This window comes from Eptatretus burgeri, chromosome 14, assembly GCF_056783735.1.
Source record: "Eptatretus burgeri isolate ZD-2024b chromosome 14, Ebu_testis_v1, whole genome shotgun sequence".
Classification (NCBI taxonomy): Eukaryota; Metazoa; Chordata; class Myxini; order Myxiniformes; family Myxinidae; genus Eptatretus; species Eptatretus burgeri.
Window position 1 is genome coordinate 65,512,324 of NC_140974.1, and position 71,390 is coordinate 65,583,713.

Sequence of the window (71,390 nt, forward strand, 5' to 3'; positions counted from 1 at the left end):
GGGAATGAACGAATAGGAAAAGAGGAGACAGAGAGAGAGAGAGAGAGAGAGAGAGAGAGAGAGAGAGAGAGAGAGAGAGAGAGAGAGAGAGAGAGAGAGAGAGAGAGAGAGAGAGAGAGAGAGACACAGAGACACAGAGACACAGAGAGAGAGAGAGAGAGAGAGAGAGAGAGAGAGAGAGAGAGAGAGAGAGAGAGAGAGAGAGAGAGAGAGAGAGAGAGAGAGAGAGAGGACGAGAGAGAGAGAGAGATAGAGATAGAGATAGAGATAGAGATAGAGATAGAGATAGAGATAGAGATAGAGATAGAGATAGAGATAGAGATAGAGATAGAGATAGAGATAGAGATAGAGATAGAGATAGAGATAGAGATAGAGATAGAGATAGAGATAGAGATAGAGATAGAGATAGAGATAGAGATAGAGATAGAGATAGAGATAGAGATAGAGATAGAGATAGAGATAGAGATAGAGATAGAGATAGAGATAGAGATAGAGATAGAGATAGAGATAGAGATAGAGATAGAGATAGAGATAGAGATAGAGAGAGAGAGAGAGAGAGAGAGAGAGAGAGAGAGAGAGAGAGAGAGAGAGAGAGAGAGAGAGAGAGAGAGAGAGAGAGAGAGAGAGAGAGAGAGAGAGAGAGAGAGAGAGAGAGAGAGAGAGAGAGAGAGAGAGAGAGAGAGAGAGAGAGAGAGAGAGACACACAACTGGCAAATAAGAGGATTGGGTTAGGCAGGGACAATGGTGGGTATTCTAGATCATGGGTAGGGATTGGGGGGATGGTAGTGCACCACCTGCTTGAAGCCCTGGAGAGAAGAGTGGGGTCCACTGGAAAACAGATCCACAGAAGGGAGAAATCTTGTTTCATTCTATGCAAAAGTTAAATCCGACAATATTACAGGAATCATTGCAAATCAATTATTTTATTCTTTATCCTGGAGATTTCCACTCGTGCTGGTGACAAGATCAATGGAGATTGGAGAGGGTACCTGGAAGTAAGATTAATGGAGAAGGTGACTACATAAAGACTGGAAAATAGAAATATATGTAATATTTAATTCAAAACGATGTTCGCACCCACAGGTCCTGATAAATCACTAAACTGGACTTTGGTGACCTCTAACAGGTGCTCCCGCGAATGTCCAGCAGCTGAACAGAGCGTTGGTCTTGAACAAGCTCACTGTCATCGCCCTGATTCTGATTCTCCTCTCCGTCCTCATCTCCACTGCATTTTAAGGATGTGTCCGAGGCCTGAGATGAATGAACCAATGTGCTTCTACGTGATCCAAGCCTCCGCCGTCCAGCCACCACATTCACAAGGCCTGCAGATACCACCTTGGACAAAAGAGATGGAAGGAAGGGCAGCAGTGTGTGTGTGTGTGTGTGTGTGTGTGTGTGTGTGTGTGTGTGTGTGTGTGTGTGTGTGTGTGTGTGTGTGTGTGTGTGTGTGTGTGGTGGTCCTTTGTCAGCTTAGCTGCCGGGGTAGCTATCATTTCTTGAAGCGCGACTGTGTTGCTGATGTAGTGCTCCTCTCCCAGTACACACAGTGGAACTGGTACTCATTTCGCCGACCTCAGAAGGATGACAGGCTGAGTCAACCCCCTGGTGTATTAATTCAGCAGCCGAGGGGACTTGAACTCAGGACCCTCGGATCCCAAGCCGCCACCCTAACCACTGAGCCAACACCAGGCACTGAGAAACGGTCATGCTGACGTTTTAAATTTTCAATGCGTCAAAATAAAAAAAAACAGGAAAACATGACAATTCTGAAACATAACCTTAAATTAAAAAGATATATCGAGGCATTACCCCTGGGCACTCATCTGGTATAATAATGATACTGAGGAAGAAGTCAACATGGGACAGAATCAGCAAAATGTACCAATAAACCAATATTGTGGCCGTGATTGGTTTTATATTTTATACCATATTTAATATGTTTTTAAATCGCATGAACCAATTTTGGTATATCACGGGTGATTCAGGTTGTGGTCAAGTTTCATCGAAATCGTATGTATAGATTCAGAGAAGTTGCAAGTGTTTACGGACGGACGGACGCACACACAACGCACCATCCCACAAGGTCCCCAGAACTCCGTTCCAGATGAGCCAAAAGGCGAGGTATATTTATTTAATTAGTTCCCTGCTTACTCAAAAAATTAATTTTGTTCACTCAGAGACATCGAAAGAGTTGAAAGATGATTTTCCATCAATTCAATCTGGCAAACCTTATTTCTGGTATTGAGCAAAATTATGACGTCATTTTGAGGTTTGCTCCCTTCCAGGTTTCCGTCTCCAATGGAGACACAAAACGAATTTTGTATTGGACCCAGGTCAAAAGTTAATACTATGCACATTTACCATATAATCCACAATTTAATCAATTGCACAACAGAATAATTATAATGGAGAATGTTTTCCAAAGCGAGATTATGTTAAAAAAATTAATTATTTTCTCTACTGAAGCGACGCGGGGTGTTCTCATTGACCCTCATTTTCGGGATTTTTTGATGTTATCGCTTCTCGGCCTCTCAAGGCTAAGATCAAGTGTAGTATCTGTTCTTATTGGTTTAATAACCAATATGTCTCACATCGTGGGACTTATCTATTAAACATATTTTTGTTTGGAGGTGTCAGATTACGAGCTTGCTCTGTCTGTTCCACGCATTGTCCTGGTATTGCATTATCTCCAGGATCAGTGCACCTGTTATAGAAACAAAGAAAAGAACGAACAGGTTTTGTTTAAAATTGAATCAAAAAGCTTTATCAGGAAAAACAACCATCCTGACCTCATTCTCAATTTTTCATGTTTCAGTGGACGTTTCAGATCCCATGGTGTCCTTCGCTAAGAATAAGCGAGCTTTCGCCAGCACCCTGAGCCAATTGCAAATTCCTGCCCTCATTGCCTAATCCAGTATTTCATTTAATCATATTGTTTTACCAATTGTTCTAATTTTCATCACAAGTTCGTTTCCTGTATTTATCCGAAACGTCATTTCCTGCATTAGCTTATCCCTCTTATAACTCATGAAGCTTTGAAATGGAAATAGCCCCAAAAGTAAAAGGATAAAACTTAATATGCAAACTTCATAATACTAGTACGTGCGTGGCCGTGCGTGCAAAAAAAAATAAATCTTTCAAACCGCGAGCCAGAAACAACAACCACACAGGCCGTTCCTTCGCTCTCGCGTGCCCGTACGTGCGTGGCCATGGGTGAAAAAAAAAAACTTTCAAACCGCGAACCAGAAGCAACAACCACACAGGTCGTTCCTTTGCTCTTGTACGCTCGTACATGCGTGGCCGTACGTGCAAAAAAAACAACTTTCAAACCACATGCCAGAAACAACAACCACATAGGCTGTTCCATCGCTCTCGCGTGGCCAGACGTGCAATAATTTTTTTTTTCAAACAACTACACAGGCCATTCCTCCGCTCTCTTAAACGACGACTGGATTGGGGCATTGTGTTTATCTATAAATGTGCATAAGAAATCGATAAATTATTATAATACAGTGTCATCACTATCCGGAAGTCCGTACGCTGTAACCTGTCATGGGGAACGCGGCTGGGGATCTCTTCTCCAACGGCCACGCCTACGCAGCACCGTGTCCTGTCATTGGTTTGGTAAATAAATGGCCATAACTTGAGAACCACTTGTCCGATAAATATCAAACCTTGAAAAAGCACATACTCAGGTCCCCAACAATATAGCTGGCAAGTTTCAATGAGATCGGTCCAGTGGTTGTCGAGAAACAGCGGTCACAGACAGTGTAACCACTCCTCATTTTCATACATGCCAAGGTGAGCCAATGAAAAAAGCCAAGAATTCACAAGGTTTCGGAAAAGCGATGATAATAGAAAACCGATACGCCAAGAAAACCTATCCAAAACCAAGACGCCAAGGTGAACAACGAATAGCCAAGATCTTGTGAAAAAAGCCAAGGAATGGTCACACTGGTCACAGACACACACACACACACACACACACACACACACACACACACACACACACACACACACACACACACACACACACACACACACACACACACACACACACACACACACACATTGCTGGAATTATAGATAGACTAGTGCATGCCCGTAGGTGCGGGCCTGCACTTGCACACAAACAACCAAAAAAACTTTCAAACCGCGTGCCAGAAACAACAAACACACAGGCCATTCCTTCGCTCTCGCGTGCCCGTACGTGCGTGGCTGTACGTGCAAAAAAAAAAAAACTTTCAAACCGCGAGCCAGAAACAACAACCACAAAGGCCGTGACTTCGCTCTCGCGTTCTCGCGTCAACCACACTGCCACACACAGAGTTAATTAAAATCAAGTTTACCTCCCCGTCTTTGCTTGCCATGACATTCACTGCCATGTAACCGGCACGGCCCGTGACGTCATCATCGGCCAGTCGCCGTTCCTTCGCTCTCGTAAACAACGACTGGATTGGGGCATTGTGTTTATCTATAAATGCGCATAGGAAATCGATAAATTATTAGAATACAGGAAGTCAATTAAATTTTTGTCTCCTACTTGCTTATTTTCAATCGTAAGTTATCGCGTGTTTAAAATTTACTTCCCGGTTAGGAGCATACCGATTCACTCTGATGTTACCGAAATTTATACACCATCTAATATGAAAACGATCATAACTTGGGGCATTGTATTTATCTATAAATGCACATAAGAAATCGAGAAATTATGAGAATACACGGTCATCATTATCCGGAAGTCCGTACGTTGTAACCCGTAATGGGGAATGCGGCTGAGGTTCTCTTCCCCTATTGGCCATGCCTACGCAGCAACGGGTCCTGTCATTGGTTGGTAAATAAATGGCCGTAACTTGGGAACCACTTGTCCGATTAATATTGTTACGGATCCGGGGTGGTGGGATTCTCACCCGACTCTTGGCGCCACCCTCACCACCGCCGTCTCCGGGGTTTATAACGCCGGCCAGCTCGGCACAGGTCTCGGGTCACGCGTCTTCAATCGCGATACCAACGTAATCCTGGACCTTACCAGTTGGGAAAATAGACCCCGGTTACAGACTGGTTTTGTCAAATGCGGAGCGTTTTCTGCCAGTCTGTAACCATTTTGGTTTTATATATCAACTGAACGGATCGCTCCTCGATGCGACACGAATTAATCCATAGAGGCAACTTCATACGAGTCAACCAGATTTATTGGGGAACATTGGGGAACACAGCACAAGCAAAACATTCACGACAATGTTTTAATTAATCTATAACCCGATCTTAACAAGGGAACTACGGATTACGGGTTTTGAGGGGGTCCCTTCTAAGATATGCCTTATACAACACGTGCAGACAAAGACAGACAGACAGACAGCATGCATGCAAGACAGAGTACTTGGGGATGTTTCATGGACGAGAGGAAATGGAGGCTTCGTACTCTTGCTCCCGGCAGCGCCCGCGCACGCAGCCTCGGCACGTTCAAACCCCATGAGGTCGACTGCAACAGACCGTCAGATCGATGATGGGTTTCAGCTGATTTCTCTCAAGGTCCAGCATACAAGTCCAGGCCTGGCCTGTTCACCAGTCAAGGCCAAATCGGGGTGCCGGGCTCCAGCAGACTGGGTCCATGGGATTCCAAAACGTCGTCGAGCCGTGAGGTGAGTCGGGACAGTCGGAGGCTCCGTCGTTAGACGCAGGTTGAACGCGTCGATCACCTCCTCTCGAAGCCGACTCCAGACTCACACCGCAGCCAGGTCCTCTCAGTTCTTTTCCACATTTTCCTTTCCTTCTCACCTCGAAGCCCGAGGACGCTTCAAAACCGACCGTTCAACTCCGTCCTCTGTTTCTTCCTCTTCTTTTCTTCTTGGGATCTCTTCCCCATCGGCCACGCCTACGCAGCAACGTGTCTTGTCATTGGTTTGGTAAATAAATGGCAATAACATGGGAACCACTTGTCCATTTAATATCAAATCTTGAAAAGGCACATGCTCAGGTCCCCACCAATACACCTGGCAAGTTTAAATTAGATTGGACCAGTGGTTGTCGAGAAACAGCGGTCACACAGACACACACAGAGATTGCTGGAATTATAGATAGATAACTCACAATGCGTTCTCTATAACAACTAATTATTTTGTAAAAATGACGTTTCCGGGTTAAAAAACAATATTTTTTATTTAAACTCCCCACTGAAGCCACGCAGGGTGTTCTCATTGACCCTCATTTTCGGGATTGCTTGAAGTTATCGCTTCTCGGCCTCTCAAGGCTAAGATCAAGTGTAGTATCTGTTCTTATTGGTTTAATAACCAATATGTCTCACATCGTGGGACTTATCTATTAAACATATTTTTGTTTGGAGGAGTCAGATTACGAGCTTGCTCTGTCTGTTCCACGCATTGTCCTGGTATTGCATTATCTCCAGGATCAGTGCACCTCTTATTATAAACAAAGAAAAGAACGAACAGGTTTTGTTTAAAATTGAATCAAAAAGCTTTATCAGGAAAAGCAACCATCCTGACCCCATTTTCAATTAATTATCTTCCCCTGTCTCCCTCTTCACCCCACCTTCTGAATACTTCCCCCTCACATCCTCTCAAATCTTTCCCCACACCCTACACTTTCACCACCATCTCAGATCGTCCTCAATCCTAAACCACGATCCCACATACTCTTCTTCACATCACCTGCCAAATCTCTCCTCCTTCCAATTTTCCAGTTTCCATCTTGTCCATCCCACACCTGCTTTTTGTGCGTATCGTGTCCTGTTTTTGTCCATGACGTCCTGTTCCTTTCAGTGCACTCGGTGTTCCATGAGCCTCGACGATGACCACAATAAAGTAACCGAATAAGTCTGCAGTCTGCATCATTGGTTCGGGGCCACAGCTGTGTCCCCCTTCCAGTGCACTGGTACTCATTTCAGCGACCCCAGAAGGATGACATGCTGAGTCAACCTCATTTGGGGTTAATTCAATGGCAAACAGGGCTCCAACTCAGGACCTCAAAGACCCCAAGCCAGCCACCCTAACCACTAATCCAATACCAGGCAGTCCAGAGTGAAGGATATCTGTCTTTTCTCTCCCTCTCTCTCTCTCTCTCTGGACCTTTAATTTTCCCATGTGACCCTTAATTGAGATCAAACATGAGAGGAGGTTGGCTTTAAATGTTGGGGGGAGGGGTGGGATCTCGGGGGGGGGGGTGGTATTTTGTGACAAATTGCAATTTCTACTTTTAGGAAATTGTGTTTTCTCTCTGGAATTTAAATTCGGTGTTCAAAAGTTGGAGGTGAAGTGACTGATCAGAGCTTTTCATTACAACCACAACACATGTTTGAATACTTTCAACTCCTTGTACAAACTCGTTGCTTCCCTTGACTGACATTTTGGTCCTTCCCACTGTCATGGCGTGTGAAGGTGGCAATTTTAAAGGACATGAGGAACTGCCAAGAATTGATTGGTAAAGAGAAGGTGAACAAATGATTGTGATATTTCAGGAGAAAGCTCGTGTGGGACAATAAGCTCGAATTGGAGTTTTCAAGCGGATTGTTCATACACGTTTACACTGAGATTTATCTATTAACTCACCATTGTCATTAAGGAGTTAAATTCTGAGGATGCTCTGTCTGCTGAATGTGTTGCTCATGGACTGGCAGGAGAGCCAAGAGGTATACACACTGGTCTCCCAGCCGTCGAGCCTGCGTTTGAATGATGACCCAGATACAAACTGCCATTCTGGTGCTTCACATGAAGGGCGAGGCATCAATGTGTGCACCGTTCATCGGAAGGGGGTGAAGAGGGAGGACCTGTCTGCCAGGACTGGTCATTGGTCGACATTAAAGATCCTTGGGAGTCTTTCATGAGGAGGGGGTGAGTTATCTCCATCACCCTCAACAAATTGCTGCCTCATTCCGTGGAGCATCCTTTGCATCGGAGTAGCAAACCTTCCAGGATTGCTTGTCGACTCGACGTGATATGCCCCAGAGCTCCACCATGAACATGGGCTCGAACTAATGATTATTTTCTTATTTACGAATGAATACAACAAGTCGCTTCACTGACGGGAAAGAGAGAAAGAGAGGATGTGCGGAGTGAAGGGAGGGAGAGGAGGGGGGGGGATTCCAGCAGATGTGACGTCCAGCTGAACGTACATCCGAGGGATGACACACACATTGATGAATCACCCTGCCTGTGATGACAGTTTATCGCCGAGTTGGGATTCAAACCCAGGCGACACAGCTTCGAGTGAGCATGCATCCTTCTCGGCTATGCTGCCGTGACCTGGCGATTCATTGCTTTATAAAACTGAAAGGATCCGAGCAGCAGTTTGACTCCTAAAAAAAAAGAAATAAAAAATAAAAAATATTTAATTTGGCCAATTAGCACATTCTATGATAATCTTTCCTCTCCTCGCCCTCCAGCGATTTGTGTGGTGGAGGAGGGGGGTTGGGAGGAGGGTAGAGCGAGGTGCATGGGGAAGGGGGAGGCATCATGGGGGGGGGAGTAAACATGAGGGGGTGGGGAGGAAACATGAGGGGGGGATGGGAAGGCAGTATGAGGGAAGGAAATGCAAAAGCAGTTTGAGGGGAGGAAGTGGGAAGGCAGCATACCAAGGTGATAAAACTCGCCCAAACAGCGTTTTCTTTCCAACTGCCTTGTTCGTTATAAAACCGGGCGGTGGCATTTAAAAATCAAAACCAATGTTGTCTATTTGGTAACGGCTTAACGCGTTGCAGTCCCCCCCCCCCCCCCCACGCATTCCTCCAGCCTCCTCGTGGTCCATGCTAAATGTGCACGCACACCAGCAATTTACTCAACCTTTCACTCGCACACCTGCATGGATTTCCCCACACCCACACTGCACGGATTCCTGCACACCCACACTGCACGGATTTCCACACACCCACACTGCACGGATTTCCCCACACCCACACTGCACGGATTTCCACACACCCACACTGCACGGATTTCCCCACACCCACACTGCACGGATTCCCCCACACCCACACTGCACGGATTCCCCCACACCCACACTGCACGGATTCCCCCACACCCACACTGCACGGATTCCCCCACACCCACACTGCACGGATTCCCCCACACCCACACTGCACGGATTTCCCCACACTGCACGGATTTCCCCACACCCACACTGCTTGGATTCCCTCACACCCACACTGCACGGATTTCCCCACACCCACACTGCACGGATTTCCCCACACACACACTGCACGGATTTCCCCACACTGCACGGATTCCCCACACCCACACTTTGTCAGGGAATATTATCAAAAATCTGGCAAATCTGGGAACAAATTCCTTACCAAGAAATTTCTTCACCAATGTGTTTGTGAGGGCGTCCACTAACACATTACAAAAAGTTTAAATTCAACTCCCCTCGGGGAACCCGTGACAGGGGTCAACAGGGGTCAATGACCTTTTTTAAGATCAATTTTTTCTTATATTTACATTCTGGGTCACAGTATCTGACAGGAAGCATCTAAATTATTCAAAGTAGGCTCATTTTAAAGCTAAGAACATATCTGACATGGTGATACCTAAAACAAATCAATATGTTAAAAAGTTTACACAATTTTGAGCAAAAAAAACATAATTTTTGGGGTAAAAATTAACTTTTCTGGTCTACAATTCGTCTTCTAGGTAGATACCCCTTCGTTTCGTTTTTATGAAAGTTTCCAGCAGACTGCCCAAGATATGCAGCCTTAATGTATTAAAAGTAAAACATTCTGGTATTTATAAAATTGAAATTATGAAAGGTCACTGACCTTTACTGTTTTCCCTTGTTGTCACATAAATTGTAATAACCGTTACAGGTATTTTTCTTTTGTTACCCTAATTTTTTAACCCTCGGTTTTTCCTTTGTAGGGCAGTATGGACGTAGACATTATTCATGCACCTCCGCTCAATTGCTTCATCTGTGAAGGCCCGGAGACGCCAGCTCAGAAGCTCGCACAGGCAACTCCTAAAGGCTACCCGACTCTGTTGGCGTATGCAGAAGCGGTTGGACTTGCCCTCAAGTGGTTGGAGGAGAACAATCCCTTCGACCACGATCGAGACAAGCATTTGCTTGTATCCTTCTCAACAGGATTCACGAGCACTGCAGATGACACAGTCAATGCTGAGAGAGCGGCGGAAGTAGGGAGGGAGATGCAGATAAAGCTGGACGGAAAGTCGGTGACATTGACCATGCAGGTGAAGTTCAAGGTACAGGCCCTGTCATCGCTCAGAAAGATTCCCAAGGTCAATGAGAATAAGATTCACTTAAACTCGCTCAAGTTGTTCAACCGACTGATAATTTTCGCCCAACGGCATATGACAGTCGAGACAAGCTTAAAGTATGAGCTGACTCCCTTCCCCTTGTCCTTGTTCAGCAACAAAGATCAGAAAATGAACAAGGCAGGCTTTTCCAAGACTAGCCTGAAGGAGTTCACCGATCCCCTTGACCTCACTGACCAAGCCTGCTCCAGTCTGGTGGTTGATGGCGGATGGCTTCTCTACATGGTAATGTGGGAACAAGGTCAGACTTGGAAGGAGATTGCTGACAGTTACCTGAGCTATGTGCAGTGTCTCGGCCGTCGGTCTCAGAAGATCACTGTGATCTCCGATGGCAATAACAGCTCGCCAAAAGATCACGACCACATCCGGCGTACCAAGAACTCCTGCTCTGATCTACAGATTCGACCGGATATGATATATTTGACACCAAAGGCAAAGTTCATGGAGAACACTCATAACAAGAGTGAGCTCATCCATCTCCTCTCTTCAACATTCCGGAAATGTCAGATCACCGTGGAGCAGTGTGACAATGATGATGACACTTCAATTGTGAGAGCAGCACTGGCTGCTGCTACAGATGACTCTGTTGAGGTCAGTAAAATTTTGTGTAGGTATTTTACTTACATTAACTACATTCCTTTTGATTTGTTTCTGTGTTGATAAAACAAAACAAAAAAACCTTGACATTGGCACATATAAAACTAATTAACTGAGTTAAATAAAAAAGAAGAGGCAATGTTATTTTTTTTTAATTTGACAAATCCAAATGTTGTGCTGCACTGGGCATCAGTAAACACATGATCGTCATTTTTGTAACGTCACTTGTATTTTGATGTGCCACATTGTTATGAAAGTGCATTTATCCTCAGAAAAGAAGAGTAGCATAGTTAAATAACTTTTCAATTGTTAAGTTCACCGTGTTTGCAAAATTCAAGATGCTTTGCTCATATCTTATTCTATTTTCAGGTGCGGGCGGAAGACGCGGACGTGCTGATAATGCTGGTACACCATAGCTCAAGCACCAACCATCCACTCTTCTTAACCAAATCGAAGGGCTCTTACGATGTCAGGAGGATCCGAGAAGCTCTCTCTGAAAGACAGAGGCGGTACCTGCTCTTTACTCATGCCTTCACCAGTTGTGATCCGGTTTCTGCAATCGGGGGCCACGGGAAAACGACTCTATTTGACAGGTTGTGTGCAGGGGACATTGATGAACATACGGACATCTTCCTTGACGTACGGGCTACTAAGGACGTGGTGATCAGGGCCGGTATTGCGATTTTCCAGCACATTTACCATGAACCAGGTACTACGTTGGGTGCAATTCGATACAACATGTTCTCGCGGAAGGTGGCGGCCGGGCTGATCAAACCAGAGACTCTGCCTCCAACAGAGGGTGCAGCTGCACAGCATTCTCTCCGTGCCTATCTCCAAACCCGGGACTGGATGCTGCTGCAGAGCATGTCTTTGGACCCCAGTGACTATGGATGGATGGTAGGGGTTCGTGGTTACGAGCCAGATCCAACAGTAGACCCCATGGCTCCTGAGGAGCTGCTCCGGTTCACGACTTGCAATTGTGCTGGAGATTGCAGCAACCGGCAGTGCAACTGCAAGTAGAATGGTGTCAAGTGTATCTCAGCATGCGGAAGTTGTAAAGGCATTACATGTATGAACTGTATCCCTGATGATGTAGAGTCTGGAGAAGACTCAGACATCGACTCCTGAGGTATTTGACATTGTGGAGCAGTATCGATTTAAACCCTTACACAAAAGCGGACGAACCGACGGTAAACCGATTCCGGATTCCCAGTAACGGTTATTACAATTTATGTTACAATAAGGGAAAACAGTAAAGGTCAGTGACCTTTCATAATTTCAATTTTATAAATACCAGAATGTTTTACTTTTAATACATGAATGCTGCATATCTTGGGCAGTCTGCTGGAAACTTTCAGAAAAACGAAACGAAGGGGAATCTACCTTGAAGAGGAATTGTAGACCAGAAAAGTTAATATTTACCCAAAAAATTATATTTTTTTGCTCAAAATTGTGCAAACTTTTTAACATATTGATTTGTTTTAGGTATCACCATGTCAGATATGTTCTTAGCTTTAAATGAGCCTACTTTGAATAATTTCGATGCTTCCTGTCGGATACTGTGACCCAGAATGGAAATACAAGAAAATTTTATCTTAAAAAAGGTCAGTGACCCCTGTTGACCCCTGTCACGGGTTCCCCGAGGGGAGTTGAATTTAAACTTTTTCAAATGTGTTAGTGGACGCCCTCACAAACACATTGGTGAAGAAATTTCTTGGTAAGGAATTTGTTCCCAGATTTTTGCAATATTCCCTGACTAACTGCACGGATTTCCCCACACCATGCCGCAGCATTACCTCCTCCACAGCGCCACACACCACGGGCCCAGGTTCGAGTTCAGACCGCGAACGCACGAAACCCACGCACCGCACACATGTAACTAAGAACAGACACGCACACGCCCCACAATCCCCACACGCCACACAATCCCCACAATCCCCACACGCCCCACAATCCCCACAGTCCCTACACGCCCCACAGTCCCCACACGCCCCACACGCCCCACACGCACCACACGCACCACACTCCCCACAATCCCTACACGCCCCACACGCACCACACTCCCCACAATCCCTACACGCCCCACAATTACTACACTCCCCACAATCCCTACACGCCCCACAATCCCCACACTCCCCACAATCCCTACACGCCCCACAATCCCCACACGCACCACACTCCCCACACGCACCACACTCCCCACACGCACCACAATCCCCACACGCACCACACTCCCCACAATCCCCACACGCACCACAATCCCCACAATCCCCACACGCACCACAATCCCCACACGTCCCACAATCCCCACAATAACCACACGCCCCACTAAGAGTTATTTGTTCCTATTTCCACCACTTCCACGTGTGTTGTCTCCACACCTCTTCACTTGCAGCAACAAAAAGTTCCTCTTCGCTTGAAGCAACCAAGACTATTGATATAATAGTATATTTATGTTGATATAATAAGTATACAGTATTTATATCGATATTTTGTGATGAAAGAAAATCTCCAAAACGGAAACGGAAAACCACGAATGTAATTTCCGGAAAACAAATAAACGACCCGTGTGGACTGTGCCGTCATGGATTATAAAAACAGGTTATTAAACACGAGGTTTCACTCAGTGAAGTTACATTTTCTGCACATTCCATAATCTTTGCTTCACTCAATATAATCGTCTAAAGAGTAGAAATAATTAAGTTTATTTCTTTGCTTGAATAAATACACTAAGTTATATAAATCGCTAATTTGTTAAAAATTTTCGATTTCACTCCAGATTTTGACTGATTTTTGTTCACCAGATCCGATTTTAAAATCCGATATAATATTTTGATTATATACTTTAATTCGTCCGTGAGAGTCGATGGTGTTTCCAAATCGAGGTGAAATGAAGACGAGAGAAGAACCTTCAGAGTGTCGGCTTTATTCCATTTGATTGAAGCCGCTTCTACGGGCACATCAGGGGACACAGGCGCAGCAAGGAGTACATAAGCAGTAAGGTATACACGTGCAACTAATCACCGCAAAATAAATCAGTATAAGCCCGGAGTCCGATATACTCTCAATTCTCACCATTCAACGAGCACCAAGTGAACCGCCGCCGTAAACGACAATGCCCCTGGGACAATCACCCCGACCGTGCCGAACCTCAGCTTTATCTCTTCCGTGCTCGAGCCGTGCAACATGTGATCACACGTCACGACCTTCAATTCACCACATTTTCCCCGTCTTTAAAATGTAACTAGAGGCCCAACTAACGCACCATGATTACTTCAGCGCTACAGGAGTATACATTTCAAGCAACGCGAACTATCTAAACTACAGAAGCATACATGCCAAGCAGTGAGGATTATTTTGAGTTGTAGGAGCATGGTAATGAGCATCGATATATTATGTAACGAGCATATAGGAGCATGAGCATTGAGGATGCCGATAATCCCCTTTACAGATCGAGTCGGCGAGGGGGTATTATTCGTCGACCTCTCCGGGAGTAGATGGCAGTTTCACTTGAGGGAGGCTTCCGATCCTCTTGGTGAGCCTCAACTCGTGCCGGAGATGACTCCCCGATCGCTCTCGGGTGGAACGCGGCAGCTCCGTCGTCACCCTTCTCGGGTGGAGTCCCTGGGGGGGGGGGGAACACCTGGGGAGGGGATGTCAGAGGGAGGAGTGCCAGAAGGTGGTGTACCTGCGGGAGGAGTACCTGAGGGAGCCAAATGGCGAACCGACACAGTGGTCTCCCTGCCATCCGGGAGCCTGACATGAGCATACTCTGGATTAGTATCGATGAGTTCGACCTCTTCCATCATGGGTTCATACTTGCTTTGTCGTACCGGGCGTTTCATGAACACTGTTCCGGGATGGGTTTGCCAGTTGGGCACCGATTGGCCGTCAACATAACGTCGTTGGTGAGTAAACATTCGTTCGTGAGGAGTTGCATTGGTGGACGTGCAGAGCAAAGAGCGTATGGAATTCAGAGCGTCGAGAAGGGTAACCTCCCACCGCTCGGGGCCCAGTCCTCTTGATTTCAACGCCAGAGTTACGGCTTTCCAAATAACTCCATTATATCGTTCCACCTGCCCATTACCCTGTGGGTTGTAACCCGTCGTTCGACTAGTAGCTATGCCGTGCTCTAATAGGAATTGTTTTAGCCCGGCCGACATGAAACACGGCCCTCTGTCTGAATGTATGTACGAAGGTTTCCCAAACATAGCGAAGAGGTCAGACAGACATTTCACGACAGTGCCCGAGGTCATATCCGAGCACGGAAATGCGAAAGGGAACCTTGAATATTCATCAACAACAGTGAATATGTATCTGTTGTCTGTCTCGGTCGGCAGGGGCCCTTTGAAGTCAATGTTTAGTCTCTCGAAGGGAGAAGTGGCCTTGATCAATCTGCCAGAAGCCGCGCCATAGAATCTGGGTTTTAGTTCAGCACAAACAGGGCATGAAGCATTCATTTGTTTAATATCTTCAATAGAATAGGGAAGGTTTTGTCTGCGCACGAAATGTGCCATTCTGGTTACCCCCGGGTGGCACAGAGACACATGGAGGTCTTGCAAAGCCCGACTGATTGTCGCCGAACAGTAGACCCGAGAGAAGGTGTCTGCAGCAGGGTTTTCCCTCCCGGGCCGGTAGACTATGTCGTAACTATAGCAAGCTTGGTCTATCCGCCATCTCATAATTTTTTCATTCTTAATTTTCCCGTTATTTTTCGCATCAAACATGAATGCCACAGATCGTTGGTCCGTAACGAGCGTGAAGTGGTTTCCCAGTAAATAATGTCTCCATTTACGCAGGGCTTCGACAATGGCGTACGCTTCCTTCTCTATTGCCGAGTGTCTCTGCTCACTTCCAGAGAGAGTTCTCGAGAAGAACGCGACGGGCCGCCCAGACTGATTAAGCGTAGCAGCTATCGCGTGATCAGAAGCATCTGTTTCCACCACGAAGGGCACCGAGCTATCGATCGATAAAACCACGGAATTACTGATATCATCTTTGAGGCTGTGGAAAGCTGTTACAACAGCGGCATCTGGTGGAAAGTTTTTGCAATGCACTAGGGGATGTATTTTCTCGGAGTATTGCGAAATCCATCTTGCATAGTAAGCGAACATGCCGATCACCCGGCGCATTGTCTGCAGGTCCTGAGGTGGGGGTAGCTCACGAAGTGGGCGCAATCGTTCAGGATCAGGCTTAATCGTGCCGTCGGCTATCGTGTAGCCGAAAAGGTCAATTGACCTTGCCGAGAATACGCATTTCTCGTAGTTGAGGGTCAGATTATATTTTCTAGCAATGCTCAAGAATCTGTCCAGATTCATGTCATGTTCCCCCTGATCCCTACCGCACACTGTGACATTGTCCACGTAAACAAAAGTGTCTTTGAGGTTTTCTTTGAGATGATGTCGTCCATAACCCGTTGGAAGCAAGCTACTCCATTCGTGACACCGAACGGAATCCTCCTGAATTGGTAGAGGCGTCTACCTGCCTGGAATGCGGTGTAAGGTTTGTCTTCCTCTCGGATGGGAATTTGATGATAGGCGCTTCGCAAAACGATGGTGCTGAATATCTTATAATTGGCCACGCGTTCGACCATCTCGTCTATGCGCGGCAAAGGGTAGGCGTCGAGTTGGGTGAAACGATTGACCGTTTGGGAATAATCGACAACCATTCGTTTCTTATGATTCTGATTGGCGGTGACCAACACCTGTGCGCGCCATGGCGAATCGCTCGGTTCTATAATTCCTTCTTCCAGTAATCGCTTGGTCTCTGAAGTGATGAAGTTCATATCAGCAGTGGTATATCGCCGCGATTTGATCGCTATCGGTTTACAGACCGGCGACAAGTTAGCGAACAGCTGGGGGGACGTTACCTCTGCGGTGGTCAAAGCATTTAAAATTAGACGAGGTTTGCTTCCTCCAAAGGGTATTTCGACGCTCGTGTGCTGCTTGAGGACATTATGACCCAGAATTACGTCTGCGCATAAATCACGAAGCACCAGTACCCTTACATCCCGATGCGTGTACCCTTTTACGTCCAATTCAACATTGCAGTACCCTCGTACGCGGGACTGTAGTGATGTGGCGGCCATGCATACCGTATTGTCTGTCGGGTGGATCTTCCATTTCCTGCCCTTCACTAGCGAGCTGTTGACGAAACTTTCAGAGCTACCGGTATCAATCAGTGCCTCAGCCATATGCCCGTTAATTCGTACGTTGATGATAGCCTTGGATAGATTCCCCGGTGAGGCTGCAGTTAGTTTCTTTTGCGAGTAGAGAGCCGCAGAAGTGGGTTTATTTCTCCTTAGAGTAGATTTACATACCCTGGCATAATGCCCTTTCTTGTCACAATTCATGCATGTGGCATCTCTGGCGGAACATTTGTGGCGAGGGTGTCTTTTGTACCCACAAAAGAAGCATTTACCAACCGGAGCAGTTGCTGAGGAGTTTGACGTGGTCTGGGTATCCGGCTCCTCGGGTTTTTCTCCATCCCCTGTGTCAGGTTGTGTCTGTGTCTGTGGGGTTCCTTGAGTTTCCACCGTAGCAGCGTTCATTAGCAGCATCGGTGTCCAAAATGACTCAGATTGCTGCTGAGCCGTATCCATCGCTCGAGCCTGATCGACTACCTTTTCAAGAGTGGGTTGCCCTTTCTCTAGTAAGCGTTGCTGTATGTGGGCTGATCTGAGTCCTTGGATAAATGCCTCCCGGGTCGCTTCATTTCGGTGTTCCTCGGCGTTTACGGCCCGGAAGCTGCCGTCTTTTCCCAGCTGTTTCAGAGCTTGCAGGAACTGATCGATTGTCTCCCCGGCTCCTTGCTTGCGTGTGTTGAGAAGATGTCGTATGTATACCTCGTTCTTGCGCTTCACGTAGAGCGCCTGCAGCACGTCGATCGCTGCTTCGTAGGTGTCACACTCCGAGAAGAGCCTGTACACGCTGGGCGAGACATGATTCACGAGGGCGGCCAATTTGTCAGCTCCCTCTTCGATGATGGTCAGATAGTGTGAGAAGGAACGGAACCAATGCGACCATTTCATTTCTGAGTCAGTCGCGTTTGGGTCTGCGTCGAACCTCTCTGGTTTGTCGATCTTGTCCATCGTTGGTTGAGAGAGCCGAGAAAACCAAATGGAATAAATTGAAATGAAAACGAGAGATGAACCTTCAGAGTGTAGGCTTTATTCCATTTGATTGGAGCCGCTTCTACGGGCACACCAGGGAATACAGGCGCAGCAAGGAGTACATAAGCAGTAAGGTATACACGTGCAACTAATCACCGCAAAATAAATCAGTATAAGCCCGGAGTCCGATATACTCTCAATTCTCACCATTCAACGAGCACCAAGTGAACCGCCGCCGTAAAACGACAATGCCCCTGGGACAATCACCCCCGACCGAGCCGAACCTCAGCTTTATCTCTTCCGTGCTCGAGCCGTGCAACATGTGATCACACGTCACGACCTTCAATTCACCACACGAGGCATGTTTGAATTGGCCGAACAAAATGGCGAATTAGGACCCCCATCGAGCGTGAGCGAGGAGTCCGAGGGTGTCCAAGGATGCGCCTGATGAGAAAGGAGATAATTCAGGTCGTTAATTATCTTCAACAGGGGTGTGTTAATGAACCCATAAACCCAATTTTCAGTCGTGCACTTTCTTGGAGTTTTATTAGTTTGCATGCAAAGTTTCAGGCTGTTATGTTTCATAGTTTTGGAGTTATGGAGGACACACACACACACAGTGACATTTATTCGTGGAGAACTGTTGGGTGGTCGCTTGACTACCTTATTCTCCGGTTTTCCGTCTGTCTGTTTGTATGTAATGGACAGCTCTGGAGGCCAGAGGAGTCAAACGATTTTGATGAAACTTGCCTGATAGGTTCATACCAGGATCTAGTTGCATCTTTTGAGCACCGTTGCTGTGGACGCCACCGTTGTTGAGCAAAGGGACTTTGAAATTTTTGAAAAAATCCGGAAAATATTTATGTTTACGTTTTTTTCGAAAATCAAAAATCAGCTTCTGCGCTTTTATGCGCACTAAAATCAACGTCTTTGTCAAAAAATTTCAGCCCGATCCGTCAAAAACTGTATGACTCGTATGCAATTATATAGCGACCACCCATGTGGCCTACCGGCTTGTTGATTCCTTTGTGATTGTGTGATGCACAGAAAGAATGGGTGCACACAGTGAGTGGAATAATTGTAAAATTAAAACAGGGATTCTGTCAGATTCCCTCAACCTGAAACTGTGCTTTTTATAAAAAAAGAATTTTAAACAAAACATTTTTTTGGCAATGGTGGCTCATTGGTAACCCAGTGTGAAGGTAAGAAAGGTGACATTTTGTTTTGTCTGGAAGCTGCTGTTCATGCATCAACCACAGACCAGGCAATCCTTCACTTGCTATGTAAGAGGGACAAAGTGTCTGAATTCTATTCCTTCCTGCACAGCTCACAGAACCATTCATGGATGTATCATCATTGTGATCTCCAAGTTTTCTCATTCCAGAAGTTCTACATCTGCAACAATGCACAGAAGCTGAGTGACAGAAAGGAAGCTGGTGGGTTTGGGAATACGTACGAGAGAGATAGAGAGAGAGAGAGAGAGAGAGAGAGAGAGAGAGAGAGAGAGAGAGAGAGAGAGAGAGAGAGAGAGAGAGAGAGAGAGAGAGAGAGAGACAGACAGACAGACAGACAGACAGACAGACAGACATGCGGTGGGTCACACAATGGAAGAGTGGAGCTGTGGAGATCTTATGAGACAAACTAAGGATTCGGAAAGTATTGAGAGGACCTGAGATATGAATGAGCTAAATCAAGAAAGGAACAAACTATGACTCACGTGATTACATTACAACACATTGTCACATCCAATTAAATTGTTATGTATCTGCAGATATTTTTTGGAGTCAACTATGGGATGAAAGCGGCACCACATTTACACCCTAGATTTTAGTCCCCATCCCAAGTTGCTGTTAGTAGATTAGCTTGTTGGACTACTCTACCGGTCTAAGGTTTTAAAACACCCCCGTTTTTCCAGTTTTTACTCAAATTTAAGCAGTTTGATATTTCAATGTACGCTAAAATTAAAGCAAAGTGCAAATAAACAATTGCAGATAAAAAAGAAATCATGGAATCGTTTTGTTGAACAAAATTTAATCTAAATTTTTGACACATCAAAGTAGCCACCTTTTACAGATATAACAGCCGAACATACTCGTGGGATTCTTTCCACAATGGAAATCAAATATTGTTCGGAAAGTTCTTCCCAACACTGTTGCAGAAGTTCCCACAAATGTGTTGCCCTTGTAGGTTGCTTTGTTTTCACCCTTCTGTCCAGTTCATCCCAAACCAGCTCAATGGGGTATAAGTCTGAAGACTGTGCTGGCCATTCCATGATTTGAAGCCCACCGCCTTGTTCTTTTCTTCTATGGTAGATTTGACACAGCCTGGAGGTATGTTTTGGGTCGTTATCTTGCTATAGGATGAACCCCTGACCAACTATGCGTAGAGCAGAGGGTATTGCATGCAGTGCTGGATTAACCATGAGGCAGACAAGGCATGTGCCTTCGGGCCAGCCAAAAATTATTTTCACATTAAATATTTGTCTTTTTTTGTATTAAATATTTTGTGATTGAATCAGTTCATCTTTTTTCTAGGGTCCATTTCCATGAGCCCGAGATCTAATTTAAAATTTTCAGGCCATTCTCGAAAATTTCAAAATGTGCCTTCGGGCCAGCCGAGGCTTAATCCGGCACTGATTGCCGGGCGCTGCAAAATGCTGTGGTCGTCCTTTTGGTTCAAGGTGCCAGTCACTCTGTGCAAGTCGCCGACTCTGGATTCAGCAAAAGAGCCCCAGATCATCACGCTTCCTCCTCCATGTTTGACAGTTGGTGTCACACACTGAAGAACCATCCTTTCACCGAATCGACGGCGTACAAAAACCCTGTGTGATGAACCGAAGATTTCAAATTTTGATTCATCGGTCCATAAGACCTTCTTCCAGTTTTCAGTAGTCCACTGGTGGTGCTTCATGTCCCAGGCAAGACTCTTTCTTATTTTGCCATCTTAGCAATGGCTTTCTTTTGCAACTCGACTTGTCAAACCTGCAGCTCGAAGTCTTCTCTTCACAGTTGAAACTGAAACTTCCTTACTTCGACCAGTGTTAACCTGTGCTTTAAGCTGCTGTCCTGTGAGCCGCCTATCACGTAATCTGTTTACTCTCAAAAACTTGTCTTCTGATTGTGTTGTGGCTTTGGGTCTGCCAGACCTCTTCCTGTCAGAGTTTCCTCCAGTTTCCAAGTGCCTTTTGATAGTGCAGGAAACTGTAATCACTGACACCTTGGCTTACTTTGCAATTTCTCGAAAGGAAAGACCTACACTTTTAAGGGTGATCATGGTCTGTCTGTCTTCCTTTGTTGTCTTTTTCTCGCCATTCTGGTGGCAATGTACTACTTCCTGAAGTGCAATATTGTCCAAATAATGCTTCAGAGGGTGTAGCAACACAGTCTGTTCCAACACTGCTTTGATACAGACAGGGGGTTTGTAACTAATCGACAAAAGTTGAGACACCGGTAGGAATTGTTTGCATCAACTTCCAAGGCTTCCATTTACTTCCATAATTTACTTCCATTGCTGCAGAACAGCTGCAGTTGCTAACCCATTACTTGTTCCCTGAAAAGGGCCTTTGAACAACTCTGAAATTTACATTATTTTTCAGCTCTTGGTAACCTAAACTTTTAAGTGTATATATGTGCAGGTCGGACACGTCACCTTAAAATGGTGCAGAGATTCTACAATGGTGAAAAGAACAATAGCATAATCAACCGAGGATTATATCTTGCAACAATAACTCAGAGGTCCAAGGTTTCAACCAAACAGTGGCCTGAAAGTGTGACTACGGTGGGCACATTTGGCAAGCCTTGACATTGCCCTTGGGAAGAGGAATGGTGTATGGATGAGGAGAGGAGTGGGAGGATTGTCTGGGGTGTGAGTGTCAGGATGAGCACAATGAAAGGGAAGGGGAGTTAAAGAATACAAGGTTGGGGGAGGAAAGGCAGATGGAAAACGGGTCTTCAAGAGACACCTGAGGAAGATGTCTGCAAAAGGTGGTGAGATATACTGCATATAGATTCAGCTGGATTTGTTCAGACAACTTACACGATGTCAGTTCTGTTTTTGTCAAACTTACAAGGGGAATACACTCATTACACATTACGATATGGGCTGGCATGATGGCCAAGACGAGAGGCACGCACACGCACCTCTAAGCCGTCTCACCTGGGTTTGAATCCCGACCCAGCTATAAACTGCCATCCTGGTGTTTCACAGGCAGAACGTGATTCGATAATGTGTGTGCTGTCCCTTGGATGGGACGTTAAATGGGATTGCGGTCTGCCAGCATTACTCAGTGGACGTTTAAGATCCCATGGTGTCCTTCGCTAAGAGTAAGCGAGTAAGGATTGGTCAACATGTTCCATGGAGAGGGCATTGCCTTGGGGCCGAGGGCACCATGATGCCTGTTTGGAGGAACCCCTGGGCCATGATTCTGGAATCCCTGCAGAGGACAGCCCCTATGGCCCAAACAATTTAAGTCTCATTCCTCCCTCCAAGGCTTCAGGATGGCTGTTCAGCACCTCCTCGAGTCATCACCCATTCAAACCCAGGATCTCTCCTCCCCTCAATGACTCATCCCACACCCAGTCCTTTCTTTCCAGGTTATTGTTTTCTCCCCTCCCTCACCAACCTCAATTTTTTTTTCAATTCTTGTTCCATTGCCATTTCATCACCAATTTCTTCATCTTTTGTCAGCCCCCTTTTTCATATGATTGAGTTTGGTACATTGGTACACTGAATGGATCAGGACACAACAGGACTGAGAGAGGTGGTCGGGGGGGGGGGCAACATCAACAGCAGAGTTTAGGTCTAAGATAGAGGAAGACTTGGACAACCAGTGGGTGTGGGGATGAATGAGGGGCAGGAGAGGCTTCATGAGGTGGACAAAATGGATACAGAGGGAAACTCCAAGGAGGGAAACTGGAAATTGGGAAGGAGGAGGGGTTGGGCAGGAGGGATTATCGAGGGTAGAAAAGATCATGGTTTTGGATTGGGATGATAGGAGATGGTGGTGAACAGCTGTCTTGAAAACCTGGAGGGAAGAATGGTATTGAAGAGCATATGGAAGTTGGTGTCACAGGTTGGAAAAAAAGAGGAAAGAATGAGTGGAGGTGAGCAGCGATCCTGTATTTGGGGAGTTTCACTGAAAGCGGTTGATGGTGGACTGTGTGTGCCCTGCAGAAACCTGGCCTTGGTTTCCATGGCGTCAACCTGAGCCAGATGTAAGGCAGGGGAGCAAGCCCAGAGGGGAGGGCAGCGCTCTATCAAGTTGCGGATAAAGGCCTTGTCGGTGCATCCATGGATAGGAGTTAAGGTGTGCCAAGGAAGGGCTTTGTACAACGAAGGATGCCTTGTCCACTGCTGCCTTTGGAGGCCAACTTTGAAATGTGGTTTACTCAAGAACATTATGGCTGATGGTGACACCCAGCAGTTTCAATGACTGAACTTTCTCAAGAGGATTGTTGAGAAAGTAGATGGGGGGAGGGGAGGGGGTTGCCAGATTGTACTTTCGGAGAGAGATCGTGAGAGTGTGAGATTTTACAGGCTTGAAAGACAAGGTCCACATGTTTGATGAGCCTCCACCCTTTGACAGGTTTTGTTTTTAACCCTGATGGGTGGCCATATCCAAACACCCTCCTCACCAGGAAAGCGGAAACCTGGTGGGGGAGATGGTTTAGTCGCTGACAACCCGACAATGAAACAGATTAGTACAGGTTTACATGGTACCTGCAGCAACTCACAGATGTGATCTGGCCTGACCTGACAATTTATTTTAACAATAAAATTATCTTGGAAAGCTCAAAACATGCAGATTAAAAACTCACTCTTCAAAACGACAGGTATCTAATTAGTCAAAGTACATTCCAAATGATGCAATTGTTTACGTGAACAAATCACATGAACGTATGAAGTTTTCTTATTTTCATTGCAGGATCGAGTCTCAAGGAAGAGTGAATGGAGGGTATAAACTGACATGGGGCGGTGAGTCAATGCTATGATGCAGTAAGTAAGGGAATGAACGAATAGGAAAAGAGGAGACAGAGAGAGAGAGAGAGAGAGAGAGAGAGAGAGAGAGAGAGAGAGAGAGAGAGAGAGAGAGAGAGAGAGAGAGAGAGAGAGAGAGAGAGAGAGAGAGAGAGAGAGAGAGAGAGAGAGAGAGAGAGAGAGAGAGAGAGAGAGAGAGAGAGAGAGAGAGAGAGAGAGAGAGAGACACACACACACAACTGGCAAACAAGAGGATTGGGTTAGGCAGGGACAATGGTGGGTATTCCAGATCATGGGTAGGGATTGGGGGGATGGTGGTGCACCACCTGCTTGAAGCCCTGGAGAGAAGAGTGGGGTCCACTGGAAAACAGATCCACAGAAGGGAGAAATCTTGTTTCATTCTATGCAAAAGTTAAATAAGACAATATTACAGGAATCATTGCAAATCAATTATTTTATTCTTTATCCTGGAGATTTCCACTCGTGCTGGTGACAAGATCAATGGAGATTGGAGAGGGTACCTGGAAGTAAGATTAATGGAGAAGGTGACTCCATAAAGACTGGAAAATAGAAATATATGTAATATTTAATTCAAAACGATGTTCGCACCCACAGGTCCTGATAAATCACTAAACTGGACTTTGGTGACCTCTAACAGGTGCTCCCGCGAATGTCCAGCAGCTGAACAGAGCGTTGGTCTTGAACAAGCTCACTGTCGTCGCCCTGATTCTGATTCTCCTCTCCGTCCTCATCTCCACTGCATTTTAAGGATGTGTCCGAGGCCTGAGATGAATGAACCAATGTGCTTCTACGTGATCCAAGCCTCTGCCGTCCAGCCACCACATTCACAAGGCCTGCAGATACCACCTTGGACAAAAGAGATGGAAGGAAGGGCAGCAGTGTGTGTGTGTGTGTGTGTGTGTGTGTGTGTGTGTGTGTGTGTGTGTGTGTGTGTGTGTGTGTGTGTGTGTGTGTGTGTGTGTGTGTGTGTGTGTGTGTGTGTGTGTGTGGTGGTCCTTTGGCAGCTTAGCTGCCGGAGTAGCTATCATTTCTTGAAGCGCGACTGTGTTGCTGATGCAGTGCCCCTCTACCAGTACACACAGTGGAACTGGTACTCATTTCGCCGACCTCAGAAGGATGACAGGCTGAGTCAACCCCCTGGTGTATTAATTCAGCAGCCGACTGGACTTGAACTCAGGACCCTCGGATCCCAAGCCGCCACCCTAACCACTGAGCCAACACCAGGCACTGAGAAACGGTCATGCTGACGTTTTAAATTTTCAACGCGTCAAAATAAAAAAACAGGAAAACATGACAATTCTGAAACATAACCTTAAATTAAAAAAATATATCGAGGCATTACCCCTGGGCACTCATCTGGTATAATAATGATACTGAGGAAGAAGTCAATATGGGACAGAATCAGCAAAATGTACCAATAAACCAATATTGTGGCCGTGATTGGTTTTATATTTTATACCATATTTAATATGTTTTTAAATCGCATGAACCAATTTTGGTATATCATGGGTGATTAAGGTTGTGGTCAAGTTTCATCGAAATCGTATGTATAGATTCAGAGAAGTTGCAAGTGTTTACGGACGGACGCACGCACGCACAACGCACCATCCCACAAGGTCCCCAGAACTCCGTTCCAGATGAGCCAAAAGGCGAGGTATATTTATTTAATTAGTTCCCTGCTCACTCAAAAAATTAATTTTGTTCACTCAGAGACATCGAAAGAGTTGAAAGATGATTTTCCATCAATTCAATCTGGCAAACCTTATTTCTGGTATTGAGCAAAATTTAGACGTCATTTTGAGGTTTGCTCCCTTCCAGGTTTCCGTCTACAATGGAGACACAAAACGAATTTTGTGTTGGACCCAGGTCAAAAGTTAACACTATGCACATTTACCATATAATCCACAATATAATCAATTGCACAACAGAATAATTATAATGGAGAATGTTTTCCAAAGCGAGATTATGTTAAAAAAATTAATTATTTTCTCCACTGAAGCGACGCAGGGTGTTCTCATTGACCCTCATTTTCGGGATTTTTCACGTTATCGCTTCTCGGCTTCTCAAGGCTAAGATCAAGTGTAGTATCTGTTCTTATTGGTTTAATAACCAATATGTCTCACATCGTGGGACTTATCTATTAAACATATTTTTGTTTGGAGGAGTCAGATTACGAGCTTGCTCTGTCTGTTCCACGCATTGTCCTGGTATTGCATTATCTCCAGGATCAGTGCACCTCTTATAGAAACAAAGAAAAGAATGAAAAGGTTTTGCTTAAAATTGAATCAAAAAGCTTTATCAGGAAAAGCAACCATCCTGACCTCATTCTCAATTTTTCATGTTTCAGTGGACGTTTCAGATCCCATGGTGTCCTTCGCTAAGAATAAGCGAGCTTTCGCCAGCACCCTGAGCCAATTGCAAATTCCTACTCTCATTGCCTAAATCTAGTATTTCATTTAATCATATTGTTTTACCAATTGTTCTAATTTTCATCACAAGTTCGTTTCCTGTATTTATCCGAAACGTCATTTCCTGCATTAGCTTATCCCTCTTATAACTCATGAAGCTTTGAAATGGAAATAGCCCCAAAAGTAAAAAGATAAAACTTAATATGCAAACTTCATAATACTAGTACGTGCGTGGCCGTACGTGCAAAAAAAACAACTTTCAAACCACATGCCAGAAACAACCACATTGGCTGTTCCTTCGCTCTCGCGTGGCCATACGTGCAAGAAATTTTTTTTTCAAACAACCACACAGGCCGTTCCTCCGCTCTCTTAAACGGCGACTGGATTGGGGCATTGTGTTTATCTATAAATGTGCATAAGAAATCGAGAAATTATTGTAATACAGTGTCATCACTATCCGGAAGTCCGTACGTTGTAACCTGTAATGGGGAACGCGGCTGGGGATCTCTTCTCCAACGGCCACGCCTATGCAGCACCGTGTCCTGTCATTGGTTTGGTAAATAAATGGCCATAACTTGAGAACAACTTGTCCGATAAATATCAAACCTTGAAAAGGCACATACTCAGGTCCCCAACAATATAGCTGGCAAGTTTCAATTAGATCGGACCTGTGGTTGTCGAGAAACAGCGGTCACAGACAGTGTAACCACTCCTCATCTTCATAAATGCCAAGGTGAGCCAATGAAAAAAGCCAAGAATTCACAAGGTTCAGAAAAGCGATGATAATAGAAAACCTATACACCAAGAAAACCTATCGAAAACCAAGACGCCAAGGTGAACAACGAATAGCCAAGATCTTGTGAAAAAAGCCAAGGAGTGGTCACACAGGTCACAGACACACACACACACACACACACACACACAGATTGCTGGAATTATAGATAGACTCCGCTCTCTTAAACATGCGATCGCTTCTCGGCCTTTTGGCTAAGATCAAGTGTAGTTCGCCGTTCGCCTTCCTTGCCGACGTGATGGTTCGCCGCCTTCCTTGCCGACGACGACGGTTCATCACGAGACGACGGCTGGCTGAGACTAGCGCTGATTCTAGACAGGTGCCCCAAGGCTAAGATCAAGATCAAGATCAATAGACTTTTTTTTTTTTTTTTTTTTTTTTTTTTTTTGTATGGTGTGCATGGTTTCTATGTTTGTCTAAGTGAATGGATCTTGCCAAACGGACGAGAAGCGCAAATTTCCATTTTTGGACTGGTCCCCTTTCTTTTTATGGCTTGGTGCCCTTAATTGGTCCTTGGGGGTTGTGTTCTTTTTATTTTGACATTCCCCCAGGGGCCTATTTCTATTCTCTTTTTGATTCTAACGGTGTGGAGGAATTTTATCCTCAGTGTCTATTCCTTTTTTAACTTTTTAATTTTGGTCTTTTATAAATTTTTAATAAATCTGTTCTTATCAGTTTAATTGTTATTTATTGTTGTGAATGAATGGTGGTTTTTTTTATTTTGTTGTTGTTATAATTTTTTTTCCCTCGGTACAGTGTGTGGACGTCCAATTCCGGGAACTGTTTCATGAATTATTGCGAATCTTTTTCTTTTGTGTATGATTCTACTTTTTGGAATACAGATACCCGATGGAAGAGGACGGACGGAGGCCGGGTCGGCGAGGTGAAGGTGCTGCTCGAGATGTGGAGACGTTCCCCTGCGAGTACTGCGGTAAAAACCTAGCGACGCTCGCGGGGTGGCGTCGACACATCGCCCGCATGCACCGGGTGGTCGCCGCGGAGGCTAACGCCCCCGTCGGCCCCCAGACCCAGGTATTTCTGTACCCGCTTCCCGATCGGTGGCCTTGTTCACTGTGCCGTGAGACTTTTTTTAATTTTCAGACCCTACAACGACATCTAAAGCGGTTTCATGCCGAGACCGCTTTTATTTCAGTTTTTAGATGCTCGAGGTGCGACCTGGAATACGATACGGCAGGGAAGGCGGCGAACCATTTCCAAATCCACCGGAAAGAGGACAGAGTTCGCCCCTCCGTTGCCGGTATCGCTGGGCCTTCGGGTAATCGACTGCCGAGACGACGGCTGGCTGAGACTAGCGCTGATTCTAGACAGGTGCCCCAAGTTACTACAAAGGATGCACCGGGTCCGGCCGTCCCGGCCGAGAGCTATGGCTCTGACGACGGGGCGGCCGGCCCGCGTATTGTAAATATGAGTGGAATCGGTGGTAGTAGGCGGCGGTCGTTCCGGAGGTCCTGGTCACCAGTTTTGGGTTGCCCCTCTGGAGGGCAGGCTGATCTGATTCTGGAGTCTAGCCGGGTCTTCGAGCCCCTTTTGGGTGTCCCCCTCTTGGAACAACAATTAGTTGCCTGCAGTGAGTCTCCGGTGCTGCCCATCACCGAGGGTTCCCCTGTCGGGGTTGTCCCCCGATGTGATGAGGAAACATCCCGGGTTCTTGACTGCTTGGTATCAGCTATTCTCGAGGCCCCCGAGGGGCCTGCTTTCGAGGAGGCTTGTGACAGTTTTTTGCAGGTGGCGGGTGCTGGGGCTGGGGGGGGGTTGAGCGGTAGTGTTGAGAGGGCGGAGGGCCGCGGTGGGGTGGGGGGGCTTGAGCCCGCGGGTGCGACTGAGGCTGCGGCTCCGCCCGCTTCGGTTGCCGACCGGTCTCGGGTTCCCCCGCCCCGGCGCGACGCTCCCCCGGCTCCACGGCCTGTCTCCCCTCCCCCAGGTGTTGATGCTGGCCCTAGCTTTCCTGAGTATTGGGTCGGTCGGTTGAGGAACGCGGTGTTGTGGGAGGAGTTTGAAAAGGTCTGCGATGCGTTTGCCAATGCCCTGGTTGACCGTTGCCGACCGCGGCGTGGTGGACGCGGTGCAGACGCCCCCACGCACCCAAGTCGTCCCCGACCTGACCGCCCCGGTATGGCGGGTGCTTCCGGGCTGAGGTATGACCCCCAGGAGGCCAGTCGCCTTCAGAAGCTGTACAGGCACAGCAGAAAGCGTGCCTTTAGGGTGGTCCTTGGGAAAGCTGAGGATAGATATTCTGGTGGGAGGGAACCCGTGGAGGCTTTTTTCTCCCGGGTGTTCTCCGCCAAGAATGTCGACCCAGCGGTCATTTCCCGGGAGTTCTCCAAACATGTGTCATCCACTGACGAGGCTCGTGCGGAGGGGGCAGCGTTAAGTGCGCCCATTGGTCAGAGAGAGATCTCTGCCCGACTTGGGCGCATGAGTAACTCTGCCCCGGGACCGGACCGTGTTGAGTACCAGCACCTGAAGCGAATGGATGGGGCGTGTCGTGTGACATTGGAAATTTTTAACCGATGTCTGCGCTCGCTCCGTATCCCCGCTTCATGGAAGCAGGCCACCACGGTCCTGATCCACAAGAAAGGGGACACCGGGGACCCAGAAAATTTTCGGCCGATTGCCCTCCAGAGTTGCCTCTATAAACTGTTTATGGTGGTTCTGGCTGATCGGCTTCGCAGCTGGGCGCTCCGGCATTCAATGCTGAGCGAGGCCCAGAAGTGCTCTCGGCCCAGTGAAGGCTGCTTCGAGCACTCCTTTTTGCTAAACACCATAATGAAGGACGCCAGGCGGAATCAGAAGAATATTTTTGTTGCCTGGCTGGACCTTCGGAATGCGTTTGGGAGTGTTCCACATGGAGCTATTTTTGCCGCACTGGACACGATGGGCGCGTCTGCGGAGCTGATCGACCTGCTTCGAGATGTTTACACTGGTGCCTCCACTACCTTTAATACGGACGATGGCCCGACTAGCGAGGTCCCTATATTGTCAGGGGTGAAACAGGGATGCCCCATATCGCCGATCCTGTTCAACCTCACGATCGAATTGATTGTGCGCGCGGTGCAGGCTTCTGCTGCGGCCGGAGGTCACGGCGTCAAAATTCATGGGCAGCCGGTGTCTATATTGGCATATGCTGATGACCTGGTTGTCCTGAGTAGGACCAGGGAGGGTCTTTCGACCCTTCTTGACGTGGCCTCCGTTAATGCTGATGTGTTGCAGCTGGAGTTTAAGCCTGCTAAGTGTGCCTCTCTGTCACTTTTCTGTCGTGAGGGGGTCAGGGTCGGTGATGTGTTATTCTCGATTCAGGGTCGAACCATGCCAGCTCTGAGTAGCGAGGAGCATTATCGCTACCTCGGGACCCCCATCGGTGTGTATAGAGATGATGAGGACGTCTGCTCATTGGTTACTAACATGATAGCGGACGTCCTCAAAATTAAACAATCATTGCTAGCACCATGGCAAAAGTTGGATGCGATTCAGACCTTTGTCCAGCCCTGCCTCTCTTTCGCGTTGCGCGCGGGAGAGACGACCAAGAAACAAGTTAATAGGCTGGTATCTGCGGTGGTCAGTGCGGCGAAGGAGATCTGCCAGCTTCCGGTCCGCGCTTCTAATAATTATATTTTCGCGGGCCGGGATGTTGGCGGATTAGGGCTTCAACACCCGGGGTCGGAGGCAGACATCCAAACTGTCGTTCAGACGGTGCGGATGCTGTCCTCCAGCGACCTTTCCTTACGCGGCATTGCCACGCAGCAGCTCTTGTCGGTCGTCCACCGGACGATCCGCTGTGTTCCCGTTGAGTCGGACGTGGATAAGTTCCTGTCTGGCTCGATGGAAGGGCCATTGGCGAACTCCGGGTACAGCGGCCAAATTTCCACGCTCTGGTCTCGGGTGAGGTCCGCGACGCGGCGGTTGAATGTGACTGTCCGTCGTGCCCTCTCAGGGGAGCCCGTTGTGACCCTGGGCCATTCCCGAGAGTGCAGCTCTAAAGACGTGTGTTCTGCACTTCGGGAGTGGACCAGGGAGAAGTTTGCACAGCGGTTGCTCGGCCTCCCGGACCAGGGAAAGGTGGCCGCTGCACTGAAAACGGATAAGTTTGCCAACGGTTCCTCGTGGATTCGCAGTGGTTCGTTCATGCGCTTCTGTGATTGGAGGTTTGTGCATCGGGCAAGGCTGAACTGTGTCCCGACTAATGCTGTGACCCATCGATGGAATCCCGCTGCCCCCCAGGGGTGTCGGCGGTGTTGCTATCCCCGGGAGACTCTGGCTCACATTGTTGACCATTGTCCCCCGGGTATGGTACCCATTCGCCGCCGTCACAACATGATCCGGAGTCGCCTGGTCAAGGCCATTCGTCATGGGGACGTATATGTAGATCAACATGTTCCTGGTGATCCCTCCCCACATGAAAGACCAGACATCACTGTGGTGGAGGGAAATAAAATCACAATTGTTGACATTGCTGTCCCCTTTGACAATGGTTCCGATGCCCTTGCCACTTGCGCAGCTGCAAAGAGGGAAAAGTACGAAGGCCTGCGTAAAGCATTGGTGGCTAAGGGCAAGGATGTCCAGGTGCTTGGGTTCATAGTGGGGGCACTGGGATCGTGGTTCCCTGGAAATGAGTCGGCCCTGAACCGGTTGGGAATCTCCCGGTCTTACCGGAAGCTGATGCGTCGGCTTTGTTGTATTGATGCCATAAAGGGATCCCGGGATATTTATATTGAGCACATGTCGGGCCATCGTCAGTATGAAGAGGTTTGAGGTTGGTACTTCCCCATTTCCCTTCCTCCCCTCTTTCCTCCCCCCCCCCTTTTTTTTTTTTTTTTATTTTTTTTTTTTTTTTTTTTTTTTATGGTGTGCATGGTTTCTATGTTTGTCTAAGTGAATGGATCTTGCCAAACGGACGAGAAGCGCAAATTTCCATTTTTGGACTGGTCCCCTTTCTTTATGGCTTGGTGCCCTTAATTGGTCCTTGGGGGTTGTGTTCTTTTTATTTTGACATTCCCCCAGGGGCCTATTTCTATTCTCTTTTTGATTCTAACGGTGTGGAGGAATTTTATCCTCAGTGTCTATTCCTTTTTTAACTTTTTAATTTTGGTCTTTTATAAATTTTTAATAAATCTGTTCTTATTGGTTTAATAACCAATATGTCTCACATCGTGGGACTTCTCTATTAAACATATTTTTGTTTGGAGGAGTCAGATTACGAGCTTGCTCTGTCTGTTCCACGCATTGTCCTGGTATTGCATTATCTCCAGGATCAGTGCACCTCTTGTTATAAACAAAGAAAAGAACAAAAGTTTTGTTTAAAATTGAATCAAAAAGCTTTATCAGGAAAAGCAACCATCCTGACCCCATTTTCAATTTTTCATCTTCCCCTTTCTGTCTCCCTCTTCACCCCACCTTCTGAATACTTCCCCCTCACATCCTCTCAAATCTTCCCCCACACAGTCTTTCCCCCACACACGACACTTCCACCACCATCTCAGATCGTCCTCAATCCTAAACCACGATCCCACATACTCTTCTTCACATCACCTGCCAAATCTCTCCTTCCAATTTTCCAGTTTCCATCTTGTCCATCCCATCCCTGCTTTTTGTGTGTTTCGTGTCCTGTTTTTGTCCATGACGTCCATGTCCAGGTATTTTACTTAGATCAACTACATTACTTTTGATTTGTTTCTGTGTTGATAAAACAAAACAAAAAAAAACCTTGACATTGGCACATATAAAACTAATTAACTGAGTTAAATAAAAAAAGAAGAGGCAATGTTCTTTTTTTTTAATTTGGCAAATCCAAATGTTGTGCTGCACTGGGCATCAGTAAACACATGATCGTCATTTTTGTAACGTCACTTGTATTTTGATGTGCCACATTGTTATGAAAGTGCATTTATCCTCAGAAAAGAAGAGTGGCATAGTTAAATAACTTTGCAATTGTTAAGTTCACCGTGTTTGCAAAATTCGAGACGCTTTGCTCATATCTTATTCTATTTTCAGGTGCCGGCGGAAGACGCGGACGTGCTGATAATGCTGGTACACCAAATCGAAGGGCTCTTACGATGTCAGGAGGATCCGAGAAGCTCTCTCTGAAAGACAGAGGCGGTACCTGCTCTTTACTCATGCCTTCACCGGTTGTGATACGGTTTCTGCAATCGGGGGCCACGGGAAAACGACTCTATTTGACAGGTTTTGTGCAGGGGACATTGATGAACATACGGACATCTTCCTTGACGTACGGGCTACTAAGGACGTGGTGATCAGGGCCGGTATTGCGATTTTCCAGCACATTTACCATGACCCAGGTGCTACTTTGGGTGCAATTCGATACAACATGTTCTCGCGGAAGGTGGCGGCCGGGCTGATCAAACCAGAGACTCTGCCTCCAACAGAGGGTGCAGCTGCACAGCATTCTCTCCGTGCCTATCTCCAAACCCGGGACTGGATGCTGCTGCAGAGCATGTCTTTGGACCCCAGTGACTATGGATGGATAGTAGGGGTTCGTGGTTACGAGCTTGCAATTGTGTTCATGACTTGCAATTGTGCTGGAGATTGCAGCAACCGGCAGTGCAACTGCAAGTAGAATGGTGTCAAGTGTATCTCAGCATGCGGAAGTTGTTAAGGCATTACATGTATGAACTGTATCCCAAACCAGCTCAATGGGGTATAAGTCTGGAGACTGTGCTGGCCATTCCATGATTTGAAGCCTATCGTCTTGTTCTTTTCTTCTAAGGTAGTTCTGACACAGCCTGGAGGTATGTTTTGGGTCGTTATCTTGCTGTAGGATGAACCCCTGACCAACTAGGCGCAGAGCAGAGGGTATTGCATGCAGTGCTGGATTAACCATGAGGCAGACAAGGCATGTGCCTTAGGGCCAGCCAAAAATTATTTTCACGTAAAATATTTGTCTTTTTTTGTATTAAATATTTTGTGATTGAATCAGTTCATCTTTTTTCTAGGGTCCATTTCCATGAGCCCGAGATCGAATTTAAAATTTTCAGGCCATTCTCTAAAATTTCAAAATGTGCCTTAGGGCCAGCCGAGGCTTAATCCGGCACTGATTGCACGGCGCTGCAAAATGCTGTGGTCGTCCTTTTGGTTCAGGGTGCCAGTCACTCTGTGCAAGTCGCCGACTCTGGATTCAGCAAAAGAGCCCCAGATCATCACGCTTCCTCCCCCATGTTTGAGAGTTGGTGTCACACACTGAAGAACCATCCCTTCACCGACTCGACGGCGTACAAAAACCCTGTGTGATGAACCGAAGATTTCAAATTTTGATTCATCTGTCCATAAGACCTTTTTCCAGTTTTCAGTAGTCCACTGGTGGTGCTTCATGTCCCAGGCAAGACTCTTTCTTATTTTGCCATCTTAGCAATGGCTTTCTTATTGCAACTCGACCTGTCAAACCTGCAGCTCAAAGTCTTCTCTTCACAGTTGAAACTGAGACTTCCTTACTTCGACCAGTGTTAAGCTGTGCTTTAAGCTGCTGTCCTGCGAGCCGTATATACGATACGGCAAGGAAGGCGGCGAACCATTTCCAAATCCACCGGAAAGAGGACAGAGTTCGCCCCTCCGCTGCCGGTATCGCTGGGCCTTCGGGTAATCGACTGCCGAGACGACGGCTGGCTGAGGCTAGCGCTGATTCTAGACAGGTGCCCCAAGTTACTACAAAGGATGCACCGGGTCCGGCCGTCCCGGCCGAGAGCTATGGCTCTGACGACGGGGCGGCCGGCCCGCGTATTGTAAATATGAGTGGAATCGGTGGTAGTAGGCGGCGGTCGTTCCGGAGGTCCTGGTCACCAGTTTTGGGTTGCCCCTCTGGAGGGCAGGCTGATCTGATTCTGGAGTCTAGCCGGGTCTTCGAGCCCCTTGTGGGTGTCCCCCTATTGGAACAACAATTAGTTGCCTGCAGCGAGTCTCCGGTGCTGCCCATCACCGAGGGTTCCCCTGTCGGGGTTATCCCCCGATGTGATGAGGAAACATCCCGGGTTCTTGACTGCTTGGTATCAGCTATTCTTGAGGCCCCCGAGGGGCCTGCTTTCGAGGAGGCTTGTGACAGTTTTTTGCAGGTGGCGGGTGCTGGGGCTGGGGGGGGTTGAGCGGCAGTGTGGAGAGGGTGGGGGGCCGCGGTGGGGCGGGGGGGCTTGAGCCCACGGGTGCGACTGAGGTTGCGGCTCCGCCCGCTTCGGTTGCCGACCGGTCTCGGGTTCCCCTGCCCCGGCGCGGCGCCCCCCCGGCTCCACGGCCTGTCTCCCCTCCCCCAGGTGTTGATGCTGGCCCTAGCTTTCCTGAGTATTGGGTTGGTCAGTTGAGGAACGCGGTGTTGTGGGAGGAGTTTGAAAAGGTCTGCGATGCGTTTGCCAATGCCCTGGTTGACCGTTGTCGACCGCGGCGTGGTGGACGCGGTGCAGACGCCCCCACGCACCCAAGTCGTCCCCGACCTGACCGTCCCGGTATGGCGGGTGCTTCCGGGCTGAGGTATGACCCCCAGGAGGCCAGTCGCCTTCAGAAGCTGTACAGGCACAGCAGAAAGCGTGCCTTTAGGGTGGTCCTCGGGAAAGCTGAGGATAGATATTCTGGTGGGAGGGAACCCGTGGAGGCTTTTTTCTCCCGGGTGTTCTCCGCCAAGAATGTCGACCCAGCGGTCATTTCCCGGGAGTTCTCCAAACATGTGTCATCCACTGACGAGGCTCGTGCGGAGGGGGCAGCGTTAAGTGCGCCCATTGGTCAGAGAGAGATCTCTGCCCGACTTGGGCGCATGAGTAACTCTGCCCCGGGACCGGACCGTGTTGAGTACCAGCACCTGAAGCGAATGGATGGGGCGTGTCGTGTGACAATGGAAATTTTTAACCGATGTCTGCGCTCGCTCCGTATCCCCGCTTCATGGAAGCAGGCCACCACGGTCCTGATCCACAAGAAAGGGGACACCGGGGACCCAGAAAATTTTCGGCCGATTGCCCTCCAGAGTTGCCTCTATAAATTGTTTATGGCGGTTCTGGCTGATCGGCTTCGCAGCTGGGCGCTCCGGCATTCAATGCTGAGCGAGGCCCAGAAGTGCTCTCGGCCCAGTGAAGGCTGCTTCGAGCACTCCTTTTTGCTAAACACCATAATGAAGGACGCCAGGCGGAATCAGAAGAATATTTTTGTTGCCTGGCTGGACCTTCGGAATGCGTTTGGGAGTGTTCCACATGGAGCTATTTTTGCCGCACTGGACACGATGGGCGTGTCTGCGGAGCTGATCGACCTGCTTCTGGATGTTTACACTGGTGCCTCCACTACCTTTAATACGGACGATGGCCCGACTAGCGAGGTCCCTATATTGTCAGGGGTGAAGCAGGGATGCCCCATATCGCCGATCCTGTTCAACCTCACGATCGAATTGATTGTGCGCGCGGTGCAGGCTTCTGCTGCGGCCGGAGGTCACGGCGTCAAAATTCATGGGCAGCCGGTGTCTATACCGGTACAACCTGGTTGTCCTGAGTAGGGCCAGGGAGGGTCTTTCGACCCTTCTTGACGTGGCCTCCGTTAATGCTGATGTGTTGCAGCTGGAGTTTAAGCCTGCTAAGTGTGCCTCTCTGTCACTTTTCTGTCGTGGGGGGGTCAGGGTCGGTGATGTGTTATTCTCGATTCAGGGTCGAACCATGCCAGCTCTGAGTAGCGAGGAGCACTATCGCTACCTCGGGACCCCCATCGGTGTGTATAGAGATGATGAGGACGTCTGCTCATTGGTTACCAACATGATGGCGGACGTCCTCAAAATTAAACGATCATTGCTAGCACCATGGCAAAAGTTGGATGCGATTCAGACCTTTGTCCAGCCCTGCCTCTCTTTCGCGTTGCGCGCGGAAGAGACGACCAAGAAACAAGTTAATAGGCTGGTATCTGCGGTGGTCAGTGCGGCGAAGGAGATCTGCCAGCTTCCGGTCCGCGCTTCTAATAATTATATTTTCGCGGGCCGGGACGTTGGCGGATTAGGGCTTCAACACCCGGGGTCGGAGGCAGACATCCAAACTGTCGTTCAGACGGTGCGGATGCTGTCCTCCAGTGACCTTTCCTTACGCAGCATTGCCACGCAGCAGCTCTTGTCGGTCGTCCACCGGACGATCCGCTGTGTTCCCGTTGAGTCGGACGTGGATAAGTTCCTGTCTGGCTCGATGGAAGGGCCATTGGCGAACTCCGGGTACAGCGGCCAAATTTCCACGCTCTGGTCTCGGGTGAGGTCCGCGACGCGGCGGTTGAATGTGACTGTCCGTCGTGCCCTCTCAGGGGAGCCCGTTGTGACCCTGGGCCATTCCCGAGAGTGCAGCTCTAAAGACGTGTGTTCTGCACTTCGGGAGTGGACCAGGGAGAAGTTTGCACAGCGGTTGCTCGGCCTCCCGGACCAGGGAAAGGTGGCCGCTGCACTGAAAACGGATAAGTTTGCCAATGGTTCCTCGTGGATTCGCATTGGTTCGTTTATGCGCTTCTGTGATTGGAGGTTTGTGCATCGGGCAAGGCTGAACTGTGTCCCGACTAATGCTGTGACCCATCGGTGGAATCCCGCTGCCCCCCAGGGGTGTCGGCGGTGTTGCTATCCCCGGGAGACTCTGGCTCACATTGTTGACCATTGTCCCCCGGGTATGGTACCCATTCGCCGCCGTCACAACATGATCCAGAGTCGCCTGGTCAAGGCCATTCGTCATGGGGACGTATATGTAGATCAACATGTTCCTGGTGATCCCTCCCCACATGAAAGACCAGACATCACTGTGGTGGAGGGAAATAAAATCACAATTGTTGACATTGCTGTCCCCTTTGACAATGGTTCCGATGCCCTTGCCACTTGCGCAGTTGCAAAGAGGGAAAAGTATGAAGGACTGCGTAAAGCGTTGGTGGCTAAGGGCAAGGATGTCCAGGTGCTTGGGTTCATAGTGGGGGCACTGGGATCGTGGTTCCCTGGAAATGAGTCGGCCCTGAACCGGTTGGGAATCTCCCGGTCTTACCGGAAGCTGATGCGTCGGCTTTGTTGTATTGATGCCATAAAGGGATCCCGGGATATTTATATTGAGCATATGTCGGGCCATCGTCAGTATGAAGAGGTTTGAGGTTGGCACTTCCCTATTTCCCTTCCTCCCCTCTTTTCTTCCCCCCCCCCCTTTTTTTTTTTTTTTTTTTTTTTTTTTTTTTTTTTGTATGGTGTGCATGGTTTCTATGTTTGTCTTAGTGAATGGATCTTGCCAAACGGACGAGAAGCGCAAATTTCCATTTTTGGACTGGTCCCTTCTTTTTATGGCTTGGTGTCCTTTATTGGTCCTTGGGGGTTGTGTTCTTTTTATTTTGACATTCCCCCAGGGGCCTATTTCTATTCTCTTTTTGATTCTAACGGTGTGGAGGAATTTTATCCTCAGTGTCTATTCCTTTTTTAACCTTTTAATTTTGGTCTTTTTATAAATTTTTAATAAATCTGTTCTTATTGGTTTAATTGTTATTTATTGTTGTGAATGAATGGTGGTTTTTTTATTTTGTTGTTGTTATAATTTTTTTTTTTTTTCGCTCTCGGTACAGTGTGTGGACGTCCAATTCCGGGAACTGTTTCATGAATTATTGCGAATCTTTTTCTTTTGTGTATGATTCTACTTTTTGGAATACAGATACCCGATGGAAGAGGACGGACGGAGGCCGGGTCGGCGAGGTGAAGGTGCTGCTCGAGATGTGGAGACGTTCCCCTGCGAGTACTGCGGTAAAAACCTAGCGACGCTCGCGGGGTGGCGTCGACACATCGCCCGCATGCACCGGGTGGTCGCCGCGGAGGCTAACGCCTCCGTCGGCCCCCAGACCCAGGTATTTCTGTACCCGCTTCCCGACCGGTGGCCTTGTTCACTGTGCCGTGAGAATTTTTTTAATTTTCAGACCCTACAACGACATCTAAAGCGGTTTCACGCCGAGACCGCTTTTATTTCAGTTTTTAGATGCTCGAGGTGCGACCTGGAATACGATACGGCAAGGAAGGCGGCGAACCATTTCCAAATCCACCGGAAAGAGGACAGAGTTCGCCCTCCGTTGCCGGTATCGCTGGGCCTTCGGGTAATCGACTGCCGAGACGACGGCTGGCTGAGGCTCGCGCTGATTCTAGACAGGTGCCCCAAGTTACTACAAAGGATGCACCGGGTCCGGTCGTCCCGGCCGAGAGCTATGGCTCTGACGACGGGGCGGCCGGCCCGCGTATTGTAAATATGAGTGGAATCGGTGGTAGTAGGCGGCGGTCGTTCCGGAGGTCCTGGTCACCAGTTTTGGGTTGCCCCTCTGGAGGGCAGGCTGATCTGATTCTGGAGTCTAGCCGGGTCTTCGAACCCCTTTTGGGTGTCCCCCTCTTGGAACAACAATTAGTTGCCTGCAGTGAGTCTCCGGTGCTGCCCATCACCGAGGGTTCCCCTGTCGGGGTTATCCCCCGATGTGATGAGGAAACATCCCGGGTTCTTGACTGCTTGGTATCAGCTATTCTCGAGGCCCCCGAGGGGCCTGCTTTCGAGGAGGCTTGTGACAGTTTTTTGCAGGTGGCGGGTGCTGGGGCTGGGGGGGGGTTGAGCGGTAGTGTTGAGAGGGCGGAGGGCCGCGGTGGGGTGGGGGGGCTTGAGCCCGCGGGTGCGACTGAGGCTGCGGCTCCGCCCGCTTCGGTTGCCGACCGGTCTCGGGTTCCCCCGCCCCGGCGCGACGCTCCCCCGGCTCCACGGCCTGTCTCCCCTCCCCCAGGTGTTGATGCTGGCCCTAGCTTTCCTGAGTATTGGGTCGGTCAGTTGAGGAACGCGGTGTTGTGGGAGGAGTTTGAAAAGGTCTGCGATGCGTTTGCCAATGCCCTGGTTGACCGTTGCCGACCGCGGCGTGGTGGACGCGGTGCAGACGCCCCACGCACCCAAATCGTCCCCGACCTGACCCCCCCGGTATGGCGGGTGCTTCCGTGCTGAGGTATGACCCCCAGGAGGCCAGTCGCCTTCAGAAGCTGTACAGGCACAGCAGAAAGCGTGCCTTTAGGGTGGTCCTCGGGAAAGCTGAGGATAGATATTCTGGTGGAAGGGAACCCGTGGAGGCTTTTTTCTCCCGGGTGTTCTCCGCCAAGAATGTCGACCCAGCGGTCATTTCCCGGGAGTTCTCCAAACATGTGTCATCCACTGACGAGGCTCGTGCGGAGGGGGCAGCGTTAAGTGCGCCCATCGGTCAGAGAGAGATCTCTGCCCGACTTGGGCACATGAGTAACTCTGCCCCGGGACCGGACCGTGTTGAGTACCAGCACCTGAAGCGAATGGATGGGGCGTGTCGTGTGACATTGGAAATTTTTAACCGATGTCTGCGCTCGCTCCGTATTCCCGCTTCATGGAAGCAGGCCACCACGGTCCTGATCCACAAGAAAGGGGACACCGGGGACCCAGAAAATTTTCGGCCGATTGCCCTCCAGAGTTGCCTCTATAAACTGTTTATGGCGGTTCTGGCTGATCGGCTTCGCAGCTGGGCGCTCCGGCATTCAATGCTGAGCGAGGCCCAGAAGTGCTCTCGGCCCAGTGAAGGCTGCTTCGAGCACTCCTTTTTTGCTAAACACCATAATGAAGGACGCCAGGCGGAATCAGAAGAATATTTTTGTTGCCTGGCTGGACCTTCGGAATGCGTTTGGGAGTGTTCCACATGGAGCTATTTTTGCCGCACTGGACACGATGGGCGCGTCTGCGGAGCTGATCGACCTGCTTCGAGATGTTTACACTGGTGCCTCCACTACCTTTAATACGGACGATGGCCCGACTAGCGAGGTCCCTATATTGTCAGGGGTGAAGCAGGGATGCCCCATATCGCCGATCCTGTTCAACCTCACGATCGAATTGATTGTGCGCGCGGTGCAGGCTTCTGCTGCGGCCGGAGGTCACGGCGTCAAAATTCATGGGCAACCGGTGTCTATATTGGCATATGCTGATGACCTGGTTGTCCTGAGTAGGACCAGGGAGGGTCTTTCGACCCTTCTTGACGTGGCCTCCGTTAATGCTGATGTGTTGCAGCTGGAGTTTAAGCCTGCTAAGTGTGCCTCTCAGTCACTTTTCTGTCGTGGGGGGGTCAGGGTCGGTGATGTGTTATTCTCGATTCAGGGTCGAACCATGCCAGCTCTGAGTAGCGAGGAGCATTATCGCTACCTCGGGACCCCCATCGGTGTGTATAGAGATGATGAGGACGTCTGCTCATTGGTTACCAACATGATAGCGGACGTCCTCAAAATTAAACAATCATTGCTAGCACCATGGCAAAAGTTGGATGCGATTCAGACCTTTGTCCAGCCCTGCCTCTCTTTCGCGTTGCGCGCGGGAGAGACGACCAAGAAACAAGTTAATAGGCTGGTATCTGCGGTGGTCAGTGCGGCGAAGGAGATCTGCCAGCTTCCGGTCCGCGCTTCTAATAATTATATTTTCGCGGGCCGGGACGTTGGCGGATTAGGGCTTCAACACCCGGGGTCGGAGGCAGACATCCAAACTGTCGTTCAGACGGTGCGGATGCTGTCCTCCAGCGACCTTTCCTTACGCGGCATTGCCACGCAGCAGCTCTTGTCGGTCGTCCACCGGACGATCCGCTGTGTTCCCGTTGAGTCGGACGTGGATAAGTTCCTGTCTGGCTCGATGGAAGGGCCATTGGCGAACTCCGGGTACAGCGGCCAAATTTCCACGCTCTGGTCTCGGGTGAGGTCCGCGACGCGGCGGTTGAATGTGACTGTCCGTCGTGCCCTCTCAGGGGAGCCCGTTGTGACCCTGGGCCATTCCCGAGAGTGCAGCTCTAAAGACGTGTGTTCTGCACTTCGGGAGTGGACCAGGGAGAAGTTTGCACAGCGGTTGCTCGGCCTCCCGGACCAGGGAAAGGTGGCCGCTGCACTGAAAACGGATAAGTTTGCCAACGGTTCCTCGTGGATTCGCAGTGGTTCGTTTATGCGCTTCTGTGATTGGAGGTTTGTGCATCGGGCAAGGCTGAACTGTGTCCCGACTAATGCTGTGACCCATCGATGGAATCCTGCTGCCCCCCAGGGGTGTCGGCGGTGTTGCTATCCCCGGGAGACTCTGGCTCACATTGTTGACCATTGTCCCCCGGGTATGGTACCCATTCGCCGCCGTCACAACATGATCCAGAGTCGCCTGGTCAAGGCCATTCGTCATGGGGACGTATATGTAGATCAACATGTTCCTGGTGATCCCTCCCCACATGAAAGACCAGACATCACTGTGGTGGAGGGAAATAAAATCACAATTGTTGACATTGCTGTCCCCTTTGACAATGGTTCCGATGCCCTTGCCACTTGCGCAGCTGCAAAGAGGGAAAAGTATGAAGGCCTGCGTAAAGCATTGGTGGCTAAGGGCAAGGATGTCCAGGTGCTTGGGTTCATAGTGGGGGCACTGGGATCGTGGTTCCCTGGAAATGAGTCGGCCCTGAACCGGTTGGGAATCTCCCGGTCTTACCGGAAGCTGATGCGTCGGCTTTGTTGTATTGATGCCAGAAAGGGATCCCGGGATATTTATATTGAGCACATGTCGGGCCATCGTCAGTATGAAGAGGTTTGAGGTTGGTACTTCCCTATTTCCCTTCCTCCCCTCTTTCCTCCCCCCCCCCCTTTTTTTTTTTTTTATTTTTTTTTTTTTATTTTTTTTTGGTATGGTGTGCATGGTTTCTATGTTTGTCTAAGTGAATGGATCTTGCCAAACGGACGAGAAGCGCAAATTTCCATTTTTAGACTGGTCCCCCTTCTTTTCATGGCTTGGTGCCCTTAATTGGTCCTTGGGGGTTGTGTTCTTTTTATTTTGACATTCCCCCAGGGGCCTATTTCTATTCTCTTTTTGATTCTAATGGTGTGGAGGAATTTTATCCTCAGTGTCTATTCCTTTTTTAACTTTTTAATTTTGGTCTTTTATAAATTTTTAATAAATCTGTTCTTATTGGTTTAATAACCAATATGTCTCACATCGTGGGACTTCTCTATTAAACATATTTTTGTTTGGAGGAGTCAGATTACGAGCTTGCTCTGTCTGTTCCACGCATTGTCCTGGTATTGCATTATCTCCAGGATCAGTGCACCTCTTATAGAAACAAAGAAAAGAACGAACAGGTTTTGCTTAAAATTGAATCAAAAAGCTTTATCAGGAAAAGCAACCATCCTGACCTCATTCTCAATTTTTCATGTTTCAGTGGACGTTTCAGATCCCATGATGTCCTTCGCGAAGAATAAGCGAGCTTTCGCCAGCACCCTGAGCCAATTGCAAATTCCTGCCCTCATTGCCTAAATCTAGTATTTCATTTAATCATATTGTTTTTCCAATTGTTCTAATTTTCATCACAAGTTCGTTTCCTGTATTTATCCGAAACGTCATTTCCTGCATTAGCTTATCCCTCTTATAACTCATGACGCTTTGAAATGGAAATAGCCCCAAAAGTAAAAAGATAAAACTTAATATGCAAACTTCATAATACTTGTACGTGCGTGGCCGTGCGTGCAAAAAAAAAAAAATCTTTCAAACCGCGAGCCAGAAACAACAACCGCACAGGTCGTTCCTTTGCTCTTGTGCGCTCGAACATGCGTGGCCATACGTGCAAAAAAAAACAACTTTCAAACCACATGCCAGAAATAACAACCACATAGGCTGTTCCTTCGCTCTCGCGTGGCCATACGTGCAAGAAAATTTTTTTTTTCAAACAACCACACAGGCCGTTCCTCCGCTCTCTGAAACGACGACTGCATTGTGGTATTGTGTTTATCTATAAATGTGCATAAGAAATCGAGAAATTATTACATTACAGTGTCATCACTATCCGGAAGTCCGTACATTGTAACCTGTAATGGGGAACGCGGCTGGGGATCTCTTCTCCAACGGCCACGCCTACGCAGCACCGTGTCCTGTCATTGGTTTGGTAAATAAATGGCCATAACTTGAGAACCACTTGTCCGATAAATATTGTGACGTCCATGGGACTTGAACAGTCCCGCCAACGTAGAATGAGCCGAAACAATGGAGGCGATTTATTTGTTTATAACCCAAACATGGCGGTTCTAGTCGCTCTACCGCAAACGGGACGAGGAAGGTGGCAGGAGTCACTTTTCACTGAGTTGATGATGTTTATTTGTTTTTCTAATTATTACCAGAAATAACAAGACTCGGCAAGAAGAGGGATCCGGGGCGATTCGACGGGATGGTGTGGCATCGGGCGTGGGGAAAAACACAGACAATTCCGATGAATATACAGTTCTCAATCCCTCTAAGGCGCCAAGCACACGCACACACACACACACACACACACACACACACACACACACACACACACACACACACACACACACACACACACACACACACACACACACACACACACACACAACGTAGCTATTTCTGGTGGTCAGGCTGGACCGTGGTGTGGACGCAACTCTCCCTGGATCGGCGCCGGACGAGCTGGCCTTGCTCTCGTCAGGGGGGCAGGAGAAACCGTGGTGCTGTCGACCTCCTGGTCTTGGCCCAAGTCCGCTCACAGCCGCCAGGGAACCAGCTCCGGCGCCAAGCCGTGAGCAGGAGAGGGAGGCAGGTCCGCCCGCCGCCCGACCCCGCACTCCGAGTCAGCAGAACCCCAGAGCCAACCAAAGCGAGGCACGAGGCTCGGCAAGGCTCCCAGACACGATCAAGAACACGATCGATTCAGCACAACAACCAGGACGCTCTCTGCCGCCACAGCTTCCACACCAAAAAAACACGATCTTTTTGGTTGTAATCTTCTTCTTCTTCCTTTTCGACCCCGAACAGAACCTTTTTATCCTTCTGTCCTCGTCACTTCAATCGAGCCGTTTATTGGCCCACCGCCATCGCCTTCCGCCAATCGTGATCACGGGGCGGAGCCATCCGCTGCACTGTCCTGTGACGTCACGGCCAGTCTTCAGAGAATACCAAAAGGGGTTTACGCAGACACACTTACCCTATCCCGTGTCCCTATCTAATTACGTGACATTTATCATTTCCCCCCTGAAGAAATGAACATTTACGAGACAACTTATCACCACTGAATTGCTACTTATTATATCGAGATCCTGGTAAACTCGAACAGCATGGCATACCTAATTAAACATCCTAATTACCCTTTGAATGCATACCCGCCCCCTCAAACGTAACAATATCAAACCTTGAAAAGGCACATACTCAGGTCCCCAACAATATAGCTGGCAAGTTTCAATTAGATCGGACCTGTGGTTGTCGAGAAACAGCGGTCACAGACAGTGTAACCACTCCTCATTTTCATAAATTCCAAGGTGAGCCAATGAAAAAAGCCAAGAATTCACAAGGTTCAGAAAAGCGATGATAATAGAAAACCGATACGCCAAGAAAACCTATCGAAAACCAAGACGCCAAGGTGAACAACGAATAAGCCAAGATCTTGTGAAAAAAGCCAAGGAGTGGTCTTACTGGTCACAGACACACACACACACACACACACACACACACACACACACACACACACACACACACACACACACACACACACACACACACACACACACAGATTGCTGGAATTATAGATAGACTAGTGCATGCCCGTAGGTGTGTGCCTGCACTTGCACACAAACAAACAAAAAAAACTTTCAAACCGCGTGCCAGAAACAACAACCACACAGGCCGTTCCTTCGCTCTCGCGTGCCCGTACGTGCGTGGCTGTACGTGCAAAAAAAAAAAAAACTTTCAAACCGCGAGCCAGAAACGACAACCACAAAGGCCGTTACTTCGCTCTCGCGTTCTCACGTCAACCACACTTCCACACACAGAGTTAATTAAAATCAAGTTTACCTCCCCGTCTTTGCTTGCCATGACATTCACTGCCATGTAACCGGCACGGCCCGTGACGTCATCGTCGGCCAGTCGCCGTTCCTTCGCTCTCGTAAACGACGACTGGATTGGGGCATTGTGTTTATCTATAAATGCGCATAGGAAATCGATAAATTATTTGAATACAGGAAGTCAATTAAATTTTTGTCTCCTACTTGCTTATTTTCAATCGTAAGTAATCGCGTGTTTAAAATTTACTTCCCGGATCGGAGCATACCGGTTCACTCTGATGTTACCGAAATTTATATACCATCTAATATGAAAACGATCATAACTTGGGGCATTGTATTTATCTATAAATGCGCATAAAAAATAGAGAAATTATGAGAATACACGGTCATCATTATCCGGAAGTCCGTACGTTGTAACCCGTAATGGGGAACGCGGCGGAGGTTCTCTTCCCCCATCGGCCACGCCTACGCAGCAACGGGTCCTGTCATTGGTTGGTAAATAAATGGCCGTAACTTGGGAACCACTTGTCCGATTAATATTGTTACGGATCCGGGGTGGTGGGATTCTCACCCGACTCTTGGCGCCACCCTCACCACTGCCGTCTCCGGGGTTTATAACGCCGGCCGGCTCGGCACAGGTCTCGGGTCACGCGTCTTCAATCGCGATACCAACGTAATCCTGGACCTTACCAGTTGGGAAAATAGACCCCGGTTACAGACTGGTTTTGTCAGATGCAGAGCGTTTTCTGCCAGTCTGTAACCATTTTGGTTTTATGTACCAACTGAACGGATCTCTCCTCGATGCGACACGAATTAATCCATAGAGGCAACTTCATACGAGTCAACCAGATTTATTGGGGAACATTGGGGAACACAGCACAAGCAAAACATTCACGACAATGTTTTAATTAATCTATAACTCGTTCTTAACAAGGGAACTACGGATTACGGGTTTTGAGGGGGTCCCAACTGAGATATGCCTTATACAACACGTGCAGACAAAGACAGACAGACAGACAGCATGCATGCAAGACAGAGTACTTGGGGATGTTTCATGGACGAGAGGAAAGTGTCAAAAGCCCGAATGCAGTTCCTCACAAGACGATGTCCACGGATTCGAGCCCCAAGCTCGAACACGCCGCGTGGCGAAATGGAGGCTTCGTACTCTTGCTCCTGGCAGCGCCCGCGCACGCAACCTCGGCACGTTCAAACCCCATGAGGTCGACTGCAACAGACTGTCAGATCGATGATGGGTTTCAGCTGATTTCTCTCTAGGTCCAGCAGACAAGTCCAGGCCTGGCCTGTTCACCAGACAAGGCCAAATCGGGGTGCCGGGCTCCAGCAGGCTGGGTCCATGGGATTCCAAAACGTCGTCGAGCCATGAGGTGAGTCGGGACAGTCAGAGGCTCCGTCGTTAGACGCAGGTTGAATGTGTCGATCACCTCCTCTCGAAGCCGACTCCAGACTCACACCGCAGCCAGGTCCTCTCAGTTCTTTTCCACCTTTTCCTTTCCTTCTCACCTCGAAGCTCGAGAACGCCTCAAAACCGACCGTTCAACTCCGTCCTCTGTTTCTTCCTCTTCTTTTCTTCTTGGGATCTCTTCCCCATCGGCCACGCCTTCGCAGCAACGTGTCTTGTCATTGGTTTGGTAAATAAATGGCCATAACATGGGAACCACTTGTCCATTTAATATCAAACCTTGAAAAGGCACATACTCAGGTCCCCACCAATGCACGTGGCAAGTTTCAATTAGATTGGACCAGTGGTTGTCGAGAAACAGCGGTCACACAGACACACACAGAGATTGCTGGAATTATAGATAGATAACTCACAATGCTTTCTCGATAACAACTAATTATTTTGTAAAAATGACGTTTCCGGGTTAAAAAACAATATTTTTTATTTAAACTCCCCACTGAAGCCACGCAGGGTGTTCTCATTGACCCTAATTTTCGGGATTATTTGAAGTTATCGCTTCTCGGCCTCTCAAGGCTAAGATCAAGTGGCCGGAGTTGCTGATGGAGAACGAGGTATGTTTTACCTCTCCTACGGCAGTGGCTGCAGCGGACAAGTCGGTGTTGCCAGCTGGGCTTGCGGCAGTTTTTGACGAAGTGTTCGAGTCCTTGGACGGTGAGTCTTCGGCAGTGTTGGGACATCACTCAGACAAAATAACTACTGCTGAGGAGAAATCAAGGGCGTGCTCTGAGCGAGGATCGGCCGAGGATTGGTGGAGCATGGAGGTGGGGGCGGTCCCTTCTGGGGGAGGAAATGGCGTGGAGGCCTCCTCCTCGGAGCCAGTTGTTGCCGGCCAGTCCGGTGTTCGTTTACAAGAAATGGTTTCAAGTTCCTCTTGGAAGACTTCTGCAGATACTCCGATCGACGGTCGGTCAAAGGTTTCACTCCCAAACAAGCCTTCGGAGGTGCCTGCTATCGAGGCTGGGAACGGTCTCCCAAACAAGCCTTCGGAGGAGCCTGCTATCGAGGCTGGGAACGGTCTCCCAAACAAGCCTTTGGAGGTGCCTGCTCCCGAGGCGAGGAGCGGCGCTTCTGCTGTTAACGATCGAGATTCAGATGTCGGGGCCCGCTTGAGTAAGGTCAAAGAGCGTCTGAAGCCTGTGGTTGCCCAGCGAGCGGTGGAGGGTGGTTCGGCTGCGGTTGACGGGGCTCGTGGGCCGGGCGGTGCACAATGGTTCCAGCCCGCTTATACTTCCCGTCGGAATGCAGTTCGCTTCTCCATAAACGAAGATTTCGAAATGGACCAGCTGAGATTTTGTAACCTAGTGTTAATTCAGGGGTTGGGATTCTCGCCCGGTCAGTTGGATTATGTGTTTGCCTTGCCAGGGGGGAAATGTTTTGATGTGGTGTTTATGAACATTGTCATCTATCTATCCTTTTGGGAAAAGTGGGAGAAGGCCAAGGACAGAAGACCTCTTTCCTCCTTTGTGGTGGAGAGTTTGTGTGAAAGGGGGGTGGTTAATGTGACTATCCAAATGTACATTGAATCTGTGAAGGATGAGGATATTCTTTTGTGGCTAAGCCGGTTCTGCAAACCACTTGGGCCATCCGATCGGTTGACTAACGCCTTGGGGATAAAAAATGGGGCGAGGAGAGTGAAGGTGCAGCTGCGGGACGACTCAAGCAAACCTGGCAGTTTTCTGCACATTCCTAATCGGCTCAGTATTGGCCCCTTTAGGGGTTTCCTTTTTTACCCAGGGCAACTCCGTAAATGTAACAAGTGCAATGAGGCTGGTCACCTCGGTGCAAGCTGCCCAAATCCTCGCTGTCCTCGTTGTGGGCAGGCTGGGCATGTCGTTCGCGAATCTGTTGAGAGCGTCTCTTGTAATTTGTGCGGGGAAGCAGGGCACGTCTTCAGGGGTTGCCCGAAATCTTTCTCTAATGCCTTAAAAAGAGAGAAATCACGAGGTTCCTGGCGTTCCCAGGATTCCAGGGAGGGGGGAAAGGGGGTGGGGCTTGAGAGAGGGGAGGTCGATCAGGGTCCAGGCCCTATGGGAAGGGTGGGGGATCAGGGTCCTGCTCCGGATGGGAAGGTGGTGGAGCAGAGACCGGCTCAAGATGAGAGGGTGGTTGAAAAGGGGATGGTTCAAGATGGGAGCGAGGAGGCTCAGGTCTTTCAATTAGGAGAGAGGGAAGCGTTGAAGGCAAATAAGTGTAGTATTTCGCTGGAAGAGGAAGCTTCCTCAAAGCCGGGGCAGGAGGGGAGTTGTGAGGATCCTGTGGTAATGGAGACTGAAGGGAGGGCAGTGGGGGAGGAAGTTATGGCCGAGCCGGATTGGGAGGTGGTGGGGGGTGACCCTCTAAGGTTTGTACAGCGTAAGGGGAAAAGAGCCAAAGCTCTCCCCTCGGTTTTTTGGGGAAATCGGGGTCCAGAGACTCGTCTGGGTTGGGGTTTGGAGCCCAGAGGGATCATAAAGGGATTCGGTTCAAGAAAACCCGGAAGGTTGCTGTAAAAGCGGTTCCACTACAAAAACGGTTCCTCTCAGATGAAGAGGGTTGAATTAAGAGTGGGTTCAGTGAATGTGAGAAGTATTCTGGGGGGTAGTAGGTGTCAGCGGGTTTTTGCCGAACTCAAATCTTTGAATTTAGATATTCTGTTTTTACAGGAATGTTTTTTACCAGGGACTTGTGATTTCCAGCAATGGGAGCGGGAATGGGGGGGCTTGTGTAAGTTCTCCGGGAGCGATAAAAACAAGAATGATGGTGTTGGTATTCTCTTTGGGAATAGATTCGCATGGAAGGTGGTGAAGGTGGTTGTCATTGAGCCAGGGAGGGTTTGTGTAGTTGATGCTGTGGTCCAGGGGAAGCACTTCCGGTTGGTGAATATGTATCTCCCTCATCAGCCTTGGGAGAAGAAGACATTGTTGGACCGGGTCAAACCTTGGCTCTGTACGCATAAACTGTTGATTGTGGGGGGAGACCTTAACATCTCTTTGGAGGAACCTTCGAGCCGCGCGTCGGCCAAAGGGGTGTCGGACTTGCTGGATACCTTCATGCTTAAGGATGTCTTTCGGGATTTCTGCAGCCGGGATCCAGGTTTCACTTGGTCTAATGCAGGGGGGTCTCAGAGGTCAAGGCTGGATTATATTTTTGTCCCGAAAGAAGTTACAACGGTTGGTGTCCAAAGGTTGTGGAACAGCTTTTCAGACCACTGTCTTCTTAAAGCTGTTTTTTCCTTTGGTAATTTTTTGTTTGTTGGGAAAGGTGTTTGGAGGTTAAATACATCCTTGTTGGGGATTCAAGAGATAAGGGAATTGATTGTTTCAAGACTTAAGGCCTGGAAGGATTTGATCCCTCTCTTCAGTTCGGTGGGGGAATGGTGGGACGAGGTAAAAGCCAGACTTAAAGAGATGTTCCAGAGGCTGGCTCGGAGGGCTAGCTTTAAGGCCGCCAAGTCCTTTAAGGCCAAGTCGGCCTGTCTGCAGAGATTATGTCGGCTTCAGGCATACGGGTTTGATGTCGGGGAGGAGATAAAGTCTTTGAAACAACAAATTGGGAAATTCTTCTCCCTTCAATTCCAACGAGTTCAATTTCGTAGTGGGCTGCCAAAAGAGAGGGAGGAGGTATGTTCCTCCCCTTTCTTCCAGAAACTAGTTAAGAAGAAGGTTTGTATGAAGGGCCTTGTCAACGACGGGGTCTTGTGCGAGTCTTGGTCCGATATGGAGGCCGTGGTTGTGAGGCATTTCGTTAACCTTTTTCAGGGTCCTGGGGACTCTGATAAGGACTCGAGAGAGGGTTTTCTGTCTGGTTGGAAACATGGGTTAGTCAATGGGGAGCCTCTTACAGACTTCTCAGTTGAGGAGGTGGAGCAGGTGATCTGTGATGGTAAGAGTGGGTCTGCTCCGGGCCCAGATGGGCTGCCCCTTGAACTCTACCGTTACTTTTGGGAGGATCTTCAGGACTCATTAGTTGATCTTTTCAATGAAGTCCTTCGGTCGGGTGCGTGTCCGGCATCTTGGGCGCAGTGTAATATTAGCCTGGTACCAAAGAGTGGGGACCCCTTTAGTTTGAACAATTGGAGACCCATCTCATTGCTTAATGGGGACTATAAGATTCTCGCTAAGGTTGTGTTAGGGAAGCTCCAGGCGGCTCTGGGGGATCGGCTAGGCACCTTTCAGAGGTGTGGGGTGAAAGGTCGCCGGGCTACAGACGTGCTGATTGTTCTTCGGGATCTGATTACGTCAGCTCGAAGTAGGGGGCAGTCAGCTGCGTTCCTCAGCCTAGACATTGTTAAGGCGTTCGACTCGCTTTCTCGGGATTATTTGTTTTGCGTTTTACGGGAATGGGGATTTGGTGTAGGAGTTGTTCGACTGATTAAATCCCTGTATACCTCTTCGGTTGGTCGGGTTAGTATTAATGGGTGGTTGTCTCGCCCCTTCGAGATTTCCCGGGGAGTCCGACAGGGCTGTCCACTATCCCCGTTGTTGTTTGTTTTGGCCTTAGAGCCTTTGATTTACAGGTTTTCGGCTTGTATTAATGGGTTGTTGGTGCCTGGTTCAGGGGGTTGTAGGGTCCCCTGTTTAGCCTACATGGATGATGTAGTTGTCTGTGTTTCTCAGAGTGGGGAACTCGAGGGGGCTATGCGGGCTTGTGAGGAATTTAGCACTGTCAGCGGTTTGCGGGTAAATTTTGGGAAATCAAACCTGTTGGTGGTGGGTGGGGAGTCATGGGCGAGAGTCCCCCATCAAAGGCTTAGGGTTGTTGATGACTGCATTCGGGTGTTGGGGGTGTGGGTGGGGTCAGATGGCTGTGTTGCTAAGAATTGGGAGAGTAGGTTAATTTTAGTTGAAAGCTTGTTTCGCAACTGGGGGCAGAGAGTTCTGTCATCGGCTGAAAGGTGTTCCATTATTAAAGGGCAGATTTTTCCGATGCTGAGATTCCTATCGGAGGTTTTTCCTCCCTCTGATAGGGTCGCATGTAAGTTAAAAAACCTAGTTTATCGGTTCATGTGCAAACCTTGGTTTTATCGTCCTTCCCGTCTCCAGCTCGGTGCGGGTCAGTTGCAAGGGGGAAGGGGATGCCCCGATCTAGTAGACAGTTTAACGTTGGCCTTCGTGGCTCGACATATGTCAATGGTTACGGAGGGACTGGGTGTTTTTTCTTCCGCCATCGAGTTGTACGTATTACCTGTGTTAAACCAGGTTCGAGGTGAGAGGGTCCGTCTGGATAGGCCCTACGTGTGGGATCCAGGGTACCCCTATTCAGTGTTGAAAGAGGTCATTCGTGGGGTCAGGTTCAGAGAGGTGCCCAATTGGTGCTACAGAACCTTGATGAAACAGACGGAAGCTGATGTTGTTTTTCCTATAAGTGGGCTTCATTCAGAGAGAACTCTGATGGTGTGGCAGAATGTGTCCTCCAAGGTCCTCACTGGGGCCCAGAGTGATCTCGCCTGGTTGGCAGTATGCAAGCTCTTGCCTTGTCGGGCGGTGCAAGGGGTAAGAGGTCATGCCTCTACGGATAAATGTCCTTATATTGGTTGCGACATGTCTGAGTCGGTCCAACATTTTTGGTGGGATTGTGTGTTTGCCTCCCTCGTTTGGAACGACGTGTTAGTTAATTTTTTGTGCAAATTGAAGGTCAAGTTTTCCTTAAGTTGGGACATGATTTTGTTTGGTCCCTTTGGCGAAGATTGTAAACCCCAACGGAAGAATTTTTGGAGAATTTTAAATTGTGTAAAAATGGCTCTATGGAAAGCGAGGGTTTCAGCATGCTTTGGGATGCACCATTTTTCCTTGAATTTTGTCCTTTCTTTATTCAAGAAAGAAATGTTTTTGTATAATGATTTGAGAGGCATGTTGTGATTCCCTTTGGTTGTATGCCTAAACATGTTTACTACTTTTGATGTGAAGGTTTGAGACATTTGTTTTGCTGGTTTTTACTTAAATAAAAAATCGTTGTAGTATCTGTTCTTATTGGTTTAATAACCAATGTCTCACATCGTGGGACTTATCTATTAAACATATTTTTGTTTGGAGGAGTCAGATTACGAGCTTCCTCTGTCTGTTCCACGCATTGTCCTGGTATTGCATTATCTCCAGGATCAGTGCACCTCTTGTTATAAACAAAGAAAAGAACAAAGAAGTTTTGCTTAAAATTGAATCAAAAAGCTTTATCAGGAAAAGCAACCATCCTGACCCCCATTTTCAATTTTTCATCTTCCCCTTTCTGTCTCCCTCTTCACCCCACCTTCTGAAAACTTCCCCCTCACATCCTCTCAAATCTTCCCCCACACAGTCTTTCCCCCACACCCGACACTTACACCACCATCTCAGATCGTCCTCAATCTGAAACCACGATCCCACATATTCTTCTTCACATCACCTGCCAAATCTCTCCATCCAATTTTCCAGTTTCCATCTTGTCCATCCCATCCCTGCTTTTTGTGTGTTTCGTGTCCTGTTTTTGTCCATGACGTCCATGTCCAGGTATTTTACTTCGATCAACGACATTACTTTTGATTTGTTTCTGTGTTGATAAAACAAAACAAAAAAACCTTGACATTGGCACATATAAAACTAATTAACTGAGTTAAATAAAAAAAGAAGAGGCAATGTTCTTTTTTTTTAATTTGGCAAATCCAAATGTTGTGCTACACTGGGCATCAGTAAACACATGATCGTCATTTTTGTAACGTCACTTGTATTTTGATGTGCCACATTGTTATGAAAGTGCATTTATCCTCAGAAAAGAAGAGTGGCATAGTTAAATAACTTTTCAATTGTTAAGTTCACCGTGTTTGCAAAATTCAAGACGCTTTGCTCATATCTTATTCTATTTTCAGGTGCGGGCAGAAGACGCGGACGTGCTGATAATGCTGGTACACCATAGCTCAAGCACCAACCATCCACTCTTCTTAACCAAATTGAAGGGCTCTTACGATGTCAGGAGGATCCGAGAAGCTCTCTCTGAAAGACAGAGGCGGTACCTGCTCTTTACTCATGCCTTCACCAGTTGTGATACGGTTTCTGCAATCGGGGGCCATGGGAAAACGACTCTATTTGACAGGTTTTGTGCAGGGGACATTGATGAACATACGGACATCTTCCTTGACGTACGGGCTACGAAGGACGTTGTGATCAGGGCCGGTATTGCGATTTTCCAGCACATTTACCATGAACCAGGTACTACGTTGGGTGCAATTCGATACAACATGTTCTCGCGGAAGGTGGCGGCCGGGCTGATCAAACCAGAGACTCTGCCTCCAACAGAGGGTGCAGCTGCACAGCATTCTCTCCGTGCCTATCTCCAAACCCGGGACAGGATGCTGCTGCAGAGCATGTCTTTGGACCCCAGTGATTATGGATGGATGGTAGGGGTTCGTGGTTACGAGCCAGATCCAACAGTAGACCCCATGGCTCCCAAGGAGCTGCTCCGGTTCACAATTGCAATTGTGCTGGAGATTGCAGCAACCGGCAGTGCAACTGCAAGTAGAATGGTGTCAAGTGTATCTCAGCATGCGGAAGTTGTTAAGGCATTACATGTATGAACTGTATCCCTGATGATGTAGAGTCTGGAGAAGACTCAGACATCGACTCCTGAGGTATTTGACATTGTGGAGCAGTATCGATTTAAACCTTTACACGAAAGCGGACGAACCGATGGTAAACCGATTCCGGATTCCCAGTAACGGTTATTACAATTTATGTTACAATAAGGGAAAACAGTAAAGGTCAGTGACCTTTCATAATTTTAATTTTATAAATACCAGAATGTTTTACTTTTAATACATTAAGACTGCATATCTTGGGCAGTCTGCTGGAAACTTTCAGAAAAACGAAACGAAGGGGAATCTTCCTAGAAGACGAATTGTAGACCAGAAAAGTTAATATTTACCCAAAAAATTATGTTTTTTTGCTCAAAATTGTGCAAACTTTTTAACATATTGATTTGTTTTAGGTATTACCATGTCAGATATGTTCTTTGCTTTAAAATGAGCCTACTTTGAATAATTTTGATGCTTCCTGTCGGATACTGTGACCCAGAATGGAAATATAAGAAAATTTTTATCTTAAAGGTCATTGACCCCTGTTGACCCCTGTCACGGGTTCCCCGAGGGGAGTTGAATGAAAACTTTTTCAAATGTGTTTATGGATGCCCTCACAAACACATTGGTGAAGAAATTTCTTGGAAAAGAATTTGTTCCCAGATTTTTGCAATATTCCGTGACGAACTGCACGGATTTCCACACACCATGCCGCAGCATTACCTCCTCCACAGCACCACACACCACGGGCCCAGGTTCGAGTTCAGACCGCAAACGCACGAAACCCACGAAACCAACGCACCGCACACATGTAACTAAGAACAGACACGCACACGCCCCACAATCCCCACATGCACCACACTCCCCACACTCCCCACACGCACGACACGCCCCACAATCCCCACACTCCCCACATGCACCACACGCCCCACACTCCCCACAATCCCTACACGCCCCACAATCCCTACACGCTCCACACGCACCACAATCCCCACACGCCCCACACGCACCACAATCCCCACACGCCCCACACGCACCACAATCCCCACACGCCCCACACGCACCACAATCCCCCCACGCACCACAATCCCCACACGCCCCACACGCACCACAATCCCCACACGCCCCACACGCACCACAATCCCCACACGCCCCACACGCACCACAATCCCCACACGCCCCACATGCACCACAATCCCCACACGCCCCACAATCCCCACACGCCCCACACGCACCACAATCCCCACAATCCCACACGCACCACAATCCCCACACGCACCACAATCCCCACACGCACCACACTCCCCACACGCACCACACTCCCCACACGCACCACACTCCCCACACGCACCACACGCACCACACTCCCCACACGCACCACACTCCCCACACGCACCACACTCCCCACACGCACCACACTCCCCACACTCCCCACACGCACCACACTCCCCACACTCCCCACAATCCCCACCATCCCCACACTCCCCACAATCCCCACCATCCCCACACTCCCCACAAGCAACACACTTTCCCCACAATCCCCACACTCCCCACACTCCCCACAATCCCCACAATCCCCACAATCCCCACACGCCCCACCATCCCCACACTCCCCACACTCCCCACACTCCCCACACTTTCCCCACACTCCCCACACTCCCCACACTTTCCCCACACTTTCCCCACACTCCCCACAATCCCCACACTTTCCCCACAATCCCCACACTTTCCCCACTGAGAGTTATTTGTTCCTATTTCCACCACCTCCACATGTGTTGTCTCCACACCTCTTCACTTGCAGCAACAAAAGGTTCCTCTTCGCTTGAAGCAACCAAGACTATTGATATAATAGTATATTTATGTTGATATAATAAGTATACTGTATTTATATCGATATTTTGTGATGAAAGAAAATCTCCAAAACGGAAACGGAAAACCACGAATGTAATTTCCGGAAAACAAATAAACGACCCGTGTGGACTGTGCCGTCATGGATTATAAAAACAGGTTATTAAACACGAGGTTTCACTCAGTAACATTTTCTGCACATTCCATAATCTTTGCTTCACTCAATATAATCATCTAAAGAGTAGAAATAATTAAGTTTATTTCTTTGCTTGAATAAATACACTAAGTTATATAAATCGCTAATTTGTTAAAATTTTCGATTTCACTCCAGATTTTGACTGATTTTTGTTCACCAGATCCGATTGTAAAATCCGATATAATATTTTGATTATATACTTTAATTAGTCCGTGAGAGTCGATGGTGTTTCCAAATCGAGGCATGTTTGAATTGGCCGAACAAAATGGCGAATTAGGACCCCCATCGAGCGTGAGCGAGGAGTCCGAGGCTGTCCAAGGATGCGCCTGATGACAAAGGAGATAATTCAGGTCGTTAATTATCTTCAACAGGGGTGTGTTAATGAACCCATAAACCCAATTTTCAGTCGTGCACTTTCTTGGAGTTTTATTAGTTTGCATGCAAAGTCTCAGGCTGTGATGTTTCATAGTTTTGGAGTTATGGAGGACACACACGCACGCGCACGCGCACGCGCACGCGCACGCGCACGCACACGCACACACACACACACACACACACACACACAGTGACATTTATTCGTGGAGAACTGTTGGGTGGTCGCTTGACTTCCTTATTCTCCGGTTTTCCGTCTGTCTGTTTGTATGTAATGGACAGCTCTGGAGGCCAGAGGAGTCAAACGATTTTGATGAAACTTGCCTGATAGGTTCATACCAGGACCTAGTTGTATCTTTTGGGCACTGTTGCTATGGACGCCACCGTTGTTGAGCAAAGGGACTTTGAAAGTTTTGAAAAAATCCGGAAAATATTTATGTTTACATTTTTTTCGAAAATCAAAAATCAGCTTCTGCGCTTTTATGCGCACCAAAATCAACGTCTTTGTCAAAAAATTTCAGCCCGATCCGTCAAAAACTGTATGACTTGTATGCAATTATATAGCGACCACCCATGTAGCCTACCGGCTTGTTGATTCCTTTGTGGTTGTGTGATGCACAGAAAGAATGGGTGCACACAGTGAGTGGAGTAATTGTAAAATTAAAACAGGGATTCTGTCAGATTCCCTCAACCTGAAACTGTGCTTTTAATAAAAAAAGAATTTTAAACAAAACATTTTTTGGCAATGGTGGCTCATTGGTAACCCAGTGTGAAGGTAAGAAAGGTGACATTTTGTTTTGTCTGGAAGCTGCTGTTCATGCATCAACCACAGACCAGGCAATCCTTCACTTGCTATGTGAGAGGGACAAAGTGTCTGAATTCTATTCCTTCCTGCACAGCTCACAGAACCATTCATGGATGTATCATCATTGTGATCTCTAAGTTTTCTCATTGCAGAAGTTCTACATCTGCAACAATGCACAGAAGCTGAGTGACAGAAAGGAAGCTGGTGGGTTTGGGAAAGAGAGAGAGAAAGAGAGAAAGAGAGAAAGAGAGAAAGAGAGAAAGAGAGAAAGAGAGAAAGAGAGAAAGAGAGAAAGAGAGAAAGAGAGAAAGAGAGAAAGAGAGAAAGAGAGAAAGAGAGAAAGAGAGAGAGAGAGAGAGAGCTTATGAGACAAACCAAGGATTCGGAAAGTATTGAGAGGACCTGAGATATGAATGAGCTCGATCAAGAAAGGAACAAACTATGACTCACGTGATTACATTACAACACATTGTCACATCCAATTAAATTGTGATGTATCTGCAGATATTTTTTGGAATCAACTATGGGATGAAAGCGGCACCACATTTACACCCTAGATTTTAGTCCCCATCCCCAGTTGCTGTTCGTAGATTAGCTTGTTGGACTACTCTACCGGTCTAAGGTTTTAAAACACCCCCGTTTTTACTGAAATTTAAGCAGTTTGATATTTCAATGTACTCTGAAATTAAAGCAAAGAACAAATAAACAATTGCAGATAAAAAAGAAATCATGGAATCGTTTTGTTGAACAAAATTTAATCTAAATTTTTGACTCATCAAAGTAGCCACTTTTTGCGGATAAAACAGCCAAACATACTCGTGGGATTCTTTCCACAATGGAAATCAAATATTGTTCGGAAAGTTCTTCCCAACACTGTTGCAGAAGTTCCCACAAATGTGTTGCCCTTGTAGGTTGCTTTGCTTTCACCCTTCTGTCCAGTTCATCCCAAACCAGCTCAATGGGGTATAAGTCTGGAGACTGTGCTGGCCATTCCATGATTTGAAGCCCACCGCCTTGTTCTTTTCTTCTATGGTAGTTCTGACACAGCCTGGAGGTATGTTTTGGGTCGTTATCTTGCTGTAGGATGAACCCCTGACCAACTATGCGTAGACCAGAGGGTATTGCATGCAGTGCTGGATTAACCATGAGGCAGACAAGGCATGTGCCTTAGGGCCAGCCAAAAATTATTTTCACGTTAAATATTTGTCTTTTTTTGTATTAAATATTTTGTGATTGAATCAGTTCATCTTTTGTCTGGGGTCCATTTCCATGAGCCCGAGATCTAATTTAAAATTTTCAGGCCATTCTCTAAAATTTCATAATGTGCCTGAGGGCCAGCCGAGGCTTAATCCGGCACTGATTGCACGGCGCTTCAAAATGCTGTGGTCGTCCTTTTGGTTCAGGGTGCCAGTCACTCTGTGCAAGTCGCCGACTCTGGATTCAGCAAAAGAGCCCCAGATCATTACGCTTCCTCCTCCATGTTTGACAGTTGGTGTCACACACTGAAGAACCATCCTTTCGCCGACTCGACGGCGTACAAAAACCCTGTGTGATGAACCGAAGATTTCAAATTTTGATTCATCGGTCCATAAGACCTTCTTCCAGTTTTCAGTAGTCCACTGGTGGTGCTTCATGTCCCAGGCAAGACTCTTTCTTATTTTGCCATCTTAGCAATGGCTTTCTTATTGCAACTTGACCTGTCAAACCTGCAGCTCGAAGTCTTCTCTTCACAGTTGAAACTGAAACTTCCTTACTTCGACCAGTGTTAACCTGTGCTTTAAGCTGCTGTCCTGTAAGCCGCCTATCACGTAATCTGTTTACTCTCAGAAACTTGTCTTCTGATTGTGTTGTGGCTTTGGGTCTGCCAGACCTCTTCCTGTCAGAGTTTCCTCCAGTTTCCAAGTGCCTTTTGATAGTGCAGGAAACTGTACTCACTGACACCTTGGCTTACTTTGCAATTTCTCGAAAGGAAAGACCTACACTTTTAAGGGTTATTATGGTCTGTCTGTCTTCCTTTGTTAATTGTCTTTTTCTCACCATTATGGTGGCAATGTACTACTTCCTGCAGTGCAATATTGTCCAAATAATGCTTCAGAGGGTGGAGCAAAACAGTCTGTTCCAACACTGCTTTTATACAGACAGGGGGTTTGTAACTAATCGACAAAAGTTGAGACACCGGTAGGAATTGTTTGCATCAACTTCCAAGGCTTCCATTTACTTCCATAATTTACTTCCATTGCTGCAGAACAGCTGCAGTTGCTAACCCATTACTTGTTCCCTGAAAAGGGCCTTTTTTAACAACTCTGAAATTTACATTATTTTTCAGCTCTTGGTAACCTAAACTTTTTTAACCTCCTGCACTTCTGGGCCTCACTCAGCATTGAATGCCGGAGCGCCCAGCTGCGAAGCCGATCAGCCAGAACCGCCATAAACAGTTTATAGAGGCAACTCTGGAGGGCAATCGGCCGAAAATTTTCTGGGTCCCCGGTGTCCCCTTTCTTGTGGATCAGGACCGTGGTGGCCTGCTTCCATGAAGCGGGGATATGGAGCGAGCGCAGACATCGGTTAAAAATTTCCAATGTCACACGACACGCCCCATCCATTCGCTTCAGGTGCTGGTACTCAACACGGTCCGGTCCCAGGGCAGAGTTACTCATGCGCCCAAGTCGGGCAGAGATCTCTCTCTGACCAACGGGCGCACTTAACGCTGCCCCCTCCGCACGAGCCTCGTCAGTGGATGACACATATTTGGAGAACTCCCGGGAAATGACCGCTGGGTCGACATTCTTGGCGGAGAACACCCGGGAGAAAAAAGCCTCCACGGGTTCCCTCCCACCAGAATATCTATCCTCAGCTTTCCCGAGGACCACCCTAAAGGCACGCTTTCTGCTGTGCCTGTACAGCTTCTGAAGGCGACTGGCCTCCTGGGGGTCATACCTCAGCCCGGAAGCACCCGCCATATCCGGACGGTCAGGTCGAGGACGACTTGGGTGCGTGGGGGCGTCTGCACTGCGTCCACCACGCCGCGGTCGGCAACGGTCAACCAGGGCATTGGCAAACGCATCGCAGACCTTTTCAAACTCCTCCCACAACACCGCGTTCCTCAGCTGACCAACATCAACACCTGGGGGAGGGGAGACAGGCCGTGGAGCCGGGGGGGCGTCGCGCTGGGGCGGGGGAACTCGAGACCGGTCGGTAACCGAAGCGGGCGGAGCCGCAACCTCAGTCGCACCCGCGGGCTCAAGCCCCCCCGTCCCACCGCGGCCCCCCACCCTCTCCACACTACCGCTCAACCCCCCCCAGCCCCAGCACCCGCCACCTGCAAAAAACTGTCACAAGCCTCCTCGAAAGCAGGCCCCTCGGGGGCCTCAAGAATAGCTGATACCAAGCAGTCAAGAACCCGGGATGTTTCCTCATCACTTCGGGGGATAACCCCGATAGGGGAACCCTCGGTGATGGGCAGCACCGGAGACTCACTGCAGGCAACTAATTGTTGTTCCAAGAGGGGGACACCCACAAGGGGCTCTAAGACCCGGCTAGACTCCAGAATCAGATCAGCCTGCCCTCCAGAGGGGCAACCCAAAACTGGTGACCAGGACCTCCGGAACGACCGCCGCCTACTACCACCGATTCCACTCATATTTACAATACGCGGGCCGGCCGCCCCGTCGTCAGAGCCATAGCTCTCGGCCGGGACGGCCGGACCCGGTGCATCCTTTGTAGTAACTTGGGGCACCTGTCTAGAATCAGCGCTAGTCTCAGCCAGCCGTCGTCTCGGCAGTCGATTACCCGAAGGCCCAGCGATACCGGCAACGGAGGGGCGAACTCTGTCCTCTTTCCGGTGGATTTGGAAATGGTTCGCCGCCTTCCTTGCCGTATCGTATTCCAGGTCGCACCTCGAGCATCTAAAAACTGAAATAAAAGCGGTCTCGGCGTGAAACCGCTTGAGATGTCGTTGTAGGGTCTGAAAATTAAAAAAAGTCTCACGGCACAGTGAACAAGGCCACCGGTCGGGAAGCGGGTACAGAAATACCTGGGTCTGGGGGCCGACGGGGGCGTTAGCCTCCGCGGCGACCACCCGGTGCATGCGGGCGATGTGTCGACGCCACCCCGCGAGCGTCGCTAGGTTTTTACCGCAGTACTCGCAGGGGAACGTCTCCACATCTCGAGCAGCACCTTCACCTCGCCGACCCGGCCTCCGTCCGTCCTCTTCCATCGGGTATCTGTATTCCAAAAAGTAGAATCATACACAAAAGAAAAAGATTCGCAATAATTCATTAAACAGTTCTCGGAATTGGACGTCCACACACTGTACCGAGAGCGAAAAAAAAAAATTATAACAACAACAAAATAAAAAAAACCACCATTCATTCACAACAATAAATAACAATTAAACCAATAAGAACAGATTTATTAAAAATTTATAAAAGACCAAAATTAAAAAAGTTAAAAAAGGAATAGACACTGAGGATAAAATTCCTCCACACCGTTAGAATCAAGAAGAGAATAGAAATAGGCCCCTGGGGGAATGTCAAAATAAAAAGAACACAACCCCCAAGGACCAATTAAGGGCACCAAGCCATAAAAAGAAGGGGGACCAGTCCAAAAATGGAAATTTGCGCTTCTCGTCCGTTTGGCAAGATCCATTCACTTCGACAAACATAGAAACCATGCACACCATACAAAAAAAAAAAAAAAAAAAAAGAGGGGGGGAGAGGAAGGAGAGGAGGAAGGGAAATAGGGAAGTACCAACCTCAAACCTCTTCATCCTGACGATGGCCCGACATGTGCTCAATATAAATATCCCGGGATCCCTTTATGGCATCAATACAACAAAGCCGACGCATCAGCTTCCGGTAAGACCGGGAGATTCCCAACCGGTTCAGGGCCGACTCATTTCCAGGGAACCACGATCCCAGTGCCCCCACTATGAACCCAAGCACCTGGACATCCTTGCCCTTAGCCACCAATGCTTTACGCAGTCCTTCATACTTTTCCCTCTTTGCAACTGCGCAAGTGGCAAGGGCATCGGAACCATTGTCAAAGGGGACAGCAATGTCAACAATTGTGATTTTATTTCCCTCCACCACAGTGATGTCTGGTCTTTCATGTGGGGAGGGATCACCTGGAACATGTTGATCTACATATACGTCCCCATGACGAATGGCCTTGACCAGGCGACTCTGGATCATGTTGTGACGGCGGCGAATGGGTACCATACCCGGGGGACATACTACACTTGATCTTAGCCAAAAGGCCGAGAAGCGATCAAATTCCAGCAATCTCTGTGTGTGTCTGTGTGACCGCTGTTTCTCGTCAACCACGGTTTTCTTGGCGTATCGGTTTTCTATTATCATCGCTTTTCCGAAACCTTGTGAATTCTTGGCTTTTTTCATTGGCTCACCTTGGCATTTATGAAAATGAGGAGTGGTTACACTGTCTGTGACCGCTGTTTCTCGACAACCACAGGTCCGATGTAATTGAAACTTGCCAGCTATATTGTTGGGGACCTGAGTATGTGCTTTTTCAAGGTTTGATATTTATCGGACAAGTGGTTCTCAAGTTATGGCCATTTATTTACCAAACCAATGACAGGACACGGTGCTGCGTAGGCGTGGCCGTTGGAGAAGAGATCCCCAGCCGCGTTCCCCATTACAGGTTACAACGTACAGACTTCCGGATAGTGATGACACTGTATTACAATAATTTCTCGATTTCTTATGCACATTTATAGATAAACACAATGCCCCAAAACCAATCTAGTCGTCGTTTAAGAGAGTGGAGGAACGGCCTGTGTAGTTGTTTGAAAAAAAAAAAAAATTCTTGCACGTACGGGCACGCGAGAGCGAAGGAACAGCCTATGTGGTTGTTGTTTCTGGCATGTGGTTTGAAAGTTGTTTTTTTTGCACGTACGGCCACGCACGTACTAGTATTATGAAGTTTGCATATTAAGTTTTATCTTTTTACTTTTGGGGCTATTTCCATTTCAAAGCTTCATGAGTTATAAGAGGGATAAGCTAATGCAGGAAATGACGTTTCGGATAAAGACAGGAAACGAACTTGTGATGAAAATTAGAACAATTGGTAAAACAATATGATTCAATGAAATACTAGATTTAGGCAATGAGGGCAGGAATTTGCAATTGGCTCAGGGTGCTGGCGAAAGATCGCTTATTCTTAGCGAAGGACACCATGGGATCTTAAACGTCCACTGAAACATGAAAAATTGAGAATGAGGTCAGGATGGTTGCTTTTCCTGATAAAGCTTTTTGATTCAATTTTAAGCAAAACCTGTTCGTTCTTTTCTTTGTTTCTATAAGAGGTGCACTGATCCTGGAGATAATGCAATACCAGGACAATGCGTGGAACAGATAGAGCAAGCTCGTAATCTGACTCCTCCAAACAAAAATATTGTTACGGATTCGCGCCCGCCGGCGTGCGGACGGCCACGTAACTCGAATCGCGGCACGTCGCCCACCAGACGGACAATCCAGTCGTGACCCTCTCGGACTAACGCCGGGAACCAGTCACGGGTGGACCTTTCGGTCTCACCGCGATCGAGCCAATCGGCCCCCGCGTGGGATAGGGTTGCTCGCCAAATTCGACCTACCTAAGTACCCACACAGAGGGTAGACCGGGCGATCGCACCTCGCCGCAGGTCAACTTCGGACACGGGCCACTTAAGCGACCCGTTCCGTACTATCGGGATAACCGAGCGGTGTTATCGTCGGCCTCGACGGTTCGATTAATTATCGGGCGTATTCAGCCCACTACCAACCCTTTACGTGAAGCAAGATGAGGATTCAATGAAAGAAATGACGAAGCGAAGCGGGAAACAGTTCAACATAAAGCACATTTATTCGCGATGAACGGAAAGCACACATATACAATTCCACCAAAAGCACATTGAAAAGAAGAAGACAAAAAGCAAATGCGACAATGCAGATCTAATACCGATTACGCGAGCACACGGCAACACTTATACAATTTTACTTCACAGACGGCGCCGACAACACACATTCCCAAAGCAAAAGAAAAGAGAACCACCCTCCAGGATGAGGGGGTAGGCGGGCCTGGGGCCGAGACCGTGTCGGGCCTACCCGTCTGATGATGAGACGCGGAGCGGCGGTGGTGCCTCAACTCTGCGGGCCTCGCGGACAGTGTCTGGTAGGGGGTGGGAAGGGGGCCCCCTTGGTCGCACTATCTCAGCGCGGGGGGAAACAGGAGGGGGTTGCTGATGCTCGGGGAAAGGAGGATTTTTACTCTGTCTCGGGTCCCGCGACGAGCGTCTCCACCTCGACCAGGTCGCGCCGTCGGCCTCCCTGGTGTGCAGCTCCCGGCACCGACGCGAGCACCCCCTCGTCTGCCTTCGCCGCCGCCGCCTCTCCACAGCTCCGTCCTCTTCGCTCCGACTCCAACTCCGAACTCTTCCTCCTGCGAACTCCTTCCAACGCACACACGACGACCCTTTTCTGACGAACGCAGCCGCTTATATAAGCCCCGTGGCTTCGCCTTTGACCCCCTGCCTTCGACCTTTCACCTCGCTCCCCATTGGCCCGAGAAAAAGTGGGCGTGAATGCTTTTTGATCCGTTTATTTGCATATAGCGACCGCCCTCCAACGCCCTGGAGGCGGGGCCAAATCGCCCCTCGCTCACCGATTGGACGGAACAAAAGTGGGCGCGAGTCGTTTTTGATCCGTTTTTGGAGCGGAAAGTCCGTGGTTTTGTACACGCTGTTCGGCGCGCGCCCTGCACGAGTCCAATACCGGTACCCACAAGCGGCGCAAGAACGGTGGCGATGCGACGGTTGCGAGGTGTGACGGCAAGGGTCGTGGCTGCTGTGGTGAAGCGGCGCCGCGGTGGGTGGTTGATGTTGTGATGACTGTTGAGACGCGGTTGGCGGTGGTGATAATGGCGGTTGGTCCAAAATAAAGATAGTAAAAGAAAAACGGCTATCCTGAAGAGTCGCAGCACGCATGAATGACATTTATTCCCTCTAGACAACGGGTTTGGGCCTAACTACACATATACTTACCGAGATATCTCACCTAAGGGACCTGAATGGTGGTTTGCGAATTTGGTAACCACAACAATATGTTTAATAGATAAGTCCCACGATGTGAGACATATTGGCTATTAAACCAATAAGAACAGATACAACAACGATTTTTTATTAAAGTAAAAACCAGCAAAACAAATGTCTCAAACCTTCACATCAAAAGTAGTAAACATGTTTAGGCATACAACCAAAGGGAATCACAACATGCCTCTCAAATCATTATACAAAAACATTTCTTTCTTGAATAAAGAAAGAACAAAATTCAAGGAAAAATGGTGCATCCCAAAGCATGCTGAAACCCTCGCTTTCCATAGAGCCATTTTTACACAATTTAAAATTCTCCAAAAATTATTCCGTTGTGGTTTACAATCTTCGCCAAAGGGACCAAACAAAATCATGTCCCAACTTAAGGAAAACTTGACCTTCAATTTGCACAAAAAATTAACTAACACGTCGTTCCAAACTAGGGAGGCAAACACACAATCCCACCAAAAATGTTGGACCGACTCAGACATGTCGCAACCAATATAAGGACATTTATCCATAGAGGCATGCCCTCTTACCCCTTGCACCGCCCGACAAGGCAATAGCTTGCATACTGCCAACCAGGCGAGATCACTCTGGGCCCCAGTGAGGACCTTGGAGGACACATTCTGCCACACCATCAGAGTTCTCTCTGAATGAAGCCCGCTTATAGGAAAAACAACATCTGCTTCCGTCTGCTTCATCAAGGTTCTGTCGCACCAATTGGGCACCTCTCTGAACCTGACCCCACGAATGACCTCTTTCAACACTGAATAGGGGTACCCTGGATCCCACACGTAGGGCCTATCCAGACGGACCCTCTTACCTCGAACCTGGTTTAACAGGTAATACGTATAACTCGATGGCGGAAGAAAAAACACCCAGTCCCTCCGTAACCATTGACATATGTCGAGTCACGAAGGCCAACGTTAAACTGTCTACTAGATCGGGGCATCCCCTTCCCCCTTGCAACTGACCCGCACCGAGCTGGAGACGGGAAGGACGATAAAACCAAGGTTTGCACATGAACCGATAAACTAGGTTTTTTAACTTACATGCGACCCTATCAGAGGGAGGAAAAACCTCCGATAAGAATCTCAGCATCGGAAAAATCTGCCCTTTAATAATGGAACACCTTTCAGCCGACGACAAAACCCTCTGCCCCCAGTTGCGAAACAAGCTTTCAACTAAAATTAACCTACTCTCCCAATTCTTAGCAACACAGCCATCTGACCCCACCCAGACCCCCAACACCCGAATGCAATCATCAACAACCCTAAGCCTTTGATGGGGGACTCTCGCCCATGACTCCCCACCCACCACCAACAGGTTTGATTTCCCAAAATTTACCCGCAAACCGCTGACAGTGCTAAATTCCTCACAAGCCCGCATAGCCCCCTCGAGTTCCCCACTCTGAGAAACACAGACAACTACATCATCCATGTAGGCTAAACAGGGGACCCTACAACCCCCTGAACCAGGCACAAACAACCCATTAATACAAGCCGAAAACCTGTAAATCAAAGGCTCTAAGGCCAAAACAAACAACAACGGGGATAGTGGACAGCCCTGTCGGACTCCCCGGGAAATCTCGAAGGGGCGAGACAACCACCCATTAATACTAACCCGACCAACCGAAGAGGTATACAGGGATTTAATCAGTCGAACAACTCCTACACCAAATCCCCATTCCCGTAAAACGCAAAACAAATAATCCCGAGAAAGCGAGTCGAACGCCTTAACAATGTCTCGGCTGAGGAACGCTGCTGACTGCCCCCTACTTCGAGCTGATGTAATCAGATCCCGAAGAACAATCAGCACGTCTGTAGCCCGGCGACCTTTCACCCCACACCTCTGAAAGGAGCCTAGCCGATCCCCCAGAGCCGCCTGGAGCTTCCCCAACACAACCTTAGCGAGAATCTTATAGTCCCCATTAAGCAATGAGATGGGTCTCCAATTGTTCAAACTAAAGGGGTCCCCACTCTTTGGTACCAGGCTAATATTACACTGCGCCCAAGATGCCGGACACACACCCGACCGAAGGACTTCGTTGAAAAGATCAACTAATGGGTCCTTAAGATCCTCCCAAAAGTAACGGTAGAGTTCAAGGGGCAGCCCATCTGGGCCCGGAGCAGACCCACTCTTACCGTCACAGATCACCTGCTCCACCTCCTCAACTGAGAAGTCTGTAAGAGGCTCCCCATTGACTAACCCGTGTTTCCAACCAGACAGAAAACCCTCTCTCGAGTCCTTATCAGAGTCCCCAGGACCCTGAAAAAGGTTAACGAAATACCTCACAACCACGGCCTCAATATCGGACCAAGACTCCCACAAGACCGTCGTTGACAAGGCCCTTCATAGAAACCTTCTTCTTAACTAGTTTCTGGAAGAAAGGGGAGGAACATACCTCCTCCCTCTCTTTTGGCAGCCCACTACGAAATTGAACTCGTTGGAATTGAAGGGAGAAGAATTTCCCAATTTGTTGTTTCAAAGACTTTATCTCCTCCCCGACATCAAACCCGTATGCCTGAAGCCGACATAATCTATGCAGACAGGCCGACTTGGCCTTAAAGGACTTGGCGGCCTTAAAGCTAGCCCTCCGAGCCAGCCTCTGGAACAACTCTTTAAGTCTGGCTTTTACCTCGTCCCACCATTCCCCCACCGAACTGGAGAGGGATCAAATCCTTCCAGGCCTTGAGTCTTGTAACAATCAATTCCCTTATCTCTGGATTCCCCAACAAGGATGTATTTAACCTCCAAACACCTTTCCCAACAAACAAAAAATTACCAAAGGAAAAAACAGCTTTAAGAAGACAGTGGTCTGAAAAGCTGTTCCACAACCTTTGGACACCAACCGTTGTAACTTCTTTCGGGACAAAAATATAATCCAGCCTTGACCTCTGAGACCCCCCTGCATTAGACCAAGTGAAACCTGGATCCCGGCTGCAGAAATCCCGAAAGACATCCTTAAGCTTGAAGGTATCCAGCAAGTCCGACACACCTTTGGCCGACGCGCGGCTCGAAGGTTCCTCCAAAGAGATGTTAAGGTCTCCCCCCACAATCAACAGTTTATGCATGCAGAGCCAAGGTTTGACCCGGTCCAACAATGTCTTCTTCTCCCAAGGCTGATGAGGGAGATACATATTCACCAACCAGAAGTGCTTCCCCTGGACCACAGCATCAACTACACAAACCCTCCCTGGCTCTGACAACCACCTTCACCACCTTCCATGCGAATATATTCCCAAAGAGAATACCAACACCATCATTCTTGTTTTTATCGCTCCCGGAGAACTTACACAAGCCCCCCCATTACCGCTCCCATTGCTGGAAATCACAAGTCCCTGGTAAAAAAAAACATTCCTGCAAAAACAGAATATCTAAATTCAAAGTTTTGAGTTCGGCAAAAACCCGCTGACACCTACTACCCCCCAGAATACTTCTCACATTCACTGAACCCACTCTTAATTCAACCCTCTTCATCTGAGAGGAACCGTTTTTGGAGTGGAACAGTTTTTACAGCAACCTTCCGGGTTTTCTTGAACCGAATCCCTTTATGATCCCTCTGGGCTCCAAACCCCAACCCAGACGAGTCTGTGGACCCCGATTTACCCGAAGAAACCGAGGGGAGAGCTTTGGCTCTTTTCCCCTTACGCTGTACAAACCTCAGAGGGTCACCCCCCACCACCTCCCAATCCGGCTCAGCCATAACTTCCTCCCCCACTGCCCTCCCTTCAGTCTCCATTACCACAGGATCCTCACTACTCCCCTCCTGCCCCGGCTTTGAGGAAGTTTCCTCTTCCAGCGAAATACTACACTTATTCGCCTTCAACACTTCCCTCTCTCCTAATTGAAAGACCTGAGCCTCCTCGCTCCCATCTTGAACCATCCCCTTTTCAACCACCCTCTCATCTTGTGCCGGTCTCTGCTCCACCACCTTCCCATCCGGAGCAGGACCCTGATCCCCCACCCTTCCCATAGGGCCTGGACCCTGATCGACCTCCCCTCTCTCAAGCCCCACCCCCTTTCCCCCCTCCCTGGAATCCTGGGAACGCCAGGAACCTCGTGATTTCTCTCTTTTTAAGGCATTAGAGAAAGATTTCGGGCAACCCCTGAAGACGTGCCCTGCTTCCCCGCACAAATTACAAGAGACGCTCTCAACACATTCGCGAACGACATGCCCAGCCTGCCCACAACGAGGACAGCGAGGATTTGGGCAGCTTGCACCGAGGTGACCAGCCTCATTGCACTTGTTACATTTACGGAGTTGCCCTGGGTAAAAAAGGAAACCCCTAAAGGGGCCAATACTGAGCCGATTAGGGATGTGCAGAAAACTGCCAGGTTTGCTTGGGTCGTCCCGCAGCTGTACCTTCACTCTCCTCGCCCCATTTTTTTATCCCCAAGGCGTTCATCAACCGATCGGATGGCCCAAGTGGTTTGCAGAACCGGCTTTGCCACAAAAGAATATCCTCATCCTTCACAGATTCAATGTACATTTGGATAGTCACATTAACCACCCCCCTGTCACACAAACTCTCCACCGCAAAGGAGGAAAGAGGTCTTCTGTCCTTGGCCTTCTCCCACTTTTCCCAAAAGGATAGATAGATGACAATGTTCATAAACACCACATCAAAACATTTCCCCCCTGGCAAGGCAAACACATAATCCAACTGACCGGGCGAGAATCCCAACCCCTGAATTAACACAAGGTTACAAAATCTCAGCTGGTCCATTTCGAAATCTTCGTTTATGGAGAAGCGAACTGCATTCCGACGGGAAGTATTAGCGGGCTGGAACCATTGTGCACCGCCCGGCCCCCGAGCCCCGTCAACCGCAGCCGAACCACCCTCCACCGCTCGCTGGGCAACCACAGGCTTCGGACGCTCTTTGACCTTACTCAAGCGGGCCCCGACATCTGAATCTCGATCGTTAACAGCAGAAGCGCCGCTCCTCGCCTCGGGAGCAGGCACCTCCGAAGGCTTGGTTGGGAGACCGTTCCCAGCCGCGATAGCAGGCACCTCCGAAGGCTTGGTTGGGAGTGAAACCTTTGACCGACCGTCGATCGGAGTATCTGCAGAAGTCTTCCAAGAGGAACT

The 71,390-nt window shown here is 48.4% G+C and overlaps 2 protein-coding genes, 4 non-coding genes and 5 pseudogenes across 6 annotated transcripts; 9 read left to right on the forward strand and 2 right to left on the reverse strand.

Annotated features, from left to right (window-relative positions):
- Positions 1-2,515: 2,515 nt before the first annotated feature.
- LOC147013461 (U2 spliceosomal RNA) lies at positions 2,516-2,709 on the forward strand. The gene has a single exon (XR_015051442.1). It is a non-coding gene; the product is annotated as a U2 spliceosomal RNA (small nuclear RNA).
- Positions 2,710-6,228: 3,519 nt separating this feature from the next.
- LOC147013462 (U2 spliceosomal RNA) lies at positions 6,229-6,422 on the forward strand. Its single transcript, XR_015051434.1, has one exon. It is a non-coding gene; the product is annotated as a U2 spliceosomal RNA (small nuclear RNA).
- A 2,097-nt stretch (positions 6,423-8,519) lies between these two features.
- LOC147013463 (uncharacterized) lies at positions 8,520-12,820 on the forward strand. Its single transcript, XM_085855293.1, has 2 exons — positions 8,520-10,865; positions 11,241-12,820. Exons 1-2 carry the CDS (start codon positions 9,870-9,872, stop codon positions 11,889-11,891), a joined length of 1,647 nt encoding a protein of 548 aa, XP_085711419.1. The 5' UTR covers positions 8,520-9,869; the 3' UTR covers positions 11,892-12,820.
- Positions 12,821-26,026: 13,206 nt separating this feature from the next.
- LOC147013464 (U2 spliceosomal RNA) lies at positions 26,027-26,220 on the forward strand. Its single transcript, XR_015051441.1, has one exon. It is a non-coding gene; the product is annotated as a U2 spliceosomal RNA (small nuclear RNA).
- A 747-nt stretch (positions 26,221-26,967) lies between these two features.
- Positions 26,968-38,273, forward strand: LOC147013465 (uncharacterized protein T26G10.4-like). Its single transcript, XM_085853485.1, has 2 exons — positions 26,968-28,212; positions 33,190-38,273. Exon 2 carries the CDS (start codon positions 36,627-36,629, stop codon positions 38,271-38,273), a length of 1,647 nt encoding a protein of 548 aa, XP_085709611.1. The 5' UTR covers positions 26,968-28,212; positions 33,190-36,626.
- Positions 32,287-32,463, forward strand: LOC147013466 (U2 spliceosomal RNA; annotated as a pseudogene).
- A 4,812-nt stretch (positions 38,274-43,085) lies between the features above and the next one.
- On the forward strand, positions 43,086-43,262 carry LOC147013467 (U2 spliceosomal RNA; annotated as a pseudogene).
- A 10,103-nt stretch (positions 43,263-53,365) lies between these two features.
- Positions 53,366-53,561, forward strand: LOC147013468 (U2 spliceosomal RNA). Its single transcript, XR_015051455.1, has one exon. It is a non-coding gene; the product is annotated as a U2 spliceosomal RNA (small nuclear RNA).
- An 884-nt stretch (positions 53,562-54,445) lies between these two features.
- LOC147013469 (uncharacterized) lies at positions 54,446-55,046 on the forward strand (annotated as a pseudogene).
- Positions 55,047-64,535: 9,489 nt separating this feature from the next.
- Positions 64,536-64,628, reverse strand: LOC147013470 (U2 spliceosomal RNA; annotated as a pseudogene).
- A 1,646-nt stretch (positions 64,629-66,274) lies between these two features.
- LOC147013471 (U2 spliceosomal RNA) lies at positions 66,275-66,409 on the reverse strand (annotated as a pseudogene).
- Between the last annotated feature and the right edge of the window lie 4,981 nt (positions 66,410-71,390).

Bases quoted from the DNA above. Each gene is read 5' to 3' on its own strand.
- LOC147013463 (XM_085855293.1), top strand. From the start codon at position 9,870: ATGGACGTAGACATTATTCATGCACCTCCGCTCAATTGCTTCATCTGT. The intron at 10,866-11,240 runs GTCAGTAAAATT...TTCTATTTTCAG, and splicing joins CTACAGATGACTCTGTTGAG to GTGCGGGCGGAAGACGCGGA.
- LOC147013465 (XM_085853485.1), top strand. From the start codon at position 36,627: ATGGGCAGCCGGTGTCTATACCGGTACAACCTGGTTGTCCTGAGTAGG.